Genomic DNA, 72,089 nt, shown 5'->3' with positions numbered 1-72,089 from the left:
TCTCCACAGGACTTGCTTTTCTTACTTCACCTGCAAACAGCTAAATCTTGCTTTACAATGAGAAAGAACTCAATGTTAAAGATCTTGTTGCTTCAGCATTGTTGAAATTCCATAGCTAGTGTTAATGGGACATTGTCAACTTGAAAAACCAATCTCAATATCTGTCTGAAAATGTGTTTTACCTCCTGTTGTTACAAGTAACCAATTAAATTAATGCGGCTGAAAGAAGAGAGAAAATATCTTTCTCTGTTGTTTTCTGTATTTTGTGCATTTGGCGGCACTTTCTGTAGTTGGCTTCACCGTCAGTTCCCCATGCTGGTGGTGGTCTTTCAGGCAGCAAAAAGGGAAAGAAAAGCATTTTTAATAATTGGGATGGGGTGCAATTGGGGAATTGTGACTGTAAAACCACCAACACTATCCAGGATGATTCAGGGAGAGGTGTAGTACCTGAAACTACTCTTCACTTATTTTGGGATTTCAGGTCAATTATGTTGCTTTAATTTTTGCTTGACTTTGTTACAATTTGTTTTCAGTTCCTGCCACAGGAGGAAAGGGCTGAACATGGTACTTATCATGGGAGGTGGCGGTGTTTCCAGTTTTAGCTTTGTGTTTTCCTAGAGTAAATACATTGGGCCAAGTTTAGCATTGGTGTTAATAGGCATGATGTGGGGCCTGTATATGCCAATGCGGAGTTTGACTTACTGAGCATTCCTAAACATACTAAAACGCAGTGTCAATTTAATACTGTATCTGAAACATACTCTATTGAGACACCGTGGGTCTGATTTTTCATTTAATCCCTTTTAAACAAATCATTGTTAGTGTGGTAGCATTATTATTTTTAAGAAGGGTCTTAGAGATCAAGGAGAGATCGATGCAGGTTTCCATTACAGGTTCTGAAGTGGTAATATGGTAATTCTTTTCTGTCTGCAGAATTCCACTGAACATGAAAAGTCCTTACTCATGGTTATAAAGGGTGTATGGAATGCCTTCAAATCCAAAGCCAACAAGAGCTTTTCACAAAACATACAAACAGGATTTCAACTCCTCCCTCAATGTTTTTAATTATAACATGCGGGCTATGTATAGATTTTAAATCATGTTTAGTATGGTTATTGATAATATTTTCAGCCAGATCCTCAGATAGTGTATATCAGTGTCATTCCATTTAAGTCATTGGACCTAAGTACAAGTTATGCTCCTAAGTACATTTTTGAAATTAAAGAGATGGTTATGAAAGGGTTAAAAATGTGTATGACAGTTTCTTTTGGAGAGGGCTCTTGCATTGAAGATTTACAATTTAAAAAGAAAATCACCTGACCTTCCCATATCGGTCCTCTTTGTTTTCCTCTCTGCCCCATCCCATGTTACACCCCCTTCTTTTATTCTTTGTTAACTTTTCAACAGTTAGTGAGTGCGTGCTGGGAAAAAAGCCTGACCCAAAATCACTAAGTAATGCCATCAAGGCTGACTGTGTAACTATGTTTGGAAGGTTAGTAGGGAGCTATCCTTGGCAAATTGCATCAGACCCCCACTAATCCATAATTCTGGGCCATAATGAAGGTTAGGGAATATTCTTCAGCATAACGGAGAGGGCAGTGCTGAAGGTTTTCTTGCTCTGCAGTGGAGTGTGAATGATGAATAAATGTTAAAGATGCAATTTTATCTTAGGTTGTTCTGTGAGCAGGTTTTACTGATGAATCCTCGTCCCCTCAGTGATATGTTATATCCTTCATAGGAATATAGGAATTGCCATCCTGAGTTAGACCTAAGGTCAGTGTCGTCCCGTATCCTGTCTGTGACAGTAGCCCAAACCAGATGCTTGAAAAGAAGGTGCAAGAACCCCCCAGAGACAACAGCAAGGAAAGTAACCAATGCCTAGGCAGGGTGTCAAACAACCATCAACAGCCATTGTCCAGCAAGGGAGCTACAATTCAATAACTCACCTACATAAGGCCACACCAAGGGAATTGCTCAACCTTGCCTAGGGACTCAGCAATGCCCACTAGACATGCTTGGACTTGTATTCTCCAAGCACATGGACTAAAGGTATAAAACAGAACACAGGAGGCCCATGCTTTGCTTTTCTCCTGCCCCCACCTATGTTGCAAGCAACAAGGACACCGAGAAGACTTAAGACTTCAATGGAGGCGACTGGTGCAGGTTTCAAGGGTGAGACCTATGTACTATGAACTGCAATATCCAGTGGGGTGAGAAAAACTGCTTAATCTAGATGTTGTCCAATCTAATAGGGTTGAGAGTTTAATCTGCATGCTTATATTTTATTTTATTTTATTTTGCTAACCACTCTGACTTTGTGCCTATCACTTATAATCACTCAAAATTTATGTTTTGTATTCAATAAATTTGTTTAACTGTTTATCTTTACCAGTGAGTTCTCCTGAAGTGTGTGATAAATCAGCTCAGGTTTGCAAAGGCTGATATATGTCCACTTTCCATTGATAAAGTGGTGAACCACTTAATAAATTTGCACTGCTTGTCTTGAGCAGTACAAGATAGTATATTCCTGAGGTGCAAGGCTGGGAGCTGGGGGCCATTTGGCTGGTGCCTTTCTCTGTGTGATTCATGAGTGGCTCTGGGAGCATTCATGCAATCTTGCTGCGTGTGGGGCCCCACGTGCGGTTGTGCTGAGTGAAATAGGGCCTAGAAGGGTTTGCTGCTTGTCACTAGGAAAGCATTGTGAGAGACAGCCCAGGCTGGAGAGTTAAGGGGGCACATCGGTCCCACCATTCCAGACTGCACCCTGGGGATCCCATCACAAAGGGATAATCTGTTCACAAGGAAGTTCTCATTCTAATTCCTAATGGCTAGACATTGGTATAAACCCTGAAATGTGAGATTTTATATCCTTTCCAAAACTATTTGTTAACATTAATTATTACAATTCTGGATATTTTTGTTATCCTTGTAAGTGTGCAGCCCTTTCACTGAGGCCAAGGAGTTATGCAGTCTAACTACACTTTATGTGAAAAAGTATTTTCATTTATGAGTTGTACATATGCCACCTCTTGATCTAGTTGATCCCCTGTGTTCTGAGACAAAGAACAGAAGCTCTGGATCCAACTTCTCACTGCCTTTTCTAAGCTAAACAATCCCAGTCTTTTCAATCTCTTTTCCATTCCCTCAATCATTTCTGTCACCCTTCTTCAAACCTCCTGTTGTTCTGCAAATGCTCCACTCAAATTTCACACCTACTGAATATCACATTAATGCAAATTATACTATTAATATGTATTACTTACACTTTTTTCTGACCAGTTTACACCACTGTTTATTTTGCTCTTCACTGGTCGACAAGAAACTTCCCTGGGAGATGCATCAATTTATAACTTGTCTGAATCTGACCCAGGCTCCTGGGAGTGTTGTAAATACAACACTCCCAGCACTTGTTGAGAAGGAGTGCCTCACTTTGTATAGCACCTCTTCTGGTCAACATGACAATGGTGTTGACTAACTCTAGTTATTCAATTACGGCTCTGCGTATAAGTCTGGTACATCCAGTAGTAGGTATTTACAGCATTTACTATAATGAACTGTTATATATTAAAGAGTTAATGAATGACACCTCGGGCCAAATTCTGCCTTAGTTACACCTGTTCAACATTATTGCTATGACAAATGTACATGGCAAAGATATTAGAATGCATGACAATAAGAAGCTGACCAAAGGAAAACTGGATGCTGACAGTGAATAAGAGGTACATCATCCAAATTCAAGGAGGCTGACCATGTGAATATAAATCAGCCAGTGGCTTATCCTACTTCACCCTTGATGTACTTACTATCAAGAAGAAAACAGAAGTCTTACAGTTGAAAATGACTGCTCATTCACCAAGAACACAGGAATTTTGATTAGTTATATCCCAAGATAACCTTTTCTGTACTTGGATTCTCATGGCTGGGTTCCACAGACAAAAGTGTGTGTCTTGACACCTCTGAGAGAGGTTTACTCCAGTTGTACATCTTGGACTCCCTAAAGACCAATTGAGGATGCCTAGAAGGCTTTAGCAAAAGGCCTTCAATCACTGTCGCATAAACAAAATATTTTTCAGTATTATTTCCAAAGTAACCTGCATGGCCTTTGAATATCTTTGCATAGTATTTCTCGTCAATACTTGTTTATAATTGAATATGAAGGCGGAAGGGTTTCTTAATGCATTTTCTGTAAAAGAGCACTGTTGGCCTGATTCTCAGCTGGGATAACTCAGTGTAACTCTGTTGTCTTTAATGGAGCATGTTGTCTTCAGTGTTGTCTGATTGATGCCAGCTGACCTTAGATCTCTGAGATTTAAGGTAGTTGGTTAGAGAAGGACTGATTCTGCTCCTATATCTGGCCTGCAAGTAGAGTACATTGAACTATTCAGAACATATATTTGTCAAATTTAGCCCCTTTTTCCTGTTCACATGTTGTCCACACACAAATGATGTTTTTATGACTGTTGTTCAGAATTGCTCATTGACTATTTCTGAGAATGAAGTTTGGGAATGAAGAAATGTGGGTTCTTTGTGACCTCTTTGCTGTACTGCTTCAAATGTTTCATATTTATGTGATCAGAGCTGTAACAGGATGAGCTGGCCCTTTAAGGGAGTCCTGGGTTCAGACTCCCCCGTGACTAGTTTACTTTACCGTCCAGGTGTCATGGGATGGGAACATGTCATTAGAAACCAGACCTGCTGAGAAATATAAGGGCAGCCTGAGAGTTCAGTCAGTCAATGTTTGGGGAGCTTGTTGAGGAAGTGGCAGGTTGATGGCAACTCTCCAGAGGGCAGAGAGATCTGAAAGGAGTAGGAAGGGTCCTGCAGGAGACCCTGGGTCAGACAGGACCTGGGAATGGGCTCTCCTCACCAGCCAGGTGAAATGGCCTGGCTGGACCTAACTTCCAGGAAGGTAGAAAGAAGAAGCCTTAAAAGGAAGAGACCTTGGGAAACTCCAGGTAATAGGACCTGGGTTTTGGGAAGGAGCTATTGAGACCAGGAAGGGGTTGAGGGAACTGTAGAGTTGTGGAAAAACTGGTTTTAAGTCGATGTTGAGCTAATTAATAAACCAGCCCCCGAGAAAGGGGTGATACAGGGCTCATGAGAGCCTGCATGTGGCTATTGGGAGCCCAGGAAGGGGAAGCAGAGGCAGTGGATGGGCCTAATACTGGGTTGGGTGAGCCCTGCTACAGAAGTATACCTTATGTAACCCTTCTGCCCGTCAGAGTTGGCAGCAACAAGGGCCGGGTTCAATATCTAGGGGTTCCATTCCAATAACACAATGCAAACCGGCTCGAGCCCCCACCCAGTGACCTGGGACAAATATATACCACCCCCGCTGGGCGCCTCCAAGAGGCAATACTTCCCCTCTCGCAAGCACATGGTCTGAGTGTAGCAAAAGCCTTTTAATAACAGAGAGAAACAATGTGGCATTATGTTGGGGAAACACCACCAACAGGATTCATAACACAACCCATGAGCAAAAAAAAAGAACCCACCCCAGGCAAATTGGGGCATGCCCTTTTCCCTTTGGTTCTTGAGTCCAGCAACCCCAAATCACCCAAAGTCCCAAAAGTCCAATGCCCCAAAAGTCTCTGACCCTGGTCAGGGCAGCCCCAGAGTTCGAAAGTTTATCTGCGGAGCTTTACCTCCCAACCTGGGTGGAAATGGGACGGGGGTAAGAGGCACCTTACGTGATCTGAAGCTGACCGCCCCATAGCTCCATAGCGGCACTCCGCTCCGCCAGCCGCCCCACAAACTCCTTCGCTCAGCTGCACTCCGCTCCGCCAGCCGCCCCACAAACTCCTTCGCTCCGCTCCGCCAGCCGCCCCACGAACTCCTTCACTCAGCTGCGCTCTGCTCCGCCAGCCGCCCCACGAACTCCTTCGCTCAGCTCCACGGCCCACAAGCCGCTCCTGCCATCCACACACTGCTCCGCGTCGAACTGCTTCACCAGCCGTCCCGCAAACTGCTCCACAATATATCTTCAGGCTCCCCCACTACTTAACACAACACTCAGTGATTTCAGCTCTTAGGTGAATTCAGCTTGTAGTAGGGGAGCCCCAGTGCTGGTGCACTGTCAGCCCAAAGTGAGCTCAGCAGCCTATAACTAGACTTCTAATGAAATCAAAATTAGCTCTGATATTCCACAGTGGAGAGAGGAGGAAGTGCAATTAGCATGTAAGGCCCTCACCAAGGGGCCCATGCCACCAAGTATTAATACTTGTCCCCAGCCTCTCTCCATTCACACAGTTTTGGAACCCATGACCCTTGCCTAGCGAGTGCTACTTAGTTGATGGTGAATCCCTCCATCATAACAAAAGGCCACATACAGTTCCAAGCACAGTTCCCATAATCAGGGTAATAACAATTTATTCTTCCTGCCCCAATAACAGAGACACTGGGGATCCCACAGCAGCCAAAGTGACCATTTGGGCAGCTATGGTCTCATTCTAGGCGGGGTGGGTGTGCCTATGCAAATGAGATCGGCCCCTGAAGTTCTTTTCCACAATTTGCCACACCTCACCACCAGATGTCAGGGTGGAGCTCATCCTGACACTGCTTACATCCTCCCCCAGCCGAGACTTTGTCGTCCCGACAAATCACACTCCCTTTATACTAACTCATTGGTTTCCTCCAAAGGGCCTCAGGAAGCCCACTTTAGCTTCCACAAGCCTGTGTGCTAAATGTATTGGCTCCTCACTAGTCACCCCAGGTGCATCATAAGTTAACCGTTTCACTGGTCTTATCACCCTGTCTCGTCTATTGAGAATCTCTGTTGTCGAGGTAGGGGGAACATCCTCTTGAGTGACGGATGGAGAGGCTTCCCTGGAGGGTCCCTCGGCTACTGGCGTAGGCCCCTGCACTCCTAGTTCTAACGCTGGAGGGTCCAAGGTGCCCAGGACATCCTCTACCTGTCCGTCCCCATTGTCCAATAACCTGTGTGTGTCATCACAGGGGGGTCTCATCAGCAGCACCGGGGTATCAGAAAGGGGCCTAAATAGTTCCGCCATTGGGTTTAGGGCGGAAGAGGGAAAACTCTCGTTTGGTTCAGCTGATCGAGACTGAAATCTTGTCTCCATCCCAGGATACACCAGGGTTGTGTCTTCCTCCTCAGACTCACTCTCAGATGTGCAGAATAGGGATAAGTTAGCTGCAGGGGGCCCACTGTCTGTGTTGGATGGCGGCTTTGGTCTAGCACCTCTGTTCTGCCCGGCGGCCCTGCCGTGGCCCATCTCACAAGGGGTGCTTACCAATTCCCCCACAGGGAGCAAAAGGTTTCTATGCACCGTCTTTATTTGCCCTGGACCGTCTTCAGGTTTGATCTTGTAGACCGGCAGATCTCCCAGCTTTTCCATCACCAGGTAAGGTATTGCCTTCCATCTGTCAGCTATCTTGTGTTTGCCAGCAATACCCAAATTTCGCAGCAGGACTCTGTCCCCCGGCTGGAGCTCCTGCGATCGCACTCTAGCATCATATCGATGTTTGTTGCGGTCTGCGTTCTTCCGAGCCGCAGCGGTAGCTAAGCGATAAGCATCCCGCAGCTTTTCTCTTAGTCGGGATACATATTGCTGATGAGTTTCATAGCTATCTCCATCCTCTGATACACCAAAGCACAAGTCTATGGGTAATCTTGGTTCTCGCCCAAACATCAAGAGATATGGGGTGACTCCCGTAGCATCGTTCTTTGTGGCATTGTAGGCATGCACCAGAAATGCGACATGCTGGCTCCAGGTTGCCTTCTGCTCTGGTCGCAAAGTTCCCAACATATCTAATAGGGTTCGATTGAACCTCTCTGGCTGAGGATCACCTTGGGGGTGATAAGGCGTTGTCCTAGACTTTTTAATTCCTGCTATCTTCAGCACCTCCTTCAGAAGGTGACTCTCAAAATCCCGCCCCTGATCAGAGTGTATCCGAGCCGGGAATCCATAGACTGAGAAATATTTGTCCCACAATACTTGAGCAACGGTGGTGGCCCTCTGATCACGTGTGGGATATGCTTGTGCATACCGTGTAAAATGGTCAGTCACTACTAGAATGTTTCCAACATTCCTCTTGTCTACCTCTACAGACAAGAAATCAATGCATACCAACTCCAAAGGTTTGTTGCTGGTGATGTTCTTGAGATATGCAGCCCTCGTGGGCAGAGTTTTCCTTTGAACACATCGAGCGCAAGTCTCACATTTCCTGCGAACATCTTCAGCCATTCGGGGCCAATAGAACCTACTACGAATAAGTTCCAAGGTCCTCTCCATCCCTAAATGCCCAAAGTCATCATGAAGGGCCCTCATGGCCAGGGCTCTGTACTTTTTTGGCAGTACTAGTTGTGCTCGTTGTTTTTGTAAAAGGTCAGTGGTCATTCGGTGTAGCACTCCCTGAATCAGTTTTAGTTTGGTCCATTCTCTCAATAGTAGTTTACCCTCCGGGTTAGGTGGGACAACCGCAGCTGGGCTTCGCCCCTCCCTTTTGGCAAGTAGTGTATCACGAATGTCAATATCTTGCCGCTGGGCTTCTTGCCAGTCAGCCGCATTGAGCATGGGCAAAGGAGATTGGTCTAATGCAATATAGTTCACCGAAGCAGAAGGCATGCATTCAGGGGGCAGGCCCAAAGCTTCTGCAACACATCCCTGAAAGCCCTCACGGGCCTCTGGCTCTCGGCGACTCACACTGCAAATAGCTCTCACTCCATCTGTGGGTATCACAGCAACTTCTGGAGCCTGCGGACGCCTGGACAATGCATCTGCATCTACATTGCTTCTCCCTGATCGGTACTGAATGCTGAACTCATAGCTAGCCAAGGCGGCCACCCATCTCTGCCCTGTAGCATCCAGCTTAGCACTTGTTAACACATAAGTCAGTGGATTGTTGTCTGTCCACACCTGGAACTGAGCACCATACAAGTAGTCTCGAAATTTCTCAGTGATGGCCCATTTCAAGGCCAAAAATTCCAGCTTGTGGGTGGGATAGCGAGTTTCACTATCAGACAATCCTCGGCTGGCAAAGGCTACAGGTTTACATTTGCCTTCCACTTCCTGGTACAGGACTGCTCCCAGACCCTCCAAACTGGCATCAGTATGCAGGATAAATGGTTTGCTTGGGTCAGCAAAAACTAGGACTGGAGCATGAGTTAGGCAAGTAATGATTTCTCGAAAAGCCCTTTCACATCTCTCATCCCACCGTGGCCCAAATGGTGCAAAGGGGCCATTGTGTCTCTGCACAGGAGGCTTTGGGGACCTCCCCTTATTCTTGGACTTAGATTTGTTCTTGCTGGACTGATGTCCCCTGGTAAGATCATTCAGAGGCTTTACAATCGTAGCATAGTTTTTCACAAATCTGCGGTAGTAGCCACTAAATCCAAGGAAGGTCTTGAGTTCTCTGTAGTTACTTGGACGTGGCCATGTAGTGAGTGCTTCTATTTTATCAGGATCAGTACTCACACCTTCTTGGGACACAATGTGACCCACATACTTCACTGAGGTTCTGCAGAACTGGCATTTGTCAATTGAAAGCTTCAGACCATAATCCTCCAACCTATCAAGCACTTTAAGAAGTCTTTCTTCATGCTCCTCTAAGGTTCTTCCAAACACAATCAGGTCATCCAAATAAACTAACACTTGCAGTAAATTCATGTCTCCCACAACTTTCTCCATGAGACGTTGAAAGGTGGCAGGTGCTCCAGAAATCCCTTGGGGCATGCGTTCGAACTGATAAAACCCTAATGGGCAGATGAAGGCTGTCTTCTCCTTATCTTCTTCTCCCAGAGGGATCTGGTAGTATCCACTTCGAAGATCCAACACAGAGAACCACTGGCTTCCCAGCAAACAGTCTAAGGCGTCTTGCACTCGAGGCATAGTGTACTGGTCGACCACAGTACGGCTGTTTAGGGTGCGGTAGTCAATACACATCCGGATTTTCCCATTCTTTTTGCGGACTACCACAATGGGTGAGGCATATGGGCTGCGGGACTCTGTTATGATGCCATTCGCAGCCAGCTCCTGAAGATGATGTCGCACATCTTCCATCTCAGAGAGAGCAATCTTCCTAGATCTCTCCCTGAAAGGTCGAGAGTCATGTAGTCTGATATTGTGCTCTACTCCTTTTGCACATCCCACATCCCACTCATGCAGTGAGAACACCTTGGATCTTTCACAAAGTTTCTTCCTCAGGCGATCTTTCCAGTCCTCGGACACTGGTGAATCTCCAAAGTCAAACTTTGCTGGGTCTATTGTCGGAACTTGAGTTTCACACTGGGGTTTTACAATCGACTCAGGCTCAAAGAGGTCTGCTATCTTTTGTCCTTGCTTCACAAAAATATCACGACTCGTTTCATTAGCAATCAGTATAGTCACCCTTTCCTGGGTGTCAGCAGGTAGGGTTATGACTCCACTGGGGACCAGCACTCCTTCAGGGAGCTCTCCTCCCATCGGCTGCTCTATCATTGCTAACGTCCCTTTACTGCCTTTCAGACAGGTACTCATGACAAGCACTTCTTGCTCCGTCCTTGCAGGCACTACTAAGGGGGTTGTGCCCGCGTACTTCAGTGCCCCAAGTGGTAGCTCATATGTGTCCCTTTTAGCGCTCTCAATTTTCCTATAGGCTTCAGCACAAAGCGTATGGATCATCAGGGTATTCAGGTACTGGTCCCCAGCCCGCCTTCTGCAGTAATCCGCCAGTACCTTGAAGAGACTGGAGTTGGTCCCTATCAGCACAGACACATCAGAAGTCCCTTTAGGGTCAGGGCATATTAAGGCAGCTGTGTCTACCTCTTCTCTTACCCCAGCAACCTCCTCTGGGAATTCCAGGTGCACTATGACATACCCTTGGTAGGGGTATTCATCCATGCTGAGGCCACACAGGCCAAGGCCAGTCAGTGGCTGTATAGGCAGGTGCCTAAGCATCTGTTGGTAGAATGACTGAAATATAATAGTCACTTGAGATCCAGTGTCAAGCACTGCTTTACACTCCACCCCTTCGATCCTCACCTTGACCTCTGCTCGAGGCCCTATCAGTCCTGCAGGGATCCCAGCTGGACAGTCTTTTCTGGGGGAATCTTCAAATCCTGCAGACCTGGGGGGTCCCCGTCCCCAGACCCTTTGGCAGCTACCGGATCTCTCCCAACTGATCCTCAGCTTTCCATACACTAAGGAGGGGTTTTCTTCATTACGGCACTTGGCAGCACTGTGTCCATCCTGACCACATCGGTAGCAGAAGAATTGACCTTTCCCCCTTCGCCTGGGGGGGATGGTGGCTCTAAGTGCGGGCTTCTCAATCGCCACAGTTTGAGGCTTCTTATTCCTGGAAGTCTTAACTCGGTCAACGGTACTTTGCAGCTCAGCTATCCGTTCCGTCAGGACCTGCATTTGTTGGGCAAGTTCCTCTCTGGTGCTCACCATCAGTACACTGGCCGTTTGCAGTGGTGTTGCGCTGGCTGGATCCGATGTTTGGGCTTCCCAAAACTCACTGGCAGCCTGCCTTTCTTCCTCCTCTCGGACCTCTTTTATCAGCTGGGAGTAACTTGGGGGATGTTCCCGTCGTTCTCTTAGCTGGAGATGAAGTAGAATCGGGTTCTGATACTGAGTTCCTCTTACAATTTGAGCCAGTCTGGTCTGATCCATCTGCTCAGCAGTCACTGCTCCCCTCATGACAGCTCTCTGAAGCAGTCTCTCCAGTCTCTGTATGTAGGCTGAAGCCTTCTCGCCCTTTTGTTGTCGGGAATTAAGGAACTTACAGTAGCTGTCTTCAGGGCCCTCTACGCTCCCAAAGTTGTGTTCAAGGGCCTCTAGGCAGTCCTTCACACTGACCCCAGGGTCAATGAGCTTCAGGGTGCGAATCACATCTAATGCTGGGCCGCCAAGGCTCTCTATAAGGCATCTTCGCTTTTCTGCATCTGGTACGGCCCACTCTTGCAGCATTTCAGTGGTATGCTCTAACCAGGGTTCAAACTCCTCCTCCCCAGCAAATAATCTTAACTTACGACAAGAGTCTGACTCAGCATGGGGCAGCACAACCTTTTCCAATATTTGCCCCAGAGCTTTTGTCCAATCATCAGCCGAGGCTGCAGCCTCTGAGCTAGAAGCTGCTGAGCCAGGGCTCAACAAACCTGACATATTAGCCATTATTCAAACAGTAATTTCCTCAAAATATAAGCACAAACAAAAAAATATAAATTGTTTCCCAATGTAGTGGATCACTCAACAGGTGCTTGCGAGGGGTACTGACCCAGGCGATCCCGGACGAGCCCCCAAAAATGTAACCCTTCTGCCCGTCAGAGTTGGCAGCAACAAGGGCCGGGTTCAATATCTAGGGGTTCCATTCCAATAACACAATGCAAACCGGCTCGAGCCCCCACCCAGTGACCTGGGACAAATATATACCACCCCCGCTGGGCGCCTCCAAGAGGCAATACTTCCCCTCTCGCAAGCACATGGTCTGAGTGTAGCAAAAGCCTTTTAATAACAGAGAGAAACAATGTGGCATTATGTTGGGGAAACACCACCAACAGGATTCATAACACAACCCATGAGCAAAAAAAAAGAACCCACCCCAGGCAAATTGGGGCATGCCCTTTTCCCTTTGGTTCTTGAGTCCAGCAACCCCAAATCACCCAAAGTCCCAAAAGTCCAATGCCCCAAAAGTCTCTGACCCTGGTCAGGGCAGCCCCAGAGTTCGAAAGTTTATCTGCGGAGCTTTACCTCCCAACCTGGGTGGAAATGGGACGGGGGTAAGAGGCACCTTACGTGATCTGAAGCTGACCGCCCCATAGCTCCATAGCGGCACTCCGCTCCGCCAGCCGCCCCACAAACTCCTTCGCTCAGCTGCACTCCGCTCCGCCAGCCGCCCCACAAACTCCTTCGCTCCGCTCCGCCAGCCGCCCCACGAACTCCTTCACTCAGCTGCGCTCTGCTCCGCCAGCCGCCCCACGAACTCCTTCGCTCAGCTCCACGGCCCACAAGCCGCTCCTGCCATCCACACACTGCTCCGCGTCGAACTGCTTCACCAGCCGTCCCGCAAACTGCTCCACAATATATCTTCAGGCTCCCCCACTACTTAACACAACACTCAGTGATTTCAGCTCTTAGGTGAATTCAGCTTGTAGTAGGGGAGCCCCAGTGCTGGTGCACTGTCAGCCCAAAGTGAGCTCAGCAGCCTATAACTAGACTTCTAATGAAATCAAAATTAGCTCTGATATTCCACAGTGGAGAGAGGAGGAAGTGCAATTAGCATGTAAGGCCCTCACCAAGGGGCCCATGCCACCAAGTATTAATACTTGTCCCCAGCCTCTCTCCATTCACACAGTTTTGGAACCCATGACCCTTGCCTAGCGAGTGCTACTTAGTTGATGGTGAATCCCTCCATCATAACAAAAGGCCACATACAGTTCCAAGCACAGTTATTACCCTGATTATTCCCATAATCAGGGTAATAACAATTTATTCTTCCTGCCCCAATAACAGAGACACTGGGGATCCCACAGCAGCCAAAGTGACCATTTGGGCAGCTATGGTCTCATTCTAGGCGGGGTGGGTGTGCCTATGCAAATGAGATCGGCCCCTGAAGTTCTTTTCCACAATTTGCCACACCTCACCACCAGATGTCAGGGTGGAGCTCATCCTGACACTGCTTACATCTATAATATTTCTATTCCTTGATTGGGTGCCCTAGTTTTTTTTATCAAGAAGTACTATGCCTTATCAGCTAATTGTGCTTTTGTTTAAGTTGGGGAAAGTGTGGGAGGATTTTAGAGAGAGAGAATGATCAGAAGATAAACAGATCTAGGAATTTAATCTGGTCACTTCAAACATTTTCCTTGCTCCTCTTCCATAAAAAAGAACAATATATTTGTCTGCAAACATAGACCAAGATGTTAAAAAAACCCTGGATTTCTTCCTAACTGAGAGACAGATAAGCCGATTTATTGGCTATCCAGGAGAATTCCCATTCAGTTGTCTGTTGCCATGCTGTCTAACTTCATTTGCATGCATGTGTGCAGTCCTATTGGTTGTGGTTGTATATCCGGTCTAGCTTGTTTAATTAGCTGCCTCAGTGTCAGGCCCCTAGGTGGGGAGCAGGGTGGTGGGCTGATGAAGGTTGGAAAAATTGCTGTGTTGAGTGTTCTGCCATATACAACACTTTAATATTTGCTAAATGCAATGATCAAATGTCCCTATTCTGTTGCTGCTGTCACTCTTGCAAACAATGTAGTAATTACATGTGGGCTATGTCTCAGCTGTGAAGGGTACTGCTGCATATCCTTGTCCTCTTCACAAATTGTCCTGGGACCTTTTCTCTCTTCACTCATTCCCTGCCACCGTTCACTCCCAAAGCCTAGAGACTGTATGCTTAGGATGAACTTCTGAGCTATCAAGTGTTCAAACCAAGCGTTAAAATAACCAATTTATTGTCATGAATACAAGATCTGCTTAGAGGTTGCAAAACGTTTGAGAATATGTTTTGCCTCTGCTTGCCCAGCTATAATTACAAGTGTTCCTTCATTGCCTTTAAAGAACAGCTAAAGAGAAACTAGTCATGCTTACTGAAATGGTCATAACCCCCTGCATGCTGTAGATATGACAATCTTCCGCAGAGTGATTTCAGAGCTCAGCAGCAGCAGACACAGAGTGACATCATCATGGAGTGGCAATGCTAACTCTGACTTGCTTTGCTTTGGAGTGTAGACACATGTTTACCATTGCTTAAATGACTGCATCATAGGAATATGAAATATGTACAAAGATTACATTTAGAAGCTATATTTTATTGGTAAACACTTTGCAGTTGGTAAACTAGGCATGCTCCATCAAGCTGGAGATACAAGAAGCGATTGTACTTTAGTAAACTCTTCCTGTCACTTGTCCAATCCTAATGAAAAGTGTTGTGTGACACTGCGAACCCAGTGAGTCAGTTTAAACATATATATACCAAAGGTGTGTTCCTACATCCTGGAGATCATCAAGATCCTGTGCAGAAGATTTGGCTTGCTTTTCCTATCCTGTTAGGGAACCTACGTACATGCACTGTAATAGTATTATACAACAACAAATGAAGCCTTTCTCCTTCTTATCTAAAGATAAACTGCCTGTTTAAAAAGGGTGTTTCCTCATCTGCAAAAGCCTCTAAAAGGTCATACACATCTGATTACAGCTGCAGATAGTATATTTGACAACAAAAAAAGTAAGTGAACACCTGTGATGCAATTGTGAACAAGATTGCTTTCAGATTAATGTCTCCAAAGCATTTGATATTTTTTGGCAGAAACATGGTCAGTTGTTTGATATACTATAAAGAGCATGCCTTTGAAAGATAACTACTAGTAAAAGAGCTCGAGGTCCTCCTCCTCTGTGAAAATAAGATTGTAGCTATGGGGAAGTAGATTTGTAGGCAGCTTCTAACTTCTGTGCCTGATAAAAACAAAGCAAGCACTTTTGTAAATGGAATTCAACAAAGCACCGATTTTTCTCCATCCTCCTATTTTATACTAATAATTTCTTCTGCAGTTCCACCAGGGCAAATATGTAGGATTATGCACTTCTACTATATGCTTGTTTCATCTTACAGCTCTTCCGTCATGCAATAAAATCCATGCACTTCACTCAATTCTCTGTTGATATAATACTGAAATGCAGGAGACTTCAGAGTGTTCATTAGAGCAAATTGGAAAAATTCTATCCAAGCAACGTTTCAGTGAAAAACAGGAGAAATAAATTTTAGTATTAAGTAGTGGTGGACCATTGGACAAACCTCAAAAGGCTTGGTTTTTTGATTCAGAGAAGAAATAGTTGCTTATCTGAAAACCTGGGCTGGGAATCTTACAAAAACAAGCTCTCGTGAGAGTTTTGGAACTTATTACTTTACATCAGACAAAAAATACTGAGAAAACCACCTCTCATATTGTCCTTTCAGTCCCAGCTGGAGCCCAGAGGGCAGAGTCATGCAAAAATGAAAAATAATGGCAAAATTGTAGCCAGACTCTGAAACAGCAAAAGGTTGATCAGAGTTTTAAGAAAATGTTCAAGAAGGGAGTGGCAGCTGAGTTCTGATTTAGCTGAGTTCCTGGCTTCTATATTCATCATACCCTCCAACTTCTCTGGGGTTGTGAACTTTTAGAACCTGGATCTTGCGAAAGCAGGTGGGTACTGTCCATGTTTGTACTTCTGTGGCAGTAGGGCTAAGGAAATGCCTTTCTTTTCTCCTCAGGCTGACTGCCAAATTAGCCCCTTTTCAAGTAGGTTTAGAAAACTTCCTGTTGTAGAAGGAACTGATTTGACACATCTGGGGAAAATTTATCTCTGTTGCAACTGTATTTGTGGCTTTATGCCAACTCTACTTTTCTTTGCAGTTACAGTGCACTCCTTTTGTAAGAATCACATCCGTCCCACATTATTAGATTCTTATAAGCGGTTGCTTCTTACAAGTGGAGTGTTTTAGTTACTATAGGAATGATTTTGTCCCAGTGGTTTTGATCACTATATGCAATTGATTCTTCTATCAGTGATTTCTATATCTAGAGTGCACTGCATTTAATATTTGCAATTGTAAAGCACTTTAGGGTGCTTTTCTAGTAGGTGCTATATAAATAAAATGTGTAACTGTCGGAGCTGGAACACTTCTCCCTACAATTAACCTTGTTCTTGTGCTATAATGGCATCTAATCCCAAGAGCTTCCACAAAGAATACTCCTTTGATTTTTAACCTGAGGATCTCAAAGCACTTCATAAACATCCATGAAGCCTCAAGGCACCTTTATCCCCAATTAACTGATATTAATTAAGCCACTATGTCCTGCACATTGTCGAGAGTCACAGTCCTGCATAGCAGGAGGCTATTAATGGCCCTGTACTCTTATATGACAACAGCCCCTGTGGTGGTGGATTTCCCAACTCCAAATTGATTCCCTACTGACTGGTAGCAATCTGGCATTGCAAGTTTCCACAGTGCAATCGCCACTTGCTTCTCAGTTGTCAGTGTAGGTCTCATTTTGGTGTCTCCATGCTGGAGGGCTGGGGTGAGTTCAGCGCACAGATCCAGGAATGTGGTCTTGAGCATCCAAAAGCTCAGTGGCTGCTGCTCATCATCCCAAACCTGCATTACTATGTGATCGCAACAGACAGTGCTTATTTCTCAGTCCTAGAACTGGCACTCCACCATCTCCAGCTGCTCCATAAATGCCACCAACAACTCTGAATTGTTTCTTTCTATGTCCCACAGCAACCTGGCCTCCAAGGAATCATCGTGTTTTCCATGGCTCCTCTTGAGGCTCTGCAAATACTGCAGGATCATGCACCCTGTATTTGCAGTGCTCATGACAATAGTGCAGAGATAGGCAGGCTCCAGGCTTCTGTCAGAGATGGCTGACAGCGAGGAGAGATGTGGGATTTTGAAAAGAAGGTATGAAAATGATGGGATGCATATGAAATTATGGGAGGGAGAACACTGCATCATGGGAAGTTGACCTCAATGTTCCTGTCACCCTGTGTGACTCATTTTGGCCCCATCAGACATTGCAAAAACTTGCTAAAAGACAGTAGAATACTTATCCATGGTGCACTGCACTCTGCATCAACACAAGCATTCATGGTGAGTATGTGTACGGCCCACACAAGGAGCCACACATGCATGTGCACAAGTGATGTACTAACTGTGGTGGATGTATGCCAACATAACTTAGATAGATGCAAGTTTGTAGTGTAGACATGGCCTTACTTCTGAATTACAAAACAGGAGGTGCCGTGTACTCCACTGCAGAATTTCACCAAGAGATTTTTATAGTAGCTACACCCACTTACACCTGGTCACAATTTTTTGCCAAGTGTACCGTCCACTTGTTTATAGGCTCAGTGAATGAACCATTATTTTCACTTTCCTTGTCTGGTTTGGAATCAAAATTAATTGCTTTAGCCTTTTGAAAAAACAAAGAAAGAACTGGTGTTTGGGTGCATACATGGATGCTGTGGCAGAGTAGGTAAAAGGGTCCAAGTACAACATTAAGAGTATACTGCAGCCATGATATTGTACTACCTAAAATTTCTTTACCAAATCAAATAGATTTGCAGTCTAATTTTGCAATCGCTACTGTAAAGGATTTTTTTTATTATTTTGCAGGGTGAGAAATGAGTTTACTTGGGACTTGCTATATGAATAAATAAAAGCAGGCAGTTTTATTTGTCTAGGATTTTTTGTTATGATAAATAACTGTTATGTAAAATATTATCAGACAGAATATCTTGGATGTTTCTAGTTCATATGTGAGCGTGTGGTTTTTTTAAAAAGACGTTCCCATTAAATCAGATCCAAACCAAATCTACCCTTTCCAACGGAATGTCATTCTGGGCAGCAAAATCCTTTAAATCTGGAGATTGGTTTCAAGATTTCACTGGGGACTTGATATATTTTTTGTGTTGATATAATTTGGTATTTTCTGATATTTTCCTGAGCTATAATAGATTGGAACTATAATAGATGATGATAGAATAACCTGTAAGTAGTATCTAATTTGTTCACATCAAATTTTGGGATAAAGTTTAGTAAACAGAATGGGATAATCCTGAGTTTTATAGTTGGTCTTTAAACTGAAAAATTTCAGTTATCTTTAAAGTATCGGATTAAAGCCAGGCACCATTTTAAATAAAATCTTCATTGTTACATATTTTTTAAACCTCATTTTACCAATACCTATGCAGAAAAATTTATTAATGTGCAGTGCGTTAAATGCCCCATTCCAATGGTTGATGCTTAACTACAGTACTCCTCTGATCTCCAAAATTCTTAGTGTTTAACTTGCACTCTCAGCAGAATTACACTGAGTGACAACTGTAACAACTGACTTCATAGTGAACACCCAGCCAGCATTCTTTTGATTTACCATTGCAAATTAATCCCATCTACTTGTCCACAAGAACCTATTAAGGCAGAATACTAACCAAAAAGCAATGAGATTCAGCAGACTTAAAAAAACTACTACTTGCAAGGCATTTTCAGCCACACCTTTTTATTATTATGATGATTATTTATTTATTTATGTATTGTTTTATCCTTTTGTTGTTTCTTGGTCAATCTAATTTTCTTCTCTTGTTTTTTCTGGAAACAACATTTCAGACTTTAAGTTTCCACGTACAGGAGACCTGTTTTGGCACTTCTGACCGTCCCATTCTGTGGATGATTAGATTGAACTAAAGTGGTTGCCAGATGACTAATCGACTTATTACAGAATAACAGGTCTCACTGGAGAATGAACAGTCTCAAATCTTTATAGCCTCAATTCAGTGAAGTATGTGGAATTTTCTTAGCTAAAAGAAGAGATCAGTTTAAAATTTTTATGATGCTGCTTACATATAATTTAGCAACTGGTCTAATTAAAATAGAATACTCAAGTCTTATGTTTTTACCTTGGACAGATTTAGGCTTATAATGTGGGGTTTACAGTCCCTTCCCACAGTGTGTATGCCTGCACGTGATGGTCGGGGGAGGGGGAATAAAGAGAGGCCATGCACCGATGGGTGCTGAAAGCATTCATGCTGAATGAGTCAGTATTCTTCTGTGTGCGCTGGGAGAATGCTTTCCACCTCAGGAGCTTCCGCCACCCTTTAGAAGGGAGCAGCCTTCTGCCCTCCCACAGCTCAGCTGCACTGTGTTCCAGGGAATCTGGTATCAGTGGCCGTGTGAGACTCACGCAGTCCCTGCTGGACTGTGGTTTGCCTCTGCACAGCAAAGCGGGAATTCCTTGGATACTCTTCTCCCACTTCACAAACTTGCACAGGGTCAGCTACAATCTCAGAGCCCAATTCACAACTCCTTTACACCAGTTAAGCACTAGTGTGACTGCAATGGAGTCACCCTAGAGTAAAATGGTTACCTTTGGTAACATTGCTATGTCTTAATACATTATTCCCTATATTCTCAAAGGCTTTGAATATTAAAGTGGGCCTTTGTACCTGTAATAGTCATTAGAAGTGGAATTAGTTCCCAATAAGCATTTTCAAAGGCGAGCTCACCTGGGGTGCAAGTGAATTGTGGACAGCCCAAAAGATGTTACTACCAGGAAGTTTGTCCTGCGAAGTTGGCCAGGAAAATACACCCACATGAAAGAAGTGAGTCTGGGTACAAGTGAGTCTGGGTAACTGCAACCTCAAAATCTTGCCCCAGAAACTACACCCGGGAATACCTACTGATGCCCAGTTTGAACACAAGCTGCCCTGCATTGAATCACTAGATCAATCTTGTTACATCCAGCAGCACATACAATCAATCAGGCAGTCAGCTTTGTGGCAGCTTGGCAGTGCAAAACCAAATGCTGTGACCTAACATTGGAGCCAGCCCCAAGCTCTGAGAGGCTGCCATAAAACCAGCCAAACTTCCTGTGAGGAGTTACTAAGCAATGTGGAAATTCACACGCTCATGAGCCATGCTAGGCATGTGGGGCTGTCTGGCAGTCCTGTGCACGGGAAAGACAGCAGGAAAATAGACAAATGATCAGGGGAAAAGCCACAAGGCTCAGGCAGAAGCCACTCTGCTTCTGCCATTTGCACAGAGCAGAGCCAGAAAAAGTTATTTATTAAGATAGATTCCCCCTAGAACGGGAGCAACAGCAGCAAGTTCCAAGGCGGTTAGATGACATTGGACAGGGCACAGTCAGACCCTGTTGCTGGTAGTTTATAGCAAGAGGAAACCACAGAGATGCTGCTCATGCTTTGAGAACAGTGACTGAGCCCAAACTCCTACCCAGGATGGTCATACTGTGGTGTGCCAAGACAGCCTGATGTACATCTCCTCTAGTGGGAAAAGGGGCTGCCCATATAGCAGGTATCTGTCTCTTCATCTTGCATGGACGTGGGGAGCATGCTGATGGAAGTGTGCATAAGAGTGCAATTGCTGGTGTAAATAGGAGTGGCACACAACATATGCTCCTAATTTGCATGCATCTGAAAAATGAACCTATTGGATGAAAATGACACAATCACCATTTTGCATTTGGGGCATAAATGACAACTGGGTTTGTATTGTGGCCTGTCTGTTTCAGTTCACTTGAAGTTGAACCCACATTGTTTACTGCCTCCTCTCCACAAAACACAGATCACTCCTTATGCTGGCTGCTGGGAATGGGGACAGGCATGTACACAGCAAAGGCCTGCTCTGAAATCAGTGAAAGCAGGAGCAAGCCCTGAAGACCTTCTCTACATCACAGATTTGAACTGTTATTGGTTGGACCAACGGGATATCACTGTTGTACGTGTCAGTGGTGCAGACTAGACATTCTGCTTTGAATTAAGGACTTCACTCACTGGCAGAACCTTTAGAAAGCCAAAGTCAAACCAGCAGCTCAAGCAATGGGAGAGCATTTGATACCACTGCCCAAGTCCAACACAGCATGCTGTCCCTATGGATGATCTTTCATGGGCAAAGTTCTTTTGGGTCTGCACCACAATCACAGACCAGTAGGACTGAGTTTTCCCCGGTCTCAAGGACAGTCAGGAGTGGCCACAGAGCTTGGAGATAAGATCAGGCTTTTTCTGCACTTCTGTGGTGAAGCTGACATTGAAGGGCCAAGCCTGGATGAGACCCCACTCTCCGTGAAAGAAAGCATGGTACTCACTCTGGTGCCCGGCTGACCAATACCAATCCGGGACAGCCAGATTAAATCATTTGAATTTGAAAGTGCATTCTGGATGGAGTGGTACTGATCACAAATAACCGTAAATGTGCAATGTGACTAATGTGCCAGAGATCAGTGAAGGATTTAAACAGTGGAATTTTCTAAGCGAATGTGCCACTGATGGAACCCATGTGCCCATTCTCCATACCCTCTCCCCAACAATCCCAGGAGTACGTTAGCAGAAATGGGTACTACTCTATGGTAGTGGTGATGCAGGCCTTCGTGGACTATATGAGGTTCAAAAACTGGATTTTTCAACAACAGTCAGAGTGGAACTCTCTTCCCATCTACCAGCATTGACCATGATGGTGTTCTCTCCTCATTTTAATGTTTCAGTTTATAAAAAAAGAAGGCTGGATTGATGGGGGCCTATATATACATATGCGGGAAGAAGATATCTGATAGTAGAGAGTTCATTAATCTGGCAAACAGAGGCATAATCAGATCCAGTGCCTGGAAATAAGGCACACATTTTTATGTGAGAGTAATTAACCATTGGAACAACATACCAGGGAATGACGTATCAAGGTTTCACTTGTCAGATGTCTTTCTAGAAGTTATGCTCTATTTCAACTACAAATTATTGAGCTTGATGCAAGAATTATTGGGTGAAATTCTATGACCAGTGTTAGGCGGAAAGACTAGATGATACTATTGCCATGTTCTGGCCTTTAAAGTCTATGAAAAAACAGGGAAAAGATGATTCAGTTACACACTGAACAGGTGCAGGATAGTGGTGGTGGAGTGTGCTTTTAGGAGATTACCACAATAAAGCAAAGACCAGTAGTAGGGGGGATATAGTGTCTGAAAATTGGAGGTGTGCATATTTTCCTTTCCCTGGTCTGGCGCAGGAATGGAATGCCTCGGGGAAGTATGTTCTGGACTGAGGGAATGATGGTTGAGCAGGAGGTACTAGAGTTATTGTGTTAATGGGGCAGTCAGTGTCTTCTGTTGAGAGTTAATGTTAGAACTCCCAGCAGACTCAGCATGATGAGATACTGTTGGCTTCTTTTAAGACTTCCTGGCTACTTGGTCATCTGCTCCCTGAGACATGCTTCTCGCTGCGGGTTCATTCATTCATTGAGATCCATTATTTGTTTCTCATTTTTAGCTACTTAGGAGATGACAACTGAATTTCCCTAGTTTTTTTTTCCCTTCCTGGTGTGCCCTGTAATCTGCCGGGACCCTCCCTTCTTAGTGACCATGAGAAAAGCTCCACAAAAGATGTAACAATTGGCAAGTCTCTGTTCCTTGGCCTTGCTAAGCTGCTCTAGAGCCATAATCCTACCTACATCACATGGACTTTTAGGTTGTCTTTGAAAATTGTACTGGGTAGGAGGGCGAGTCTGGTGGATAGGGCACTGGATAGGGGCTTGAGAGACATAGGTTTAACTCCTGGTTCAACCACAGGTATCCTGTTTGACTGTGGGCATATAGCTGAATCTACCTTGTGCCTCAGTACACATCTGTTATATGGGGCTAGTGTTTCCTTACCTAACTGGGGTGCTGTGAGGATAACAATTCTTTAATGATTGTGAGAGACAGGTGTGGGCAAAATCACCTGTGTAGGCACGATATAGCTGCCTGTTTCTAGCTGCATGTGTTTTTGTGGGTGTGCCAACTTCAGCTATATTGTCTGGCAGGCAACGTTTCTGATATTCAAGCAGTTTTGACCCCGTTAATTTTTTACAAAAATTGTATTTAGGTAACTGCCGCACCCCTAGATTTGGGCCTCCCTGACCAAGCCTGTGCCCACAAAATAGTGCTTTTGAAAATGTAGCCTGGTAGCAATTAGCCATTTTTAAAAAGAAGTTCTATAGACGCACTGTATGATTTATCGTAAATAAGACCATATTTCATACACAGACACTGAATCACTAGCAGTGCCAAACCCAAGGCACTATGTATGCACATTTTTCTTTGCATTTTATCTCAGAAAGCTTGGATGTGTGAACTGTGAATCGTTGAGCATTTCACAATGGTTTCTTATTAAAAACTGCTGTAACACTGGACAATGGTGCTTTTGCTCATTTTGTTACATGTGTGTGTGTGTGTGTGTGGTGGGTAATACCAACATTAACACAGAGTTAAGCTAGAAAGATTTTTGCAAATGAAACTGTTTGGACTAGAACATTAATGGGGGCAAACTGTATGAATAGCTTGTTTGATATACTATTGAATTGGAATGTTGGAATGTACTATAGATTTTTAGCAGAGACTCTGCCAGTGGGACTGCATTTCCAATAGTCTCTAACTCTTGTTGCACAACCTGAGTGTTCAAGTGTACATTTAATATTTTTTTTTAAAAATCCAACATTACCTCATGACAATAAGACTATTAGTTTAGATGTTAATGTTAAAAAAAAATTAAGCATGCTCTAAAACAAGTAGAACCCTTCATTATGCACCCTAGTATATAACTGCCCTGGACACCCTGGCCTTCAGTTCAGAGCACATAATTCACATTGCAGTTTATTATCAGCTGCTAGAGGCCACAATGGGGACCACTGCTTAATTATATCCTGCTTTTCCTTTCTAGTTCCAAATTACTTGTAACTTAAGTTGCTGCAGTTTGTTGTCACTTTTATCATTTAACCTACATGAGTGGAAATGAAATGAGATCAGTGGTTCATTTCTTAAAATATAGTTAATCTGAGTCACTTGTCTTTTGCCAAAAAATTGAATGCTAATTACAGACATGATTACACGATACGGCTAATTAGCCATTCAAGAAGATATGTAAGCCCATAATTGTTTGTATTTTATCTGAAATATTGTAGTCCTACTTACTGTTTTCTCTCTAGTTTCTGCTTTCCTAAATATAGAAGGCCCAATTCTCATTTACATGTTAAACTCTGATTTCTTAACTATGTAGGGCCTGATTTTTATGGGGCTAATTAGCCTTCCAGGAAGAAATGTAAAGCCATAGTCAAAATTGTGGACTATGCAAAGTAAGTTAATTAAAATCACAATTGCGGTGGAAGCCTAATTGCAGGATCTGCAATATATGCAATATCGCAAATTAAGTAGGAGAGGAGGTGACCAGCCCTCTGTGGAGAAAGAAGTGGTTCGGGACTATTTAGAAAAGCTGGTCGAGCACAGGTCCATGGGGCCGGATGCGCTGCATCCGAGAGTGCTAAAGGAGTTGGCGGATGTGATTGCAGAGCCATTGGCCATTATCTTTGAAAACTCATGGCAATCGGGGGAAGTCCCGGACGACCGGAAAAAGGCTAATGTAGTGGCCATCTTTAAAAAAGGGAAGAAGGAGGATCCTGGGAACTACAGGCCAGTCAGCCTCACCTCAGTCCCTGGAAAAATCATGGAGCAGGTCCTCAAGGAACCAATTCTGAAGCACTTAGAGGAGAGGAAAGTGATCAGGAACACTCAGCATGCATTCACCAAGGGCAAGTCATGCCTGACTAATCTAATTGCCTTCTATGACGAGATAACTGGCTCTGTGGATGAGGGGAAAGCAGTGGACGTGTTGTTCCTTGACTTTAGCAAAGCTTTTGACACTGTCTCCCACAGTATTTTTGCCAGCAAGTTAAAGAAGTATGGGCTGGATGAATGGACTATAAGGTGGATAGAAAGTTGGCTAGATTGTCGGGCTCAATGGGTAGTGATCAATGGGTCCATGTCTAGTTGGCAGCCGGTATCAAGTGGAGTGCTCCAAGGGTCGGTCCTGGGGCCGGTTTTGTTCAATATCTTCATAAATGATCTGGAGGATGGTGTGGATTGCACCCTAGGCAAGTTTGCAGATGACACTAAACTGGGAGGAGAGGTAGATATGCTGGAGGGTAGGGATAGGATACAGGGGGCCCTGGACAAATTAGAGGATTGGGCCAAAAGAAATCAGATGAGGTTCAACAAGGACAAGTGCAGAGTCCTGCACTTAGGATGGAAGAATCCCATGCACCGCTACAGACTAGGGACCGAATGGCTTGGCAGCAGTTCTGCAGAAAAAGACCTAGGGGTTACAGTGGACGAGAAGCTGTAACAGTGTGAGTCAACAGTGTGCCCTTGTTGCCAAGAAGGCCAGTGGCGTTTTGGGATGTATAAGTCAGGGCATTGCCAGCAGATTGAGGGACGTGATCATTCCCTTCTATTTGACATTGGTGAGGCCTCATCTGGAGTACATCCAGTTTTGGGCCCCAAACTACAAGAAGGATGTGGAAAAATTGGAAAGAGTCCAGCGGAGGGCAACAAAAATGATTAGGGGACTGGAACCCATGACTTATGAGGAAAGGCTGAGGGAACTGGGATTGTTTAGTCTGCGGAAGAGAAGAATGCGGGGGAGATTTGATAGCTGCTTTCAACTACCTGAAAGGGGGTTCCAAAGAGGATGGATCTAGACTGTTCTCAGTGGTAGCAGATCACCGAACAAGGAGTAATGGTTTCAAGTTGCAGTGGTGGAGGTTTAGGTTGGATATTAGGAAAAACTTCTTCACTAAGAGGGTGGTGAAACACTGGAATGCGTAACCTAGGGCGGTGGTGGAATCTACTTCCTTAGATATTTTTAAGGTCAGGCTTGACAAAGCCCTGGCTGGGATGATTTAATCGGGGATCGGTCCTGCTTTGAGCAGGGGGTTGGAGTGGATGACCTCCTGAGGTCCCTTCCAATTCTGATATTCTATGATTCTATGATTCTAATCCAAGTCTCCAATATTGCAACCAGTATAGGTAAGCCAGGCAACGCGGATTAGTTTATCTTTTGTTTTATGTGAATTTTCCCTGTGTTAAGAGGGAGGTTTATTCCTGTTTTCTGTAACTTTAAGGTTTTGCCCAGAGGGGGATCCTCTGTGTTTTGAATCTGAATACCCTGTAAAGTATTTTCCATCCTGATTTTACAGAGATGATTTTTACCTTTGTTTTTTTTTAATAAAATCCTTCTTTTAAGAACCTGACTGATTTTTCCATTGTTCCAAGATCCAGGGGGTTGGGTCTTTGATGATTTTGTAACCAATTGGTTAGGATATTATTCTCAAGCCTCCCAAGGAAAGGGGGTGTGTAGGGCTTGGGGGGATATTTGGCGGGAAGATGTCTCCAAGTGGTCTCTTTCTCTGTTCTTTGTTTAAAATGCTTGGTGGTGGCAGCATACTGTTCAAGGACAAGGCAAAGTTTCAGAGTAACAGCCGTGTTTCTCTGTATTCCCAAAAAGAAAAGGAGTACTTGTGGCACCTTAGAGACTAACCAATTTATTTGAGCATAAGCTTTCGTGAGCTACAGCTCACTTCATCTGTACCTTGGGGAAGGTTTTAACCTAAGCTGGTAAGAATAAGCTTAGTGGGTCTTTCATGCAGGTCCCCACATCTGTACCCTAGAGTTCAGAGTGGGGAAGGAACCCTGACAGACACTAAACTGGATTCTGTTCCTGGCTCTCCTGCTAACCTGCTGTGTGACTTTAAACAAGTAACTTCTTCTCTTGGTAAAATCCTTGTTTCATTGAAATCAATGGGAGTTTTGCCACAAATCCTCTGATTCTGATTCTTTCCTCACCTTTGTCTTTTTTGTCATCTTAGATTGAGGCCTTCTGGGGCAGGGACTGTCTCTCACTGTGTGTTTTCACTGTGTCTGGCACAATGGGACATCAGTCTTGCTCGCTTGAAGTCCTAGGCATTAATGTAATACAACCAGAAATAATTTTACAGTTGATCTGAATTATCATGAAAATAACTTAAATACATATATATGTGCTTAAAAAAAGGTTTTGCTCTGTTTTAGTTTAAATCCTGTGTCGTGTGATGAAAAAAAATGCTACAGAAAAATATGTTCTTTCCGCAGGCTAAAGACTCGGAAACTGAGGAATGCACACAAAGGGAGAACAGACTCTTTTTAAAAAGGAAACACCACCTTCGGTGTATTACAGTTTTATTCCTGAGTGAACAGCAAATCTCAAGGCACATATTTCTCTAACGGGCGGTTGAACTTTGTGAGGTTTCACAGCTGAGCAACGTTGAATGACCATTCACACAACTTGACTTCTTCAGTCCAGTATTTCTTTTTCACCATCTCCATAAAGAAACTGAAAAAGTATCTGTTACAATGACCAGGTTTTGCCATTCAAATCTCTCTAAATTACAGGCTTTTCCTCTGGCCATTTAAAGTGGAGTCTATAATGCATGGCTGTTACTCTTTGACTTCACTGTAACTTGTTATTACTACACTAAACTGTAGTGGTCTGTACAAAAGGCTTTTCTATAAATATCTTCCTGGCTGCACAGCTAACAGTCCCAACCAGTAGCTCCTGCATTATTGAGCCTCTGGTTTTCTGCTCCCCTGCTGAGAATGGTTTTGAGTCGTTTTGAAATAAGAAGCCTGTAAACACTTGATGGCTGCTGGACTCCTGAAAATCTTATTAGCTGGAAGTCAGTAATGTTAGTATACAGCTGGATTTCATCCTGCTCACCATTTTGGTGAGGACAATTCTTTTTTCAGATTCCAGGGCTTTTTAAGGGACAGGAGGCAATGGAAAAAGTGATACAGCTACTATATATTTGTGTTGCCATTATTTAATCATGTCACTTGGCTAAAGTTCATGAATAAAATCCTGGTCCCATTGAAATCAATAGCAAAACTCCCATTAACTTTAGTGAGGTTGGGATTCCACCCTATTTCTTTGTGTCATGCTGATGGCTAGAGGGATCTCACAGGATAGTCTTCACTGAGCCCTGCATTATGCTTTTTTATTTTGGTCAGCAGAACCCCTGGCAGATACTGTCCAGTGGTAGAAAGTCTGGCCAGAGAGAATACAAGGAACTTGTAAACCCCACTGTGCCTGAGGGCCTGCAGCCAGTCAGTTCAGCCCTCCCCAAATTGACTTGGCTGGCTAGAACACCTAGGGGGTGCACTGAGTCAGTACACCCAGGGATAGCTATTGCTGACAGGGCTCCAAGTTAAAGCTGCCCTCCCATGTCTGAAACCATGCCTCCCTGAGCCACACATGGCCCTATTTGGATAGATTGTATCTTGTACCTCCTTTATGAGCAAGGAAAAGTCAAGTCAAATTCATGTATCTAATTCGATTTAATTAATCGAATTAGACTAGAAGCTCTTAGGGGCAGGGATTGTCTTGTAGGGTATGTCTGCACGGCAAGTTTCTGCGCAACAAGTTATACCACTTTTATTAAAGTGCTAGAATTAAACCGCTGTTGCGTGTCCACACTGCGCTCCTTGTGACGCTGGAGCGCATCCACATAAGCAGCTCTTGCAACGGGACAGACAGCAGTGCACTGTGGTAGCTATCCCACTGTGCAACTGGCAGCAGGGTGCTTTGGGAGGGGTTTGCAATGCTTCATGGGGCAGGCACAGCATCACATGACGCAGGGTTCCCAATCCCATTGTTCCATGGGCATCCTACTACATTGCCAGCTGCTTTTCAACTGAAGTGGGGTGGGGTGGGGCAGTGTGGGTGACAGGGAGTGTGTGTGTATGGAGAGACTGTGTTTTGGGGGTCAGAGAGTGTGTCAGCATGCTGTCTTGTAAGTTCAGACAGCATCAGGAAGCAACTTGTCCTGAGGCAGGGGGAGGTGGACACCCAGACATCAGCCCCCGGCTCCCTGCACATACACACACACACACACACACACACACACACACACACCGCCTCTCTGTTCAACAGCATGAGCATTCCACGTTAATGGTTTGCTTTGTGTCCTGGAGCAGATCAGCACAGCACGCAAGGGCTGTCAGAAATGGAGCTTTGAAAGAGGAGGGGCACATCTCTCCAGGGCAGCCGAGTTCAAAACAATGAGCAGAGCAGCCACTTGAGGGATCATGGGACGCTTCTGGGGGCCAACTGATGGCTTTCTGCACTGTAATGTGTTTACACTGCCAATACAGCGCTGGAGCCTCTGCACTGTAAGGCTTACGACTCTCATCGAGGTGGGTTTTTTGCAACACTGCAACTAAGGAATTTCTGCGCACCAAGTGGCTTGGCAGTGTGTACACCTCGGGAGTTACACCGCAGAAAACTACTTTACTGTGCAGTAACTTGCCAGTGTAGACAAGGCCTTACAATGTGTAATGCCAAGTACAATGGATCTTTGATCTTCTTTGAGGCTTCTTGGCTCTGCTGTATTACAAATAGTAATAATAATGAGGGGATATAGAACTGTCAACAATATTTGGCACTTATGGCAAACAGTATTTCCATATTGAAAACACGATACAGACATTAGCTAATTAGTTCCTTTACACTTTTGAGAGGTAGTATTGCCCACCCTAAGTGTTCAAAAATCATGAGTCAGACCCCCAAAATCATGAAATTGGTTTTAAAAAATCTAGAATTTTTTGGAAAAAAAATTAGCCTTTTTCTTGGCCTTCTAGTATTTGAGCCTTGAGGCGTCACATTTTCCAGCCTTTCTCTGCAACTGTGGGGGCTAGAAACTTACTCTTTAGAAAATGTTAGCTGAGATCTCACATAATCATATGACTCCCAGAGCTGAGGCTTTAATATCAATTCCAAATATCATGAGACCTGTAATTAAACCTTGAGAGCAGGCAACAGTGAGGAAGATGGCTTTGATTCTTGTGTTACAGATGGGGAAAAAGAAGCAGAGGGTTTAAGTGAGAGTGACTTGCTCAACATCAAGTGTTTCTACCCCGTCCCCAGGAGTTTACAAAAATGTGAGTCAGGCAGGTCCCAAAAAATCATGAAATTGGTTTTACAATCGTGAGATTTAAAAAGACTCCAAACAAAGAAATTTTGATTCTTTTTATTTGCTTTCTGGTTTCTGAGCCTTTAGGGTAACTTTGCTTCACATTTTTAAGTTCTCCTTAAGTTTTTAAATGAAAGCTGATTCCAGCAGTGTGAGTTTCAATAAAAACACCAAATATCACAGGAGCTGGTGACACAGAGATCACTGAGATTTGGTGGCTTCTTGCTGCTTAGCCAGTTACTCATTCCTCTAAACCACGCTGCCTTTCAATATGTTAATGCCCGCTATTGAGAAGAAAATCATGGAAATGCACTTGGTGTGTGGTTGTTTTTGAAACCAGGATTTTCCTTAAAAGAACGGGCTGGATGCGAGCTCTGTTCGTTGAACTGACAATGCAGTCCTCTGACAAAAATACCAACATGATGTGTATTTTTTTATTTGTCTATGCACACAGTCCTGGATAGTTGACTTTTTGATTTTAACAGGCTGGCTGTATGAAATGCTGTGTAGTAGTAGCACTGTATGTAAGGGAGCAGTACGACTGCTCAGAGCTCCAATATGAAACTGCAGAAAAATCTGAGAGTCTCTGGATTAAGTTTAGAAGCGTGAGCAACAAGGGTGATGTTGTGGTGGGAGTCTGCTATAGCCCACCGGACCAGGGGGATGAGGTGGACGAGGCTTTCTACTGGCAACTCACGGAAGTTACTAGATCGCAGGCCCTGGTTCTCATGGGAGACTTCAATCACCCTGATATCTGCTGGGAGAGCAATACAGCGGTGCACAGACAATCCAGGAAGTTTTTGGAAAGGGTAGGGGACAATTTCCTGGTGCAAGTGCTGGAGGAACCACTGGGGCAGAGCTCTTCTTGACCTGCTGCTCACAAACTGGGAAGAATTAGTAGGGGAAGCTAAAGTGGATGGGAACCTGGGAGGCAGTGACCATGAGATGGTCGAGTTCAGGATCCTGACACAGGGAAGAAAGGAGAGCAGCAAAATACGGCCCTGGACTTCAGAAAAGCAGTCTTTGACTCCCTCTGGGAACTGATGGGCAGGATCCCCTGGGAGAATAACATAAGGGGGAAAAAGAAAAGGAGTACTTGTGGCACCTTAGAGACTAACCAATTTATTTGAGCATAAGCTTTCGTGAGCTACAGCTCACTTCATCGGATGCATACTGTGGAAAATACAGAAGATGTTTGTTTTTATACACACCTATTCTATGAGTTGTCTGTGGAGGCTTATAGCTAAAGGCATAACATTCTAAATTACATAACAACAGTGCTACAGTAGATCCAGTGATACTGTCTAAACAACTACAGTAACAGGGGTTCCAAGGAACTGAAAACTTTAGCTGCCCAAAATTACTGGAACTGTTGTGTACATATGCCATAATAAAAGGGTATGGACATGATGGATGGTTCTGCAGTTATAGCAGATACAGATACACCAGGCGATCAGTTTAAATGGACAACAATTGAAAATGCAAACCCAGAATGTCTATCAGGACTTTGAACTCCTTCTTTTTCTGTAAGAACTAGTTTTCACAGACACCCACACCTCTGTCCCTCTCCTTCTGACATTTCTCTTCTTGATTTGGTAAACCTGTCCCACCTTTTGTATGAAACTTAAAACCTAAGGCCTGACCACTTGCGGTCACTGAAAATCACATGGCACTTTTTGCAAGAGTAGGGTTCTTAAACCTCATGTCCTGACCAAATTCCAGTTTGAGTAACTATATTCAGGGGGCCTGTGTGGGGATTCCCTTAGGCCCAGCACACTTTGGGACATCTCTGCTCCATGGTATAGAGCTCAGAGCAACCGTACAGAGGGAGTGGGAGGAGAGCATCTTGGTCCAGCTGAGCCAGGTGGACCGAAGGGAGAGGGAAAGGAGAAAAGGAAGGAACTGAGTAAATTGCCTTGAAACCCCACCTCCTTGGATTGGAGGTAAAGCAGAATGTCTCCTTGTTGCCCAGCTCACTTTTACCAACCCTTTGAGAGAAAATGGAAAGCAACTGCTGCCGTCAAACAATAGAAAGGGGAGGGTGCAAGGTCTCTTGCAGAAAACCATTACAAATCAATGTGTCTTGGACAGATGGAGAGTACGGGAATCTTCAACACTCCCCCTAGGAACAGGGAAAGGAAAGAAGTCATCTTTCCTGCCTTTCTCAAGGGGAAACATATCACCATATCTTTCCAATGTGGTAGAGCAAGGGAGGGTGTGCTCAGAAAAATGCTAGATTGAAAGCACTCTGCCTGCCTAAAATTAGATCTTAAAATGTTGTTTTTCTCTTAAAATATAGGCAGCACTTTCCTTGGTCTTGTTACCACTGGCCAGATGGAATCGCATTGCTACTTCTCAGACTCATGAGGGCTGCTAAAATGTTCTTTATACAGAATTTCATATTATGGTCCAAGTTCTGCTATCATAAAGCTAAGACTTCCACGGTTCCAATGGGAGTTGCGTTGTATAACTGAGCGCACCATTTGGTCCCTGTCATAAATATAAAAGGAAGGGTAAACATCTTTAAATTCCTCCTGGCCAGAGGACAAACCCTTTCACCTGTAAAGGGTTAAGAAGCTAGGATAACCTCGCTGGCACCTGACCAAAATGACCAATGAGGAGACAAGATACTTTCAAAGCTGGGGGGAGGGGGGGAGAAACAAAGGCTCTCTCTGTCTGTGTGTTGCTTTTGCCGGTAACAGAACAGGAATGGAGTCTTAGAACTTAGTAAGTAATCTAGCTAGATATGCGTTAGATTCTGTTTTGTTTAAATGGCTGATAAAATAGCTGTGCTGAATGGAATGGATATTCCTGTTTTTGTGTCTTTTTGTAACTTTCGGTTTTGCCTAGGGGGATTCTCTATGTGTTGAATCTGGTTACCCTGTAAGGTATTTACCATCCTGATTTTACACAGGTGATTCTTTTACTTTTTCTTCTATTAAAATTCTTCTTTTAAGAACCTGATTGCTTTTTCAATCTTTTCTTAAGATCCAAGAGTTTGGGTCTGTGTTCACCTATGCAAATTGGTGAGGATTTTTATCAAGCCTTCCCCAGGAAAGAGGGTGTAGGTTTTGGGAGGATTTTGAGGGAAAGACATTTCCAAGCAGGCTCTTTCCTGGTTATATATCTGTTAGACGCTTGGTGGTAGCAGCAATAAAGTCCAAGGGAAAAAGGAAAATAGTTTGTACCTTGGGGAAGTTTTAACCTAAGCTGGTAAAAATAAGCTTAGGGGTTTTTCATGCAGGTCCCCACATCTGTACCCTAGAGTTCAGAGTGGGGAAGGAACCTTGACAGTCCCTGAGAGCAGAATTTGGATTTTAGATTCCAAATGCATGTGGTATTTTATTCCCGGACAGAGCATGTTTGCGGCTGGTGATTTCTGCTGCTACTGCTGCTTAAGGTCATCTACACATGCAAAATGTGTCTCAGTGGGCACTTGACAGTGACAATGTAGATAAATATTTTAATTCACATAAACATTGCCTTTACATTTCCAGAACTGTAGTAAATAGTCTCAAATCCCAGAAGCCATTTAGACCCGTCAAGTATCACATTGTTGGGGATTATTTTTGAATAAGGTTGATGTACTGCATTATTTCATTGATCACAGTCCAGGTCTAGAGGATGAGTTACCATTTGTTTTACAAATGGCTATGTACCCTCTTGCAATAAAAGAAAATCTAACTGGACAGGAACAAAGTGTGGAGACCAAATGGCTTTTAAAAACTATGAACAACTCAGGAAACTTCCCTGAGCTTGCCACAAATCATTTAAAAAATTAAATTACCCTCCACCTGCTAGTAAGCATGGAGAGTGGGCATTTAAAAAAAGACTCTGGACATTCACACTTAAATTGCTGTTGTCTTGTTGCATTCCATTGTCCGTACACATGGCCACCCTGGAAATACAGTTGCTTCCTGTTCTGAATGGGTCCTCTCCACCTGACAACAGGAATGTAAAGCTGTATTGTGTGGCTGCCCAAGACTGCAGTTCCCCAGAGGCACTTGGGCTCCACTTACCCCAGTGACACAGAGGCTAGTGGGGATGACACAGGGGAAAGAAAAACTATTGACGCTAACATTGTATAAGATGAGGAACAATAGAGGCCCATTCAAGAACGGATGGTTTAGCCACAACAAATCCTGCATCTTGGCAGGGGATTAGACTAGATCAGTGGTTCTCAAAGCCGGTCCACCGCTTGTTCAGGAAAAACCCCTGGCGCGCCAGACCGGTTTGTTTACCTGCCACATCCGCAGGTTCGGCTGATTGAGGCTCCCACTGGCCGTGGTTTGCCACTCCAGACCAATGGAGGCTGCGGGAAGCAGCGCGGGCCCAGGGATGTGCTGGCCGCCCTTCCCGCAGCCCCCATTGGCCTGGAGCGGTGAAACGCGGCCAGTGGGAGCCGCGATCGGCTGAACCTGCGGACACGGCAGGTAAACAAACCGGTCCGACGCACCAGGGGCTTTCCCTGAACAAACAGAGGACTGGCTTTGAGAACCACTGGATTAGGTGACCCTTGCGGTCCCTTCTAACCCTATGATTCCATAGAGATTTCAGTTCAGGGCTTTGATACCACAGAAATAAGCACCTTTGAAATAGCTGAGCTATTTTGGGGCAGATCCTTGAGTGGTGTCAATTTGAAGAGCTCCAGTTCATCCAGTTGAGGATCTGACCCATAGTTTTCACAATACAGAACTCTGCAGGCACACGAATTGAGTAGCATGCTTCACTAGTGCACTATGGCAACTGAACCCAGGGATAGTTTACATTCTGTACACTGTACACTGTCCACACTGAAACATTATAGGTAACTAGATTCAAGTAGAACTGGTGCCCCTGAACTAGCAGCTAGTATAAATTCATTGGAGTGTAGCTGTCCTGCAGTGTCACATAAGGAGTTTAATGAACACAAGGACCTGCATTTTCTACTCAGGACAATGACTTCAAGTATCTAATTGCCAGTGAGAACTGCAGCATGATTTGGTGAAGTCTGCTGCTTTCCCATGCTGGTGTCATGCTTTTGCAGAGCTTCATCTGTTGTACCCTAAGTGCAATTTGCAGCCACAGCAAAAGCATTATTGCTTGTAATGGAATAGAGAGCTCAGAGCTGTGCAGTGGACTCTGTGTACTTCCACAATTGCACTGTTAATGAATTAACTGCTTGAATGCATTCTGTAGTCCCCCAAACAATTATTTTAGCCTGTCATAGCAGATTGAAGTTGGCTAGTAACAAGTACAGCTTTCTGTGTAGTTTAATTCTGATTCAAGTCACTTACATCATGCATAGTATGGTTGTTTTCTTTGAGAGGGTCTCAAGTAATTTTGTCAGATATATTTCCATACTTGCACTTGGAGGTTCCCCAGGCATGCCACCTTTGTGTACGTATGTCTGCGTGTGCTGTGTAGCCTAAATGTTCAAAAGTGACAAGTGAGTTTGGGTGTCCAATTTGAGACACTTTATAGGGGTTTGATTTTTAGAAAGGGCTGAGCAACTGACCTTTAAAAATCAGGTATCTCAGTTGGGCACCCAAAATCACTAGTCACTTCTGCCAAATTCAGACCGTATGTAATCACAGCCCAGAATCATTCTGCTCTGTGTTGCGGCTGCACATTGGGTTTGAGAAAGATGCCTGGACTAGACCTACCAGGATACTTCTTACTAGTAGGAGAACATTCAGTCACCAGTGTGTGTTAATGATGCGGGTCTTGGGAGTTCAGCCAATCATTTCACAAACTTTGCTGGTTTATTGTTGCACCAAGACAAAACAATGTAACAAATACACAGAAATGGGAAAAGCCCTCAAATATTTAACATGTAAGTACTAAACTAGGCAACCTGCAGCAGGCTCCCAGGAAGTGAGTCCTTTGTTGTTAGGTTCTTGGCACTTACGGGCCTTGAGTGCAAAAACTCCTTCTCAACTGCCATCACCTCATGTCTTTAATCTGCATCTAGCTGGTTTTTATAGTCCTGTAGATTCTGAACAAACTGGTACCTACTCTCTAAGCATGTCTTTCTCACCAAAACTGCCAGCCTCTTTCTGATTTTTCTTTCTATCCTAGCTGGGCTGTTCTACCCACCTGCAATGAGTAAACAAAATTGGACACTACAATCAGGGCTCCTCTGGAGACCCTGTGGTAGCTGCATAACTTCCCAGAGACTGTCTGGCTGGGTACTGTAAGTTCATTCTCTCTAGTAAAGTGTTAGAAAGCACTGGAATGCTCCAGTGTCTTTTATACCCGTATTTTCTACTTTCCCCACTGAATGATGGGGCATGCGTCCGGTTACAAAGTTATACAGGGAAAAAATAATTCATGGCAGTATCACCATGTAAATTGCATAGGGAATATTCTGCCTTTCACAGGGTAATTCCCATAAAAACAGGGGTTCTCTAACTGGGGGTCATAAGGTTTCAGTTTCCACCCCAACCCCCACTTCACCTATAGCATTTATAATAGTGTTAAATATAAAAAAGAATGTTTTTAATTTATGGGGGGGTCGCATTCAGAGGCTTGCTGTGTGAAAGGGGTCACCAGTACAAAAGTTTGAGAACCACTTCATTAAAATGAATCTCCTATAGGAACATATTGTGAATATATCTTAATCTCTTTATCTATAAATTGTCTGGAAAACCCTTAGCGCAGACACAGCAAGATGCACTTGTTTGATGCTCAGAAATCAAAGGTTCCTTATCATGCTCGTAAAACTTTTTTAATGTTATATAATCCACATCATAGGCCGCTAGGGTGCTGGTCAATGTAAACCATTAAAATCAATATTTAAACAAAATTGGGTCAAGTAACCAGCTGGTCAAAAAGGCTAAGGAAAAGAGAAACTAAGAAAGGAAGTGTTGTTCAGAAAGGGAAGATAAAATGTCAGGGATTAACTGATCTAATTAAGAAGACCTTACACTGAGTCCTGAAAAGCTACTAGGGTTCTGGTTATTGATATAAGTGGTGGTACTAGCTTGTGTCTAATGAACAGTTGTGACAATATGAGAGCAGAGCTCAGTGGGCTGAAAGAGAGCATAAGCAAATCACAATATCCGAGCGCCAATCATGTATTTGCATAGACCAGTGAGTGTACTGAATGAGCACTCTGTCAGTGACCACACTGATTCTTTTGGCATGCCCACAAGCAAACTGGGAAGTGGAAAGTGAAACCAGACAAAATTACATGATGCCAAAATAGAAAGAAGCTCCTGCTTTGTGCTTTCATACCCCAGGATCTCTCCAGAGCTGCTCTGGAAATGCACATGAGAAGAGGCCGTCAGTGATTTTCAGATACCTGTCATATTTTCTCTAGCCCGTTTCTGTGGCAGGCACACTTTCTGTATTTGGCTGGTCTGCCAATAGCCAGCTTAACACTTCTAAGAGAGAGAACACTGAAATGGATCAACATATCCTGGAGCTGCAGGATGCCCTTCAGCATGACCCAGTTTGTATTGTGCTATTCCAGAGAAGTGTTGTTGCCTTACACTCTCAGTATTCATTATTTATCAATGGCAAACAAATAATAAAACAAGTTTTATCCTACTGCTGACACAAATCTATGAGCTGCTGCATGCGATCAATTCTCAGACTATGTGTCACCTGACAAAAGTTCCCCATAAACAGGGGCTGATTCAGGAACCTCACAGAGAGCCTGAAAGCATGGTACTGCTAAGCCACTTCGTGGATTTCTCAGACTAACTTTTCTAGATTTACCAAGCCTTCTCAAATAACCTTTGGCTGCAAACTGAACATTTATAATGTGGGTGGCATAAAGGGCAAACTTCATTGAAATGATTACCCACTTGCCAGGAATCCCAGGGACTGCACCTAATTTGCATATTTTAATTGCATAGCCGTTCCAAAACAAAGAAAGCAAACCAGAGTCAAAATGGGTTGTTCCTTTCCTGAAAGTCAGATTTTAATAAGACTGAATATTTTTATCCAATTATCTTGATTCCCTGTCCCCAACTATGCAATGTCAGTCACTCCTGCAAAGAAAATAATTTTTAGATATGTAACCTGTCCTTCCCCTATTATGAGCTGCACTACTCTCTTAAGGATAGTGAAGGTGGCCGTGCTGCATGTTACCAAAAAGCTGATTGTGTGGTATTTTCTAACTTTTGTGGAAGCAGGAGGTATCCTGAATGTCACAAGATTGCCAGCCCAATTTTGCATACACACGAAGCATCTGAACTTCAGGGTACTGATCCAAACTGAACTTCTGAACCTTAAGAGGTGTTGCTTTCAAATGCTGCCTCTTGGGAGCATCACAGGTCCTATAGTGATATTAGGTCCTATAGTGATATTAGGTCTTTCTCCCCCATATACAATTTACCCCACTGTTCTATAATTTCTCTAGTACAGCATAATAGGTTTAATCCTTAAAACCCCTTTCGCTCAAGAATATCACATTTTAACATAAGCTGTCTGCTATGGATTTAAATATATTCTATGATCAACAGATTTTGAGGTAGTCCTATTTATTACCACATACAACAATTCAGAGTATATTGCCATGTAAATTGTAGTTTTACATATAATGACCATAATTTGCCTTCAAGGAGTAAATAGCGGTGTACTTACATTAGACCATGGCACTCAGCTATGTAGGCCTTGCTCAGCAAAACTCTCACTGATGTCAAAAGGGAGTGTTAACTGAAAAAGGATTTTAAGACTAAACCACAAATAAATAGCTGATAGTTGCCTTTCATTTGTATGGAAGTTGTCTGACCATTGTAGAAATAAGAGTTAAGACTAAAATTAATAGTAAATAGATGTATAAATTATAGTAATGATACACAGAAAAATACCAAGTGTCAAGATTTCCGTTTCAAACACTATTGTTATTGTAGTGCTTTTACAATGGATTGTCCTGAAAGTTGGTTATTGAGAGGGGAATGTGCCTGTTGAGGAAATTAGCTTTTAGTCTTGTTTTGTTTGTTAAACTTGGCAGTCATGGGAGTCTAAAAACTCTTAATTAAAATCAGTTGGGATATTGAGAGGAAAACAATAGGACAACAAGTCAAACAAGCTGGAGGAGAGAAAACACAAAGGCAAAGGGGAACTTTCAAACTGCTATGCCAGACAACTCTGACTAACATTAATGCGAGTCACATGGGCAGTGCTTTGAAAAATGCAGGAGAGAAGAAAATACATCATTTAAATAAATTCTGCAGACTTCCAAGCTAACCTGTTCATTTAGTCGAAAACAAGGAGGATATGGCTTCCATGAAGTTGCTGGACAGTATCGCTGCTGTAATTTATTAAAAGGAAGGTTTATTTTACCTCAGTTATGTTTGTTGTATGTTAAATATTGTGCCAATGTGTGACTGTCCTTCTGAAACCATGCAGAAATCTCATGATTTTGTTACACATTCAAAATGTAGCCCAGGTTTGCTGAAAAATTCATCAGCCTTTTGACTAAATCTTAACCTTGTTTCTAGGTAAACCTGAGGACTCAGATGAAAATTGGGATTTATGCCTGAACTTCTGGGTTTGTCCAAATCCTAAATACAATATAGGATTATGATCCCCTATGAACCAAAATCAATGAGCATCGCTGAGTTAGCACAGCATTTGCTAAGTAAGGCTTGAATCAATTCAAACACATTACTCTTATTTCATAATATATAGTGGATAAGATGTGTGAGAGAAGCAGGAGTAAAACCATGTCTCCATCACAAAGACTGTTGTTATCTACTCCATTAGAGGTCTTGCAAGCAAGCTGCTTAATCTCTCTGTGTTCCTGACATGTAAAATGAGCCTAATATTAATGATTTGGGTCCCAATCCTGTAAACCTTTATGGCGTGTTCTAAAGCCAATTGACATCAATGGGTTGGGCGCTACCAAATCCACAGCCTTGAAAAATGCATCACAGACTGTGAAGTCTGGTTTCCCCCATGTAATTGGGGGGTGGGGGGTGGCGGTATGGCCACCCTTAGTTCTGTGCTGCCTGCAGAGCTGGGCGGCTGAAAAGCGGTTGCTGCTGGCCAGGCTAGCCCAGAAGGCAGCACCGCCACCATCAGCAGTGCAGAAACAAGGGTGGCATGGTATGGTATTGCCACCCTTACTTCTCTGATACTGCTGGCATCAGCACTGCTTTCAGAGCTGGGTTCTTGGCCAGCAGCTGCCACCCTCCGGCCACCCAGCTCTGAACGGTGTACAGAAGTAAGGGTGGCAATATTGCCACTCCCCTACAATAGCCTTGCGACTGCTCCGGTGACCAACTTTTGGGGTTGGGACCCCCACGGTTACAACACTGTGAAATTTAAGATTTTTTAAATGCTATCACCGTGAAATTTACCAAAATGTACCTTAAATTTGGTAGGGCCCTATCAATGGGATTTTAGGACTCCCTTTGAAGTTAATGGGACTACTCAAGTGAATGTGGCTTCGTCACATGAATAAGGGTTGAAGGACATTGCTAATTAGTTAGATGTAGATCTGGGAATGACTCTGGTTTTGTTTAACTTTTCAATTTACTCTGCATCACTAGACTAAACAGGCTGTTCTTGGAGCAAAGAAATGCCTAAACCTACAGTGTTTTTTTACCCTTTCCATATTACTTGGCTTTGTTCATGCTCTAGTGTAGTGTCAATCTTGGAATCCAACCAAGCAAAAGTAGGTGTCCTACTTTTTGCCTCTGAAATTCTGGTCATACTGTGGCTACAGCTATACATTTAGCACCCAGAGCAAAGTCTCAGTATTTATTTATAAATGTATAGTATTTATTTCAATATTTTAAAATTCAATTACAAGGCTAAGAAAGAAAACGTGGATTTTCCCCCAAACATTAGCATAAAATGTTGCATAAAGAAAAGAAAGAATTATTCTGTATAGGATAGATTGTTAGGTCTAGTGAAAGCGAATAAAGAGTGAATCATAACATTGTCAAAGCATGAATGCTTCCTTATTTGGTGGTCATGCAATAATATTAAAAAGCAAAATATGGGAGTTTCTCTGATTTGAAGAACAGGGTCGTTATTATCTGTGTTGCAAGTACAGCCACTTATTCTTGTGCCAATAATTTTTTTTTCAAAACAGTTTAGTACTAGAGTAATTATACAAAAAGGCAAATATTAATGTTTTTAGATAGATGGTTGTTTAATAAGTTTCTGCTGTGCAAATATATGTAGCCTTAATATTTTTCCTTTCCTGTAAAGAAATGTAACAGGAGCTACCTGATCTAGTGGTACTGGGTAAAAGTAAACTGGTACCAAACGTTTACCAAGAATGCTGCTCCTAAAAAATCCTACCCCAGCATCTGGGATGTGGCACTATCTATCTTTCAATTCTGTAATCTGTCCTCACTCTGCTTCGGCAAGGCCAGTATATGTATTGGTTTTGTGATCTACAGTGAAAGAATACTGGAGGAAGTGAAGGAGGAGGGGCAGTTCTGTGGTTAGGGCACATGACGGGGTGCTACAGACTTATGGACATATCTTTAAAAGTATTTAAATGTCTTAAAATACAGACAGGTGCATAAGATTTTCCATTGCACTCAATGTGAGTTAGGCACCTGTGTGCTTTTGAAAATATTGTTAGGTGCCTATCTCTTTAGGCATTTAAATACCTTTTAAAAATCTAGCCCTTGATTTTTCTGTGCTTTAGTTCCCTCCACTGTAATCTGGGGATAGAAATATTTACCTTCCTCACAAGTGAATGAGGCTTAACTCATATTTTACCAAATTCTTTAATGAATATCCAGTCAGCTTCCAGAACCCACCAGGGTTAAATAATCTGTCTCCAGAATGGCAAACATCTGCCCTCCTAAACTCTGGAGGGACTTAACCTCCAATCTTTCCCAAATTTCTATGCTGGCTCCAATTTCATGGGAAGCTCGTATACTATAAGAAAACAAAGAGAGAGAATGGATGGTACAGGCTACTGGCAAAGTTTTACACAGCTTTTCAATTCAAGTCCAGAGCCTTAATGACTGCATGTTTTTACTATCAGATGGCTGGTTGGTGGCCTGGGGGTGGGGCTTGATTTCAGAGTAGTTGTAACTAGAAAGGCAACAAAACTATCACTGCTGTTGACATTAACTGGCAACCTGGTGGGCAGTTTCAGTAAAGTGGCCAAAGGACTGAATCAGAAGATAAAGTTGCAGGGGAAGAAATGGACTGATACTGTATTACTTGAGAAACAATTGCAACCATATAATTCAAGACCACACAGTAGCGGAAAGAGGCAAAGTTAAGGCAGTACAGGTAACTTTAACTGCTTAACCATGCGACCTAATCATTCTCTTAAAGTAGCAATTGTGTGGATTCATAGTCTAAACGTTTTGCATTGAATCAGTTTCTTAATAGGGGAGGTCCACCCCAAAATCCTGGGTCAAAGAACCCCAGAGCTTTGGGGAGAATTGGGTCTTGATCCCAGCTTTGTGGCTTAGACCCGTCTCAATATGTCATTCAATCATTTTAGAACAGCTCTGTTTTAGAAACTGGGCTCAACTGCTTTAGAAGATTTTTTTCAAAAACAAAATAAATATCCTTTAAAGCAGAGACTGTGTCCCTTGTAGTGGTGAAGAGAGAGGACTCGGTTGCAATGGGAGTCTTTATCGAAGCTGCTGAACATACACACCCTCTGTGTAGCATCTTGGCCTTCTTCACAGGAGTGAATTTCATCAGGTCTGAGAACAGTAGCCTTCTCCACACAGCTTCATGAATGAGAAGTTTGCCTAAATCCTGGCCTGGATTCTGCAATCATGGAATGGATTACTGACTACCCAGGTCAGTATTGTGTGTGTGTGTGTGTCTAAGAGATGTTTGACAGAGTTATAAGCTCTGGGGACCAAGCCCAACTCACTGCAGGCACTGGTTATTGATTGATCAATTGAGGCATCATCCACAACATTAAGCAAATACACAACAGACAACACATTTGAATGATTTTAGTTTAGCTTAGACATATTATAAAACAAGGCTTTGGTCATCTGAAGTGTGCACTATTGCCCAGAAATGCATTACCCGAAAGGCAACTGCTGTTCTAAAATGTAAACTTAAATTTTTTTAAACAAGAAAAATCAAGAAAACGTGGTGATGTAGTACATCTGGCTGGGCATTGTGTTAGAGACGTTGCAATTTCAATAGCTGACCCAAAAGCTCCATTTCTATTGAAAAGTTCTTAAATTATTTAATCATTTTTGGTTAAAATCTAAACCCATTTGACTTCTGCTTCAAAGCTCCTTTTTAGACAACAGTGTAATGCAGACAGATGATTCAACAACCTTCATTATGGCTGTCTCTGTTTGCCATCTAGTTTGATTTATGTGTTACCTCTTCCAGATTGTAGACATATAGTTTCCCTCACACCATATGCAAATTAGAGAAAATAGAAGGATGCAGTATGGTGTAGTGAGGCAGGATGTCAAGACACAGTAAACTTTTTAAAAACAACATCAAATGAAAGGCCTTAGCATAATGAAAAGGAATTTTGTGGTGACTGTAAAGGATTCTGACATATGTCCTTTATCCATGTGAACAAAAATACTTAGTCTGAAAAGCCCATGGAGATCTGTGTGACCAATTTCCAGACAGGGGGGAAAAAATCCTTCCAGAAAATAAGAAAAAAAGCTGTTTGCACTGCAACAAATGCCTACAGTACTGACATGAATTATGAAATTGCTGGCTGTGACTCATCAGCCTTAATAAATGGAATGAACTGGAAATGGAGCAAATCCTTTTTCTCGTGGTGAAAACTGCTTGAGTTTACATTTTTGCTCAGAAAAAGGGCTTCTACTGAACAAACCTGTCTGTCATTGTATTGTTATCCAGTGGAAAGGGGAGAGACATTCATTGTTAGGGAAAGAAGATGGGAGAGTGGGATTTTGTGAAACTTTAAGAACTTTGCAGAAAGCTCTAAAAGAAGTGTGGGGTTTTTTTGTAAAATTTATTTTGAAATTTAAGATTTTGGGGAAAAATCCAATCTACATTTCTCTACTCTGCCTGCAGAGAAAGTGTTCAGAAGACTGCAACAAAAAGCAAAGCTCCTCCCTCTTACTGATAGAGGACTGATGTCCATCATTCCTAAAATCATCATCTCTTGTGGAGCCAATTGCTACCCTTGTTGCCAAGTTTCAGCAGAGTGGCCAAGGACAGAGTAGTCTATACTTTGATGGGGTGTACAAAGATCTCACTGGCTCAGGGCGGGAAGGGGATAACGGTTTGCTTCTCTCCCCACCCCCCCAAAAAGGGCTATAGCTGGCTCTGCCCTATTGCATGTGGAGATTAAGATACTGTGATGGTAAAATCCAGATGAGTTTACCAGGAGATCTGGTGCCCACAGCCACGAGTGCTGTCCTGTAGATGACATCTCAGAGGCCCTGTGCTAAAGTGACCCCTCCTCCACTACGGGTTAGCTGGAGTTGACTTTCCACAACTCAGCATGCTGTTCCTGAGTCAGCCAGCTGAGTCAGGGATAACTTACGCAACAAGAATCTCTCCATTCTCCTTAGGACTGAGTGCACTACACTGACAGTCAGGTTAGTCTATTCTAGTGCAGAAAGTGAAGGGATATTTATTTTAAAAGACTGACCTAAAAACTCCAGTTGAGATGATGCTGTTTCCAAGGCTGACTTGGTTCAGAGAAAAAAAAAAGCCAGAGATGCACATTCACATTGTTAGGGTAATTACTAGATTGCCCGATGCCAACTCTGTCCACATATTTATTCAAGTGACACCATCATAGGACCTAATCACATTAGCCACACCATCAGGGGCTCGTTCACTTGCACATCTACCAATGTGATATATGCCATCATGTGCCAGCAATGCCCCTCTGCTGTGTATATTGGCCAAACCGGACAGTCTCTACGCAAAAGAATAAATGGACACAAATTTGACATCAGGAATCATAACATTCAAAAACCGGTAGGAGAACACTTCAACCTCTCTGGCCACTCAGTAGAAGATTTAAGGGTGGCAATTTTGCAACAGAAAAGATTCAAAAACAGATTCCAATGAGAAACTGCTGAGCTTGAATTAATATGCAAACCAGATACCATTAACTTGGGTTTGAATAGAGACTGGGAGTGGCTGGGTCATTACACATATTGAATCTATTTCCCTAAAGTTAAGTATCCTCACACCTTCTTGTCATCTGTCTAAATGGGCCATCCTGATTATCACTACAAAAGTTCTTTTCTCCTGCTGATAATAGCTCATCTTAACTAATTAGCCTCTCATAGTTTGTATGGCAACTTCCAACTTATCTGTATGTATATATATATCTTCTTACTATATGTTCCATTCTATGCATCCGATGAAGTAAGCTGTAGCCCACTTATGGTCTCATAAATTTGTTAGTCTCTAAGGTGCCACAAGTACTCCTGTTCTTTTTGCGGATACATACTAACATGGCTGCTACTCTGAAACCTATTAGATTGAAATGGCCATTTGCTTTTCTGTGTTCTGATTCTTTTTCATTTTTTCCCTTACAAAATGGCAGCATCAAGTACACAAGTTCAGTTCCAAGAACACAGGTATGTCTTCATACTATTTATGGCATGCATGGTGGAAAAAAATACATCACTCACTAATGCTAACATTTGTCTGGCCTCAAAGTACAGATAGTAGATAGAGTGGGTGGACCTCACCAGTATGACAGAACACAAAGTATAGAAGAATTACTAAGAAAGTCATAGAAGAGCAAGGGAGTGAACAAATATGGTCAGAAAAATCCCTATACCGTCTTCCCCATTACTGATTCAACATAGCCCAAACCTGGTTGTACTTATCAGTAGCAATAAGCCTTTTCAGAGCTCATTGAGAGATGTGTTTTAGTTCAAAAAGCCATTAACTGATGATTTCCAATGCAACAGAATAATTCTGTTCATGACCATAACGGACCAGTATAGGGCAACACCAGCAAGCTAGTAATTAATCCAAGTAAACGGAGCAAGTTAAGTACTGGGAGAAAAACAAAAACAAAAAGCAAGCTGTTACTTATTCTGAACCATTAATGTGTAATTTTCAGGCCATATACAGTCATCAGTTTTCAAGCTGGCCTCCTCTTTGAATTCAACACTGGCAGCGCAGAGGGAAAGGGGCAACACTAAAAAAGACAAAGATAGATAGGGCCTGATATGAAGCCCATTGAAGTAAACAGAAAGTCTCCCATTGATGGATTTTGGATCAGGTCCATAAATATCAAGGAACAGATACAAATACAGAATATTCTATATATGTACTTGCCATATTATATCTTGGGTTTTGGGGAAATAATCTCTTAAATTGCAGCACTGGAAAAGCACCTGTATATTACAACAGTTGCAAACTGTGTGTGTGGAGGAGAGAGAGGCAGGGGCTGAGGCATATGACTTATTTGTACTCAAAAGAAAGACTTACACTAAAATAAATGTTTTCAATAGAGTCATCCAATATTTGCTATCTTTTTGCTGAAGCAGAATATGGAGTGCCTCCATGAAAGGGCCTGGAGGTTAAATCAACTATTCTTAGTCAAATACCTAGGAATTAAACCTTCCGGTTGCTTCTGCACACAGCAGATCTGTCCTTCAGTTTTCCCTTGGGTTTAATACCTCATGCCAGATGATTTCTTTGCACTTTGTACTTCTAAAAACCCAAGCAAATAAAAAAAAAAGATTATTGAATGTTAGATGTGCAGTTTTGCTAGGATTCATGTGGTTTGCTCATCTCTACAAATTAGTTTTCCAGAATAGTTTCTGAGATACAAGGTAATATTCATGTTGATATATGAGCCTCCAGTACAGCAGTGAGCACCCAGCATGGCTTGTTACACAGCTGTTTTAAAAAGTCATGTTTTGAAACATATTTTTATTTGCAACATTCATGGAGGAAGATATTCAACTTAACATTTGGTGCCTGGCAATGGGATAACTAGGAAGCAGGTTCCGTTTCTAAAGGAATGATGGGAGTAGACTTCTGCTTTACATCTGGACCTTACTTTAAACTAGTTGATACTGGGATTTTATCTAACTTCCATTAAATTTCAAATATTACAAGGGTTGCTTTAAAAATTATTTTTGTGTGAAAAGTAGAGCAGTTTGGATGCTTTATTCTAAAAGTTTCTGTTTACCAACATGTAACTTACCTGTAGCATATGGCCCAGATAATTTCAAAGCTAACCTGGATGGAGAGAAATAGTTTTCACAGTCCAAGTGCACAATGGTGAAGTATGAAATACACTTTGCGTTGTACTCATGTCAATGGCAGGACTCCCAATCCATTCCTAATTTGGAGCCAATTCTCCACAGTGCTGAGCACTTCCATGCAGGATCAGGTCTTTGAAGAGGTGAAGCTCCAACATATCAAATCAAATGAAGATCTTCAGGACCAGAGAAGAGCACAGCTAGGTTTAGAACACAACCTGTGTTACGCTAACACTCCCTTCCCCTCCCCTGCCCTCCAATGTTTGTAGACAGATGTTCAAAGTTTGAAAAGATTTTACTTTAGCACACAAAGTACCATAACCTTTGAAAACAGTGCTAGTTCCCGGCTTCTGAGTTCAATAAATAATCAAGGACAAAGAGATGAACAGGTTAAAGTGGGGGAAGAACAAAATGGAAAAATACCCAATGCCAACCAAACCCACAAACGTAATGCCTCCTGTGTAATAATAATAATAATAATTAATAATAAAGCCAGGAGAGAGGGAGAGCTGCAGTGGAAACAACAGGGACAAGAAAAGGAGTACTTGTGGCACCTTAAGCTTGCGTGAGTAGCTCACGAAAGCTTATGCTCAAATAAATTGGTTAGTCTCTAAGGTGCCACAAGTACTCCTTTTCTTTTTGCGAATACAGACTAACACGGCTGTTACTCTGAAACAGGGACAAGGGCATTCCCTTTAATTGCAGTATGTGACTGTGTATGAAGTCAAACCACCCTAAAAAGTTTCCGTCTTCAGGAGGTCCAATTTAGCCATAATCTCTTCCTGCCCATAGTCTTCAGGATGTGACCTATTTATTTCCTGTTGGCTTGTTTCTAGATGCTAGGAGGAGGTACAGGGGAGCATTCTCCCCTTGCACTCTGTATACACTGTGCTGGGCAAAGGGACAAGTGCAATTTCTGCACTCAGGGGAATGCAGTGACTGCTTCTTCTACGCACCCTGAGGGACAAATAACCTAAGAGGAGGAGGTGGGACCGGCTCTGTTTTGCACGAGCCAGAGTTGGCAGACCAAAGAGAGGGTACCAGGCTGTACCATCCTAAAGGATGATACTGGTTGCCAGCTCCTGCTTGAATAGCCTACCTCTGCACACACACCTTGCAGGCCACAGCCTTAAAAGCACAATCCAGCCCTGAAAACTGAGACTTTGTGTATCCAAGGGATAGATTTCCAAAGGGATTTAGCTGCCTAGTGGGCTTTCCAAATGTGCCTTAACCAGTTAGGCCCGAACTCTCATTGATTTCAGTTGAAATCAATGGGAGTTAGTTGCCTTCAAACTCACTTAGGCACATTTAAAAATCCCTCGAAACCTATCTTTATCTTTAGGTGCCTAAATATCTTTGAAAATCTGGCCCTAAGGCTTCAATCCTCAGTTGTTTCTAACTCCCTGATCCTGGAGTTGGCGAGGAGCTGGCTTGGCTCTTGGCATAATTTAGAGTAGCCCTGAGGTTTCAATTACTATGCCCAGCTGGCTAAAGCCCCAATGGAACATCCTCCAGCTGGTGGTTGCTGGAGTCCAGCGGTGCCCCAGCCATGTATCCACCTGCTCTGGCAAGTCTCTTACCTTGGAGCTGCAGAAGGATTGGTATAGGAACTGACTACACTGGCTCCTTGCTAAGAGAGGACTCCCTCATAATTTTATTTTAAATACATGTTTGCTTGTGAAAGTTGGCAGCTGGAGGACACGGGAAACTGAAGACCTCTTTCTGGCCGCAGATTAGAGCACAAGAAACAAGGAGGACAGGCCCTTAAAGGATAGGTGCAGCTCAGCTCTCCTGCTTCTGGGTCTTGGCCCCTTTAAGACTAAGGATTCTGGGATTTTAATCTTTCTACTCTTCCTCCACCACTTCTCTCCAATGAATTATGTGAGGCTAGGCAACCGATCCGTCTGTGGAGGATGTAGAGTGGGGCTACCAACAAGTGACAGATTTGCCTTTGCCTTAAAGGCGTGGAGACCAAAAACTGGAGTGCTGGGCCATGCATGCTCTTAAAGAGCCAGAGCTTGCCATGCTGCAGTACTTCAGGGACATCCCTCACAGCTTCCCTATGAATCTTGCTCTGGGGGGACCACCTTCTGGGTGAGAGGATAGTTCAATTTCCAAGCCACTTAAATCCTTGGCTTCTCTGCTGATACTGCCAACAAGGTAACAACTGTGATGTTGTTTCCCTGCAATCTGGTCTCCTCTCCACTAGTCACTGCACTGAGATGAGACCACCAGTTCATTTCACATAGGCAACTGAATAGCTCATCATATGATAACGTTTCAGGCATTTAGCTGGTTTATATCCTCAAATCTGTAGTAATACACTCATCATGTCCGTTGCTATTCCCAGGAGAAAGAGAGAGAGAGAGAGTGTAATTTTTGGGGGGGAGGTGGGGTGGGAGGGTAAGCCATTCATTTTTGCAAACCCAACTGTTCATAAATCAGTAGAAATACTGAGCGCAAGACTCAAAGTAAACAAACTGTGCTTTCAAATTGTGCTTATCACCATCTCTTGTCAGAGCGTAGGTGTATTTGTTTACTTATTGTGAATGGTACCATGCTTTTAAAAAATGTTTTGACTCACAGCAGCAACAGATTACAAAAAATTAAATGTTATTTGCCAGTGAAGTGCCATTCACCCTCAGAGTGCTACAGAAATAACAAAACAATGGTAGACTCTCGAAGGTCAGAACTTCTCTATGGAACCAAATCAAGTGTATTTTTAGGTTTTATAATACTCAGTGATATCCGTTTAAAAGTGCAGAAAGCTAGTTCCTACCCTATTAGTTTAGAAGGTGGATTAATTCAATAAAACTCAACAATATATTTTCCCATGTACAATCCTTTCTACCAATACAGTATATTTTGCTCATGATAAAGTTCCCTATAAAACAGATAGAGGTTAGATTTTTTTTTTCTGCTGCTGAATCATCTGCCCATTTGGAAATGTTGAACTAATGAGAATACCAGTAAATGTGAGTTCTGTTTTAGAGATATATCCATTCTTCCCACCACACATGCATACAATTTTGATATATGAAAGCAATACCAGCCATGAGATGAAAACTGTCTATGAGGAACTATTCATCATGTTGGCTGTTTGCCTGTAGTTGTGGTTATTTTGATTAATGTTGTTAGAAGTCCCAAGGATTTGAGAAGTTAAAAACATTTTTCAGTTTCATTAAAACCCTTTTTGCCAAATATATTTTGATCAACTAGTTCTCCCTAAAACCTTAACAAAGATGATGATGTTTTCTAGAGGTATGTTCAAGGGAGAATGTCTCAATTTGTAAGTTATACTCATTATTCATGATGTGTGTCATTCACATAGAGACAGGTCCTTACCTGGTTTAAATCAGCATAGTTCTGCAGATTTCAATGGGACTGTGCAAACTTACATCATCTGAGCATCTAGCCCTGTATATTTAATAACACAGTTGGACTGGCTCTGTGCTCTTTTGCAGTGGAGAGTTGAGATCATTTCAGGTGACTGGGGCTTGAAAATAGATCTCAGTAAAGTGTAATGGCAGCAGGTAGCAAAGATAGGGACATAATGGGCAGAGCTTCTGAAGAGAGGGAGTATGTTATACCAAAACAGAATGACCGCCTTGACCATTATAGGAGATATGTTCTGGGTTCCTTAGCAAGCAAAGTTGGGAATCTGGCCAGTTGCTTCAAGAAGGCTTTGAAGATGGAAGGGATAATAAAAATTAAAACCATGAGGAAAATCTTTGCATGAGATAACTGGCTCTGTGGATGAAGGGAAAGCAGTGGACGTGTTGTTCCTTGACTTTAGCAAAGCTTTTGACACGGTCTCCCACAGTATTCTTGCCAGCAAGTTAAAGAAGTATGGGCTGGATGAATGGACTATAAGGTGGATAGAAAGCTGGCTAGATTGTCGGGCTCAACGGGTAGTGATCAATGGCTCCATGTCTAGTTGGCAGCCGGTATCAAGTGGAGTGCCCCAGGGGTCGGTCCTGGGGCCGGTTTTGTTCAATATCTTCATAAATGATCTGGAGGATGGTGTGGATTGTACCCTCAGCAAGTTTGCAGATGACACTAAACTGGGGGGAGTGGTAGATACGCTGGGGGTAGGGATAGGATACAGAGGGCCCTGGACAAATTAGAGGATTGGGCCAAAAGAAATCTGATGAGGTTCAACAAGGACAAGTGCAGAGTCCTGCACTTAGGACGGAAGAATCCAATGCACCGCTACAGACTAGGGACCGAATGGCTCGGCAGCAGTTCTGCAGAAAAGGACCTAGGGGTGACAGTGGACGAGAAGCTGGAAGTGAGTCAACAGTGTGCCCTTGTTGCCAAGAAGGCCAATGGCATTTTGGGATGTATAAATGCATTGCCAGCAGATTGAGAGACGTGATTGTTCCCCTCTATTCGACATTGGTGAGGCCTCATCTGGAGTACTGTGTCCAGTTTTGGGCCCCATACTACAAGAAGGATGTGGAAAAATTGGAAAGAGTCCAGCGGAGGGCAACAAAAATGATTAGGGGACTGGAACACATGACTTATGAGGAGAGGCTGAGGGAACTGGGGATGTTTAGTATTCAGAAGAGAAGAATAAGGGGGGATTTGATAGCTGCTTTCAACTACCTGAAAGGGGGTTCCAAATAGGATGGCTCTAGACTGTTCTCAGTGGTAGCAGATGACAGAACAAGGAGTAATGGTCTCAAGTTGCAGTGGGGGAGATTTAGGTTGGATATTAGGAAAAACTTTTTCACTATGAGGGTGGTGAAACACTAGAATGGGTTACCTAGGGAGGTGGTGGAATCTCCTTCTCTAGAAGTTTTTAAGGTCAGGCTTGACAAAGCCCTGGCTGGGATGATTTAGTCGGGGATCGGTCCTGCTTTGAGCAGGGGGTTGGACTAGATGACCTCCTGAGGTCCCTTCCAACCCTGATATTCTATGATTCTATGGTTTCCAAATGGATAACATAGGAGTAACCATTTACCCTGGAAATAAAAACAACATGAAAGGTTCTGATGCCTATTCACAGCTTAAATACAATCATTTCCCAACTATTTAGTAATGGGTATATCTCAATGGAAGTCTTTGACACCAGTACTCCATAATCTGTGCTGGTCACCTGTTGAGCTCTGAGTGTGGTTTAGGGTTTCTGACCTATAAAGGACTTTGGACCTACCGATTTGAAAATTGGCCTCATTCCCTGTGCTACACTGAAACAGATAGATGAGTGGAAGCATTGCTTGATCTTGATTCCCCTAACTATAAAAGAGAAGAGGCAGAGAATGGGATACAACAGGGATCGGCAACCTTTGGCACGCAGGCTGCCAGGGTAAGCCCCCTGGTGGGCTGGGCCAGTTTGTTTACCTGCCGCGTCTGCAGGGTCGGCTGATCGCGGCTTCCACTGGCTGCTGTTCGCCACTCCAGGCCAATGTGGGCTGTGGGAAGCAGCAGCCAGCAGATCCCTTGGCCTGCACTGCTTCCCACAGCTCCCATTGGCCTGGAGCGGTGAACCGGCACCAGTGGGAGCTGCGATTGGCTGAAACTGCGGACGCGGCAGGTAAACAAACCTGCCCGGCCTGGCCCACCAGGGGGCTTACCCTGATGGACTGTGTGCCAAAGGTTGCCGATCCCTGGGATATAATTTTGGGGAAGAAATCAGAGACTTGTGGGAGAAAGCAGGAATAACTTCTCTGGCAGGTTGGTGGTGGCTGCTTTTTGTTGGGGAGGGGAGGTGGCATTTCCAAATGGCTGCCTTTAAGCTGCTCAGACTTTAGAGGTAGCCATAACAGAAATGGATTTGTAGGCAAAATGTTGGTGAGGTGCTCTGTCATAAATATAAAGGGAAGGGTAAACCCCTTTGAAATCCCTCCTGGCCAGGGGAAAGCTCCTCTCACCTGTAAAGGGTTAAGAAGCTAAAGGTAACCTCGCTGGCACCTGACCAAAATGACCAATGAGGAGACAAGATACTTTCAAAAGCTGGGAGGAGGGAGAGGAACAAAGGGTCTGGGTCTGTCTGTATGCTGCTCTTGCCAGGGACAGAACAGGAATGGAGTCTTAGAACTTTTAGTAAGTAATCTAGCTAGGTATGTGTTAGATTATGATTTCTTTAAATGGCTGAGAAAAGAATTGTGCTGAATAGAATAACTATTTCTGTCTGTAAAAAGAAAAGGAGTACTTGTGGCACCTTAGAGACTAACCAATTTATTTGAGCATGAGCTTTCGTGAGCTACAGCTCACTTCATCAGATGTTTACCGTGGAAACTGCAGCAGACTTTATATACACACAGAAATCATGAAACAATACCTCCTCCCACCCCACTGTCCTGCTGGTAATAGCTTATCTAAAGTGATCAACAGGTGGGCCATTTCCAGCACAAATCCAGGTTTTCTCACCCTCCACCCCCCCACACAAATTCACTCTCCTGCTGGTGCTAGCCCATCCAAAGTGACAACTCTTTACATAATCAAGTCGGGCTATTTCCTGCATAGATCAAGGTTTTCTCACATTCCCCCCACCCCCATACACACACAAACTCACTCTCCTGCTGGTAATAGCTCATCTAAACTGACCATTCTCCAGGTTTAAATCCAAGTTAAACCAGAACATCTGGGGGGGGGGGGGTAGGAAAAAACAAGAGGAAACAGGCTACCTTGCATAATGACTTAGCCACTCCCAGTCTCTATTTAAGCCTAAATTAATAGTATCCAATTTGCAAATGAATTCCAATTCAGCAGTTTCTCGCTGGAGTCTGGATTTGAAGTTTTTTTGTTTTAAGATAGCGACCTTCATGTCTGTGATTGCGTGACCAGAGAGATTGAAGTGTTCTCCGACTGGTTTATGAATGTTATAATTCTTGACATCTGATTTGTGTCCATTTATTCTTTTACGTAGAGACTGTCCAGTTTGACCAATGTACATGGCAGAGGGGCATTGCTGGCACATGATGGCATATATCACATTGGTGGATGTGCAGGTGAACGAGCCTCTGATAGTGTGGCTGATGTTATTAGGCCCTGTGATGGTGTCCCCTGAATAGATATGTGGGCACAATTGGCAACGGGCTTTGTTGCAAGGATAAGTTCCTGGGTTAGTGGTTCTGTTGTGTGGTATGTGGTTGTTGGTGAGTATTTGCTTCAGTTTGCGGGGCTGTCTGTAGGCAAGGACTGGCCTGTCTCCCAAGACTTGTGAGAGTGTTGGGTCATCCTTTAGGATAGGTTGTAGATCCTTAATAATGCGTTGGAGGGGTTTTAGTTGGGGGCTGAAGGTGACGGCTAGTGGCGTTCTGTTATTTTCTTTGTTAGGCCTGTCCTGTAGTAGGTAACTTCTGGGAACTCTTCTGGCTCTATCAATCTGTTTCTTTACTTCTGCAGGTGGGTATTGTAGTTGTAAGAAAGCTTGACAGAGATCCTGTAGGCCTAATAACATCAGCCACACTATCAGAGGCTCGTTCACCTGCACATCCACCAATGTGATATATGCCATCATGTGCCAGCAATGCCCCTCTGCCATGTACATTGGTCAAACTGGACAGTCTCTACGTAAAAGAATAAATGGACACAAATCAGATGTCAAGAATTATAACATTCATAAACCAGTCGGAGAACACTTCAATCTCTCTGGTCACGCAATCACAGACATGAAGGTCGCTATCTTAAAACAAAAAAACTTCAAATCCAGACTCCAGCGAGAAACTGCTGAATTGGAATTCATTTGCAAATTGGATACTATTAATTTAGGCTTAAATAGAGACTGGGAGTGGCTAAGTCATTATGCAAGGTAGCCTGTTTCCTCTTGTTTTTTCCTACCCCCCCCCCCCCCCAGATGTTCTGGTTTAACTTGGATTTAAACCTGGAGAATGGTCAGTTTAGATGAGCTATTACCAGCAGGAGAGTGAGTTTGTGTGTGTATGGGGGTGGGGGGGATGTGAGAAAACCTTGATCTATGCAGGAAATAGCCCGACTTGATTATGTAAAGAGTTGTCACTTTGGATGGGCTAGCACCAGCAGGAGAGTGAATTTGTGTGGGGGGGTGGAGGGTGAGAAAACCTGGATTTGTGCTGGAAATGGCCCACCTGTTGATCACTTTAGATAAGCTATTACCAGCAGGACAGTGGGGTGGGAGGAGGTATTGTTTCATGATTTCTGTGTGTATATAAAGTCTGCTGCAGTTTCCACGGTAAACATCTGATGAAGTGAGCTGTAGCTCACGAAAGCTCATGCTCAAATAAATTGGTTAGTCTCTAAGGTGCCACAAGTACTCCTTTTCTTTTTGCGAATACAGACTAACACGGCTGTTCCTCTGAAACCTGTTATTTCTGTCTGTGTATCTTTTTTGTAACTTAAGGTTTTGCCTAGAGGGGTTCTCTATGTTTTTGAATCTAATTACCCTGTAAGATATCTACCATCCTGATTTTACAGGGGGGATTTCTTTATTTCTATTTACTTCTATTTTTTATTAAAAGTCTTCTTGTAAAAACTGAATGCTTTTTCATTGTTCTCAGATCCAAGGGTTTGGGTCTGTGGTCACCTATGCAAATTGGTGAGGCTTTTTATCCAACATTTCCCAGGAAAGGGGGGGTGCAAGTGTTGGGAGGATTGTTCATTGTTCTTAAGATCCAAGGGTCTGGGTCTGTAGTCACCTAGGCAAATTGGTGAGGCTTTTTACCAAACCTTGTCCAGGAAGTGGGGTGCAAGGTTTTGGGAAGTATTTTGGGGGGAAAGACGCGTCCAAACAGCTCTTCCCCAGTAACCAGTATTAGTTTGGTGGTGGTAGCGGCCATTCCAAGGATAACGGGTGTAATATTTTGTACCTTGGGGAAGTTTTGACCTAAGCTGGTAAAGATAAGCTTAGGAGGTTTTTCATGCAGGTCCCCACATCTGTACCCTAGAGTTCAGAGTGGGGGAGGAACCTTGACATGCTCAAAGGTGCAAAATAAATACAATGGTTCTGCACTGCTTACATGGACAACACCATCCTCTGTGTGTACAACTGTAAATAGAAAACACTTGACCAGCAGCTGTCACTAGTACTCCAGCTACAAGTATTTCTACATACACACACTTAATGGTTTTATCCATCTGATACATTGCAGAGCCATATGATACGTCCTGCATAGACACATAGATGTGTACATTTTAGTACTACAAAAATCCTGCTGTACCAATTTAAGAAAACCTGCTGTAGAAAACAAATGAAAGGAAAACAAGTGGAAAAATAAATGGTAGCTGGAGGCAAAAGAAAATCTTTCAGGAAGCTTTGGAAATGTGTGTGGAAAATCTGATTTGGTTGATTTTCTTTTTTCTGGTCTTTCTTAAATGAACTGTATTCAACGTTAAGCTGATCATGCAAGATATATGCAGAGAAGTGATGGCTCCAATACACTGGTGAGAATGGAAGCATGATTCCTATAATTCCTAGTGCCTGTCAGGTCTTGAGGCCAGGGGAAAAAAGAGTTTATGTAACAAAGGTGTGGAGAAAGGATAGGAAAACTTGATGCGTTTGAATGTCAAAGGCTAATGCTCAAAGATATTGAAGGCTTAGATGTTGCAATTGTTTGTTCTGGAAAGTACAAAATATTGAGTCTAGAGAAAACCCTAAAGATTATCTCTCTCTGAAATAAACAGTATTTTCTTACCCCTTGACATTATTATATCAATGTGATCTTTAAATGATATATTCTATGATTAGAGTTTGACCTAAGCTCCTAAATAGAGCTATTATTTCCAATGACCTCGTTCTTCATTACGTTTTACAGGTCAGCAGTGAACTAATAGGCAGCTTTCTGCTAATTAATCCTATTTAGCTAAAGAACTGTTAGCCTGCATTATCTTATCTCTGTTAAAAGGAAGTTTTTTTCAGCCCTAGCACCGGATTACGACAATGAATGACAACTCCCCACCCCCCTAATACTGCATTGATGTGAAGGCAGAAGAGTAGAAAACCGGCTGAAGTACACCAATGCCATCTCGTCCATCAGAGTGCTCCTTAACATACTGAACTGTCAGTCATTCCAATACCCAGGTGGCTTTGTACTCACCCTAAATACAGCTGGTCAGGCTGGAAATGGCATTGTGATTGGACTTGCCTGAGCCAAGGGGTCATTTCAAAGACCAGCTAGTGCTGAAGACTCCAAGCAGGTACATTTGCAGATGGCAGAGCTGGATGAAACTAATTGCTTATTTTTGTATATAGTGCTCATTTTTACTTCTGACTGTTAGTTTCCGTGACAGAATTGAATCCACTGTGAGGCAAGGAGGAGCCTCTAGCAGAAGAGTACTTACTGAGATTTAATGGCTTTAATTATGGAGTCTTAATTGCCACTCCTTTACAACAGGTTTTGAAATTAGTGGTGTTACACCAGTGCAATGGTGTTGGGGGGAAAACAAGCCACAGTACTCACTAACTTTCTAGATAAGGTGGTAGAAATGCAATGGGACAGGAAGCACTGGTCAATGCAATATGGTGTGTGGGATATATAGGTTTCTGATTTTTGTTTGCCTTTCACTAGCCAGCAGACCTTCTCTTTTGTTTTAGTATGACCTTGGGTAATCCTGTAACATGCAGGACGTAGCTGAAGGCAGAGCATATATTAGGACAGGGGAAAGAGATGTTTATAAAGGACCTCTATTTTTACTGATGCTGAAGTGTCAAAAGTTAATTAAGAAGCTATGTCTATGAAAAGTAAGAATTTAAAAGGCTAATTAGCTTAGTCTCTGTTTTCAAAGGCCCCCAAAGAAACTATTGTGTTGGTGAAATAAATCATGCATTTGGTTTTGCCAGGGAAGCATGGGCACCACTATGTGGATTTCACCTGAGCTGGCTGAAATAGACCCTCTGTGCTTTACATATGTCACTCGGTATAGTGCTTTGGGATTTATAGCTGTTTTCTGAGTGGGTTTGTTTGCGTCTCCAGCGCCTGGTGCAACTTTTATCACTATTCCTCCTCCCCCCAGTCATGCTGGTTGATTTTTAGAGTGAAGGAAGGTCTGAGAGATGCTACTTCCATCCCTAGCTGTAGGGTGAGTACAGTAGTGGCAGCTGATGAAAGGAAGCTTGCTCGTTATATCAGGGGTGAGGAGGGCAGGAACAAGGAAGGCAGCATAGATTAAAGAGTTATGTCAAATCACCTACTTAGAATGTTCAGAAACCTGAGTCTCTGTTTTAGGGAGTTGAGCCCTCTTGGTACAATGGTTGCCATTAACGCTTACATATTTGTGGGGTATACATCTCCCTAGAATTAGAATAGGAAATGTCTGTTGTGGTTCAGATACTGTAATAAATTTTTTAATGGTGACCACTGTGATTGTACCTGCAGTGGCGAATAGGACGGTGCAAAAGAAATAGTCTTCATACTGGCATACATGGGGATCTCTGACACCAAAAGAAGCAGGATGAAGGGAAGCCAGGCAGTTATTAAGCAGGAAAAAAGTAAATTGGGGCATCAGCTCCAGTAAAAGGCCCACCATCTGCTTTTCTTCATCAACTCCTCATGCCATGACAGTGTTGTGTAATTTTACCCATACATAAAGACAAGTCCCTTAATTGTGTAGTTAAGCAGGATGAATAAGCTAATGATTCTTTTGATGTGAAGTTAAGCATAGCAAAAGTCTGTTTGTAAAATGACACATTAAATTATAGGTTCCTTGTGATTCATTATTAACATTATTTAAAGTATTCAAATGTAGCATAAAGAGCAGCATTTCACTGGCAGAGGAGACAAATTGTAAGATGAACAATAGGTCTCTCTCTTTACCTTTTAAATTAAAATTGAGCTGAAGAACTGTAGGAAGTCCCGTTTTATTATAGAAGGATAAAACCACTTATACCAGGAAAAGAGCCAAAAGAATAAAAATCAGAGAGGCATGAAGAAATGTGAGCAATTTCTCCTACCATGTGACTTTAGTTTGCTTGGCCTACATTTAAGGACTTCAATGTGTTCCTGATTAGTAGAGACAGAGGAATTATGTACCACACTTAAGAACCGTGTGGAGTTTGTCTAGAGATGAAAAGGAAGAGTCAAGTCTGTTCTGGAAAGACTAAGGAATAATCTGAGGAGAGAATGGTTTCCATATTTAAAATGGTGCACTAGGGAAGGAAGAATATGTTCTTTTCCTACTTTGGATCCTTGCTTTCCTGCTCTGATTGTTGGGGAAAGTCTATAAAGCGGCTTTCTTAATCAATTCCTTAGCTAAAAATACTCAAATAAAAAAACAATACATTTGGTAAAATAAATAAATAAACTTACTAAAGAAATTGCCAGCAATTACATGCTATGAGGATGTTACCTCCCCACCCAATTACAGCACTGCACAATTGGCTAGATACATTATGGATTTCCCCCCCTTTTTCTAGGCCACTGCTGGATGCCAGTTTGGTGGACTACGGGTTTGATATGGCATCATCATGTGACATAGTATAATATATGTCATATTTCTTTTTTTAATCTCAGGAGACTAAGGCCAAGTATATGTCCTGTGATTACTAGGGTTGCATGAGGAACAAAATCTGAAGGGATTTACAGACACACACCTCTCTTTTTAGCAAGTTTTTCAATGTTTTTAAAATGCAAGCTCAGTTTTTGTATTATTGAACATTTATATTGTAACAGTGCTTAGAGGCTTTGAGGCCTCAATGTACTAGGCATTGTATAAACAAGCAATTAACTTTTGTGGTCTCCAATAAACATATCCTTTTATTCTCTAACATGCCCCCTTTTTCATGCTTGCATATTTTAACCTGGCTGCAGAGATAGCAATAAGGTCACTTCTGCACAGTAAACATTCTTCAATAGGCTTTTGCTGAACAATCCATTTTGGATCTCTTGTGCGTATAAATAATGCATAAAAACCCCAAGCCTTTATTCACCGGATTTTAAATCTACTGGCACAAGTTAATTTTCATTTTGTTCTTCATTTCGCAAACCAGCAATAATCTCATGCCTGGTAAAGTGGGATGATCTGGTTTAACAGTTCTTTGGCAGTGGTGACACAGAGACAAGAGGAAATGGATAGCTGATCTCTGTCACATGTAGTCCTTTGGAACAGGGCCATAACTTCCTAATACCAAATGAGTTTGGGATTACAGGTTATGAGAGTCAAAATGGCTAAATCACAGCTAGTCTGTTTTTGACGCATAACTTCAATTTGATCTTCAGTACTGAGTAATGCTGACTAAACCTACTTTTTGTGAGTTCACCGGGTGTGATGTATTAAAGGACATTTGAGACCAAAGGGCTTTAGCTGGTGAACATATTAGCAGTCAGAGGAAGCTACTGTAAGTAACTATAACCATTACAAGGACCCTTGAAGTGCCTCCCTTCCCCTCAACCATGTGGCCTTTGGGAAAGAAACTGCAGGGAGGACCCAGCAATTTCTCAGAGCAATTAAGTGCAATAAAATATACTGTGGATACTTATCATCCTAAAATGATAGACATGTATAACCCGTTTCAAGTGAAAGGACCATGTTGTGTAATTAGCAAAAAAGAATAATGCAGATCTCCTTCGATGTTGTGAAATACCCAGTTAGAAGGCTGGTGGGAGGTCCAGGAGCAGCAGCTGGCATGGAAAGTCTTTTTAGGAGAGGTCACAAAGAGCCAAGAGGCACCATGGAGGCACTGGGCCTCTTCACAGATCATTCTGCACTCCAGTGGATCCCCTGTGATAGCTGCGGGCTGAATCATCCTTCTGCATGGAGGACAAATTCCGCACCACCCCAGGGAGGGAAGCTAATGGAGTTTGCTGAGACCTATCTAGATTCTTCTGTATACTGTGTGTCCTGAGGCAAATTCCTCTCTCTATTACTGTAGTGCCAATGAGGGCAGAAATTGGCAGGTGCAGTATAGCTGAGGGCTTTCCTTGAAAATCTACGTTAGGACACAATGTCTTATGAGCATTATATTATTTGTAATTTCAGCTGAAAGTGAAAGAAATCATTATGTTATTACACTGATGTCTGAGAATCGTTAGGAGTTAGTTCTGAGAGGCAAGACTGATCCCCATAAGAGAAGTAGGAGGAGGTGGAGTAAGAGTATTGATCTACTTTATTGTATTCTTCAGGTTTCATCCCTTTATCTCACAGAACTATGGCCTTTGTGGCTGCAATTTCAGATATTATAGAAATGGGCTGAAGGGGAAACAGTATTCAGAGCTGAATCGAGATTAAGTTTAGGCTAGGACTCAGAACAGGATTAAGTTTGGGACAGTGTTAGGTTAGGAGTCAAGGCTCAACTAGGGTTCAAGTTCAGTGATGAAATTTCACAAACGTTGCTCAACAGTTTGGCTCAGAATTATGTATGGTGTAAACCATGGGAGATCAGCTGTTTTTACAAGATTTCCATGATTATGGGGAACATCCAAGTCAGATCTGGAAAAAGGCCCCTTCCCAGTTTGGATCCAGCTCAGAATTAAAACCATAGATTGGATTTAGATTTTGGGATTGTGGTCTGAGACACCGTGACTGATCCTTCAAGTTTGAGGATAGATAGAAAAGTATGGAACCAATGTCCCAGTTTGGGTCCACCGCTAACATATTTGTAGAAATAAAGTGGGAAATAATAAATAAAAACATTCTGATTTTTTAAAAAAAACATTATACAAAACCAGTGTAGCCAATATTAAATAGATTTAAAAGCTGGTTAACAGATAGATCTCAGAAAATAATTCTAGACATGGAATTATTACTTTATGGAGGTGTTTCTAGTGGGGTCCCATAAGGATCTGTTCTTGATCCAATATTATTCAATATCTCTATTAATTATCTGGAAGAAAATATAAAATAACTGCAGGTAAAATTTCCAGATGACACAAAAATTGGTGGAGTGGTAAATAATGGTGGAGAGAGGTCAGTCATGCTTACCAATCTGAATTGCTTGATAAGGTGGGCTCATTTGAACAACATGTGTTATAACACAGCCAAATGTAAGATTTGATATCTAGAAATGAATAATGTAAGTCATACTTATAAGATGGGGGAGGACTGCATCCTGTAATGTAATGACACTGAAAAGGATGCATAAATAGGGTGATATCAAGGACTAGGAAGGTGGTACTACCTCTGTATATGGAATTACTGGAATACTATGTACAGTTTTGGTATCCACACTTCAAAAAGGAAACTGAAAAAAAATGCAAAGGTTCAGAAAAGAGCTACAAGAATGATCTGAGGTCTGGAAAACATGCCTTATGGTGAAAGACTAAAGAAGTTCAATCTATTAAGTTTATCTAAGAGAAGGTAAAGAGGTGACCTGATCAAAGCCTGTAGTACCTAAATGGGAAGAGATTTCTGATAGTAAAGGACTTTTAATCTAACAGAATGAAATACAACCAAATCCATGTAAGATATCCAAGTAAGATATATTTAGACTGGAAATAATAATAAATAAAATAATAATAATAATAATAATTAATTAACAATACCTAGCTCTTATATAGCATTTTTATCAGTAGATCTCAAAGCGCTTTACAAAGATCAGTATCATTATCCCAATTTTACAGATGGGGAAACTGAGGCACAGAGCATAAACTTGTCTGGCCCAGTGTCACCCAGCAGGCCATCACTTGAAGCCGTTAAGTCAAGACTGGATGTCTTACTAAAAGATGTGCTCTAGCTCAGTCAGAAGTTATTTGGCTTGATGCAGGAATTACCGGTTGAAATTCTATGGCCTGTGTTATGCAGGAGGTCAAACTAGATTATGATGATGGTCTCTTATGGCTTTAAAAATCTATTAATCCATGAATTCGTTTTTGTTTGAATGAACAGTAAACCCAGTTTCCTTGTCAGATTACATGATGTATTTTTACACTAGTTACTCTAGCTAGTTCATTGTTCCAAAACAAGACAGCTTGTTTCAATCTTAAATTGATGGGTTTCTGCAGTTCTGCTGGTTAAAAAACAGAACACTATTGAAGTATTCCCATATGAGTTTAGTGTATTGTAGGATAAACAAAAGATGGAAAAATAAAATCGACAATAATACCCTACCAGTCATATGCATATGGAGCAACATAAAAGTTTGACTCATGAAACATTGAGACTCTGTCTTCCTATGTGGGTAGAAGAACTGAAATATTTAACTCTGTCACATACACATGGAAAATGTAGTCTTAAGAAAAGTCCTCCCCCAATTATTAAGTTTGAATTTTAGAACAGTTTATTTTACTCACACTCAAGTGATGCAGTGACTTTTTTTTAGGTAATAGATTACACAGGAATACCTCATATTACAGGACCTAAAGAGTTTTTATTCCTTTATGGCTTCTCTGCACTCCTGTCAACTGAGATCAGCTTAGAGAGCAACATGAGCATCCCCATACTTTAGTCCAGCAAACAATCTCATCAAATGAAATAGGAAACAGTCTTGATAAGTTCAAGTGTCAGTGGGCGCTCACTGGGGAGTGATGAGAAATATTCTCAAATCTCCTACCTAATGTATAGGGCCCTACCAAATTCACAGTCCATTTTGGTCAATTTCAGTCATAGGATTTTAAAAATCGTCAATTTTATTATTTCAGCTATTTATATCTGAAATTTCATGGTGGTGTAAATGTAGGGGTGCTGACCCAAAAAGGTGTTGTGGGAGGGTTGCAAGGTTATTGTAGGGGGCGTTGCAGTACTACTATTCTTACTTCTGCGCTGCTGCAGGAGGCGAGTTGCCTTCAGAGCTGGGCAGAGAAAGAGTAGTGGCTGCTGGCCAGAAGCCCAGCTCTGAAGGCAGAGCCACCTCCTGCAGCAGCGTAGAAGCAAGGATGGCATGGCATGGCATGGCCACCCTTTCCTCTGTGCTGCTGCCTGCAGAGATGGGCCCTCAGTCAGCAGCCGCCACTCTCTGTCCTCCCAGCTCTGAAGGCAGCAAAGCAGAAATAAGGATGGCCTGCCACAAGCCCCTTAAAATAACCTTGTGACTCCCTTGCAGCTCTCTTTTGGGTCAGGACTCCCAATTTGAGAAACCCTGATCTTTCTCTTGAAATTTGTACAGGTAAAAACACACAAAAGACCAGATTTCATGGGGAAAGACCAGATTTCACAGTCCGTGACGTGTTTTTCATGACTGTGAATTTGGTAGGGCCCTACTACTGTATTTACTTCAAGGAATTGTGTTGCATTCTAGCAAAAAATATTAAGAGGCTTTAAGATGTCTAATGCATAGCCATGTTTTATTAGATATCAAGCAGACAGAAAATATTATAAGCACAATATTTTGGCCAACGTGTGATTTGAAATATTGTTCTTACTGCCACTGTTTCTCATATGAAGTAAACCAATACAACAATAATCTATGCTAATGTATTGCATATTCATCCATCTGAAAACTGCACCAATAATCTCTTGATGCACATCCTAGTATGGCTTATTGCTATTAGAGTATGGAGCATATAGTCTCAATTTCGTTTTTTTTAAACAAATTTTTTAAAAAGAAAAAAATGTGTGTGCGCATTTACTCTTTCTACTATGAAAAACAGTACTTAGTAAAAGGATAAGAAGAAAGGGGGGGGGGAAGAGGTGGGGAAATGTACTATAAAACACCTTTTCCTTACAGCTGTGAATGTATTTAGTGTTTTATTTTCTAACTCTGTCTATCAATTTTAGAGTTCCCTATACTAGTTTTCCGCTGCCTCTATCCTTGGTAAGAGAGAAGGCTATTAGCCTTATTAGCTATTAATAATATTAATATTTATTATTATTTGTATTACAATAGCACCTGGAGACCCCAAACAGATGAGGGCAGCATTGTGCTAGGCACTGTAAAGACGTAGTAAAAGACAATCTTTTTCCTGAAGAGAGTACACATTCTTATTTAAGACAAGATGTAACAGGTGGGTTAAACAAAGAGGGAACAGGCATGGGGCAACGGTTGATACAAACATGTTAAATCAGATATAATCTGGAAAAAAACAGTGAATTCTAAAATTAAGGAGAGAGAATTTTATTAACTTCCTGCATCTTTTACATAATGGTGCAGAGTGAAAAGTTCACAACAAAGAATCTCTATATAAATATACACACATATGTAAAAATTATTTTTTTATTATTTGTATTGTGATAGAACCCAAAGAACCCAATGAATATTGGGGCCTAATTGTGCCAGGCACTGTACAGACACACAGAAAACATGGCCCCGCCTCCAAAAACTTATAATCCAAATACCTCTTCATGCTACCAGCAGATCCCATTTTAATGGGATCACCAGGACTGGCATTAGACTTGCTGGGGCCTAGCCTTTTGGCTTTGGCCCACACACCCAGGGCTGAAGCTCTCAGTCTTCGGCTTTGGCCCCCCCCTCACCCAACAGGGACGGTGCGGCTCGTGTGGGCTCAGGCTTTAGTCCCCCTTCCTGGGGTCATGAAGTAATTTTTGTTGAGAAGGGGGTTACAGTGCAATGAAGTTTGAGAATCTCTGTGCTATAAAAATAATGTATTTGAACAGTATATTAGCCTTGTATTGTACTTCTCTAATACACTGATAAAATACTCTCAACTGGGTTATTTTCCACATTGACTGATTTAAAAAAACAAACACCTTCTTCAGGTAAATGTATCTGTAATTAAAATGATAGAGATGTATGCTCATGACTTAAATTACTGTTCATAATTGTGATGTTAGCAATGTCCACCATAATTGAGATGACCTGTGTAAGCTACACAAATGTTTCCAAATTTCCAGCAATATAATTAGCCTACATTACATTAGTTGTTACTATTCTCGACCAGTTCAGCTCATTTAAAGAAATATAATAGAATGCAGTTTCACAAACTGTATATTGTCTAATAGTGAATATTAGAGATTTTTAAAGGATATTTTTCCACACTAATGCTTATAAGTACTCATGTATATATACACTTCTAGGCCTCCAAACTTCTTGCTCATTCAGTTTGGAGAGGGCTATAACAGCATACATACTGTAGCAGACCAGTAGTCCCATCTTGCTCAGTATCCTGCCTTTAGAAGTGGCCTATTTTAGATTTTTGGGGGAGTGGAAAAGAATGAACCACACATCTACCAGCCATCTTTAGAATACTATAGGGAGCGAGATGTGAAAAGAATTTCTTACTGATCCAAACAGTGCTCAGTTTGTACCCTGAAGCATGAAATGATTCATGATGAGATAACTGGCTCTGTGGATATGGGGAAAGCGGTGGACGTGATACATCTTGACTTTAGCAATGCTTTTGATACAGTCTCCCAATCTTGCCAGCACGTTAAAGAAGTATGGATTGGATTGGATGGACTATAAGGTGGATAGAAAGCTGGCTAGATTGTCGGACTCAACAGGTAGTGATCAATGGCTCGATGTCTAGTTGGCAGCCAGTATCAAGCGGAGTGCCCCAAGGGTCGGTCCTGGGGCCAGTTTTGTTCAACATCTTTATTAATGATCTGGATGATGGGATGAATTGCACCCTCAGCAAGTTTGCAGATGACACTAAGACGGGGGGAGAGGTAGATATGCTGGAGGGTAGGCAGGGCCATGCCTACCCATACACAAAGTACGCAGCTGCGTAGGGCACCAGGAAATTTTGTGCACCAAATTTCCTGGTACACTACACAGTTGCATGCTGCTCCAGCCCCTGCTCTGCCTCTTCCCCATGGCCCCCGTCCCTACTCCGCCCCAGCCCCACCTCTTCCCACACTTTCTCCCTCCAGCCCCGCCCCAACTCCACCCCTTCCCCAAATCCCCAGCACCTACTTCGCCCCAAGCCCTGTCCCCACTCCCTCTTCTCCAAAGCCCCTGTCCCTGATCCGTCCCTGTCCCACCTCTTCCTGACCCTGCTCCACTCCCAGCCGCACCACCGGTGAGTGCCGGGGGGGTGGTTCCCCCCGCCTCCCAAGTCTGGGAGCCAGGGGAGCAGAGTGGGCTGGGTCTGGGTCACTCCACTTCCTGCTGCCCCATGAGTGCGGGGTCAGGCCTGACCTACACTCACCGGGCGGCAGGAAGTGGAGTAACGTGGCCCCAACCCGCTCCGCCGGCTCGTGCTGGAGGGTAGTTTCCCCCTGCCCCCCAAGCCTGCTCCTGCCCCCCCACAGAAGCTTGCCCCCCCCACCACATGGGGGCTGCGTAGGACAACAAAATGGCTAGGGACGGCCCTGAGGGTAGGGATAGGGTCCAAAGTGACCTAGACAAATTGGAGGATTGGGCCAAAAGAAATCTGATGAGGTTCAACAAGGACAAGTGCAGAGTCCTGCACTTAGGAAGGAAGAATCCCATGCACCGCTACAGGCTGGGGACCGACTAGCTAAGCAGCAATTCTGCAGAAAAGGACCTGGGGATTACAGTGAACGAGAAGCAGGATATGAGTCAGCAGTGCGCCCTTGTTGCCAAGAAGGCCAACGGCATATTGGGTTATATTAAGAGCAGTGCCAGCAGATCAAGGGAAGTGATTATTCCCCTCTATTCGGCACTTGTGAGGCCACACCTGGAGTATTGTGTCCAGTTTTGGTCCCCCCACTACAGAAGGGATGTGGACAAATTGGAGAGAGTCCAGAGGAGGGCAATGAAAATGATTAGGGGGCTGGAGTGCACGACTTACAAGGAGAGGCTGAGGGAACTGGGGTTATTAAGTCTGCAGAAGAGAAGAATGGGGGGGGGGGGATTTGATAGCAGCCTTCAACTACCTAAAGGGGGGTTCCAAAGAGGATGGAGCTCGGCTGTTCTCCGTGGTGGCAGATGACAGAACAAGGAGCAATGGATTCAAGCTGCAGTGGGGGAGGTCTAGGTTGGATATTAGGAAACACTATTTCACTAGGAGGGTGGTGAAGCACTGGAATGGGTTACCTAGGGAGGTGGTGGAATCTCCTTCCTTAGAGGTTTTTAAGGTCCGGCTTGAGAAAGCCCTGGCTGGGATGATTTAGTTGGTGTTGGTCCTGCTTTGAGCAGGGGGTTGGACTAGACGACCTCCTGAGGTCTCTTCCAACCCCAATACTCTGTGAAGGTGTCCCCTTGTAATATTTTGTGATCAACAAATATAACTGCAAACCTTATTCCTCTACCTATAAATAATTAATGTTTTCCCCATTGTTTCAAGTGAACGAGGGTATAAACTGCAGGTGCATACATTTTCTTAAACCTAAAAAAGAAGCTTACAAGAAGTGTAAGGTTGGACATATGACCAAGGAAGAGTATAAATATATTGCTCGGGCATGTAGGAATGATATCAGGAGGGCCAAATCGCACCTGGAGCTGCAGCTAGCCAGAGATGTTAAGAGTAACAAGAAGGGTTTCTTCAGGTATGTTGGCAACAAGAAGAAAGCCAAGGAAAGTGTGGGCCCCTTACTGAATGAGGGAGGCAACCTAGTGACAGAGGATGTGGAAAAAGCTAATGTACTCAATGCTTTTTTTGCCTCTGTTTTCACTAACAAGGTCAGCTCCCAGACTGCTGCGCTGGGCATCACAAAATGGGGAAGAGATGGCCTGCCCTCTGTGGAGATAGAGGTGGTTAGGGACTATTTAGAAAAGCTGGACGTGCACAAGTCCATGGGGCCGGACGAGTTGCATCCGAGAGTGCTGAAGGAATTGGCGGCTGTGATTGCAGAGCCATTGGCCATTATCTTTGAAAACTCGTGGCGAACCGGGGAAGTCCCGGATGACTGGAAAAAGGCTAATGTAGTGCCAATCTTTAAAAAAGGGAAGAAGGAGGATCCTGGGAACTACAGGCCAGTCAGCCTCACCTCAGTCCCTGGAAAAATCATGGAGCAGGTCCTCAAAGAATCAATCCTGAAGCACTTGCATGAGAGGAAAGTGATCAGGAACAGCCAGCATGGATTCACCAAGGGAAGGTCATACCTGACTAATCTAATCGCCTTTTATGATGAGATTACTGGTTCTGTGGATGAAGGGAAAGCAGTGGATGTATTGTTTCTTGACTTTAGCAAAGCTTTTGACACGGTCTCCCACAGTATTCTTGTCAGCCAGTTAAGGAAGTATGGGCTGGATGAATGCACTATAAGGTGGGTAGAAAGCTGGCTAGATTGTCGGGCTCAACGGGTAGTGATCAATGGCTCCATGTCTAGTTGGCAGCCGGTATCAAGTGGAGTGCCCCAAGGGTCGGTCCTGGGGCCAGTTTTGTTCAATATCTTCAGATATCTTCAGAAGAACCCAATGCACAGCTACAGACTAGGGACCGAATGGCTAGGCAGCAGTTCTGCAGAAAAGGACCTAGGGGTGACAGTGGACGAGAAGCTGGATATGAGTCAGCAGTGTGCCCTTGTTGCCAAGAAGGCCAATGGCATTTTGGGATGTATAAGTAGGGGCATAGCGAGCAGATCGAGGGACGTGATCGTTCCCCTCTATTCGACATTGGTGAGGCCTCATCTGGAGTACTGTGTCCAGTTTTGGGCCCCACACTACAAGAAGGTTGTGGATAAATTGGAGAGAGTCCAGCGAAGGGCAACAAAAATGATTAGGGGTCTGGAACACATGACTTATGAGGAGAGGCTGAGGGAGCTGGGATTGTTTAGCCTGCAGAAGAGAAGAATGAGGGGGGATTTGATAGCTGCTTTCAACTACCTGAAAGGGGGTTCCAAAGAGGATGGCTCTAGACTGTTCTCAATGGTAGCAGATGACAGAACGAGGAGTAATGGTCTCAAGTTGCAGTGGGGGAGGTTTAGATTGGATATTAGGAAAAACTTTTTCACTAAGAGGGTGGTGAAACACTGGAATGCGTTACCTAGGGAGGTGGTAGAATCTCCTTCCTTAGAGGTTTTTAAGGTCAGGCTTGACAAAGCCCTGGCTGGGATGATTTAACTGGGAATTGGTCCTGCTTCAAGCAGGGGGTTGGACTAGATGACCTTCTGGGGTCCCTTCCAACCCTGATATTCTATGATTCTATGCCATGCAGTAAGGGCATTGACTACCATTGCCGTATAACAAATAAAAGGCATTTAAATGAAAGTCCCCCCTTAATAAAATTAATCTTTTCTTGAAATGACAGCAACATGTTTAAACGTTTACAACCAATCTTTATTTTATTTTGCAGTGCTGCTGTTGGCCGTGTAAAAATCTTTCAATTTCTTTCTAAATTCCATAATCAAGTAAAAAAAATCTAAGCAGACTGACCTGTTTCTCTAAATTACCAGACTTGCTGGAAGTAATCCAGCAGGCCGTTTTCAAATGTGACCCTGGTTCATAAAAGATTCCATATATAGTTTTGGAAAGTGAAACTGCAGTTTCACAAAGACCATATACATTTGCATAAGCATACACATAGTGGTAAGTTACACTGAAAAGATGGTAGGTTCTCAGCCTATTTTGTGCTTGAAAAGGTGGGATTGGGCTGAGCTGGAAGTACTTCCTTACCACAGGCCAGAAGAGCTGGTTCCCCTCTGGGAGTGGAGGTTGGCAGCTTGACTCTGTCTGTAAAAATGTCCTACATAAGCCTAGAACTCTGAGGAATGGTATATAGATGAAATTAAACTGGTATTTCTACTGAGGTCTGTCTGTGGGACATACACTGAAAGACAGTGAGAGTTTCAGAAGTTTGAAGGGGTTAGAACTGGTGTTTGGAGCTAACCAATTGAAGAAGAAACTATTTGCAAAAATGGGATCCAGATTAGGACTTCTGCTACTCCTCCCCCCAACCCCCAAAAAACCAAGGTTGGATCCAGGGTTTGGCAGTATCTCACCCGACTATCTCATTCCATACACACTTCTGCAACGGTGCTTAGAAATGTCAGCGGGCCAGAAGCGTGTTGTCTGTTAGTGTCACTGCTAATGCCCTGCTTGGGTCCACCCAGCTCCAGGACCAATGGAGCTTTGTTAGAAATAAATGTCGTTTTGTGACAAGTGAGCATAACCGTGAGGCAGCAAGTTCCCCTTTGCGGCTCCCCTCCCCCAGCACCTTACCCGACAGCGGGCAGGAAAAGGAGCTGCAGTCAGGCGCGCTCTCCTCACGGGCCAAGCGCGATCCCTGCAGCGGGCAGAACAATGCCGCGTTTGCTGAGCAGGGTGCCTGGGAGGGAAAGGCGTCCTCAGCGCCGAGGGAGGCGAGGGACGCGCTGTGTGGGTGCCCGGTGCCCGGCGTCCGGCAGGGGGAGGCATTGCCACACAGCAGGGCCCCCGCTGCAAGGCGAAGCTGGGCGAGAGCAGTTACTGCTGCTGGCCTTTCCTATTTGCCTCGAGCGGCTCCTCTCCCCTTGCCCCGCTGGCTTCCCCGCCGCTGTTCTGTGGAAGCGGCTGGGCCTGCAGCCTTGGGGCGGCCCGGAGTGCAATCAGTATGGCAGCCAAGGAGGGCTTGTGCGCGTGGCTCTGGCCTCCTCGGCAAAGGGCTTACAGACTAATGGGATTCCTCAACTCTGCAAGGAGCTCTCCTTCCCCCGGGAGGGGCCCCCGAAACTGTGGCAGGGCGGGGGAACAGCCCCTGTCCCCGGCCATCACTGTCTGTAGCGTTCACTAGGATAACTGTCCACGGGCCACCCCCCTCTCCTCGCCTCCTCTGAAGCCTCAAAGCAGAGCCGCCGGGAGGCAGAACCCCCCTGGGCTTGCATGAAGCAGCCGCGCTGTGCGCGCTCTCTCCCGCCTGCTCCCCCGGTGCTAATACCGTAAGGGCGACGAAGCTACCCGGGGGCTGAGCGGCTGCAAAGAGCCAGCCCTTCTGTGCGTGGGTATCGGAGCCAGCCCTTCTGTGCGTGGGTATCCCTACCCGCGCCGCAGCCCGGGAGCGCACAGAGCTCATTCACACGCAGCTGGCACCGCCC

The sequence above is a fragment of the Caretta caretta genome, chromosome 3 (genome assembly GCF_965140235.1).
Source record: "Caretta caretta isolate rCarCar2 chromosome 3, rCarCar1.hap1, whole genome shotgun sequence".
Classification (NCBI taxonomy): Eukaryota; Metazoa; Chordata; order Testudines; family Cheloniidae; genus Caretta; species Caretta caretta.
The sequence above is the reverse complement of the archived record's forward strand: the minus strand, read 5'-3'. Positions refer to the sequence as shown.